Source organism: Coptis chinensis, chromosome 9, assembly GCF_015680905.1.
Source record: "Coptis chinensis isolate HL-2020 chromosome 9, ASM1568090v1, whole genome shotgun sequence".
NCBI classification, from domain to species: Eukaryota; Viridiplantae; Streptophyta; class Magnoliopsida; order Ranunculales; family Ranunculaceae; genus Coptis; species Coptis chinensis.
This window is the reverse complement of record NC_141464.1, coordinates 52,741,684-52,813,772: the sequence shown is the minus strand read 5'-3', so window position 1 is coordinate 52,813,772 and position 72,089 is coordinate 52,741,684. Positions and strand designations below refer to the sequence as shown.

Genomic DNA, 72,089 nt, shown 5'->3' with positions numbered 1-72,089 from the left:
TTCAGGTACAAGCCACTTTCCTTTTCAGTACTCTTTTAGACTCTCTGGTCCTATTTTTCTAGTAAGCATAAGCTCGGGAGTTAGTCGATCACTATACGAGGAATCGTGGGATGCCAGGTTTCAAACTCTTAAACTCCTCAAACTTTGTCGAGGATATTATTTGCTATAACCTGTTTTACCTCGTATATTTGTATGTTGGCATAAAAACTCCTTGCATGTAAAGGTGGTTCGTCATTACATATTCACGTTAACACAATTAATATGATTCGAATATATTTGGATATATGCGTAGCTTCATACCACTTGCTTAGAATATTTTTGTATGTGTATGTTACATCAATTCACGTACGCGGTATTCAATTGCATGAGTTCGTTCTCGACATTCCCCTAGCTCACATATAACTTACATATAGTTGCACGTATAAGTAATATAGATTTGCATGTTTAGACTTTATGCGTAAACTAGTATATGTTAGCTAGTTTCTATTTTGGCATCTATCGTTTTAATTGCATATTTCGTAATCACGTCTCCATAATACATTAATTACGAAAAAAAAAAAAAAAATCATAGTAATTAAAAATTTCATCTTAATAATCTTAATAATACGCCGGATAATACACCATCATAAATCATCATCCTATTCCATCAGTGTCTAGGAAACTCGAAAGATTGAGGTTGTCTAATTAAGGAACGTGCTAGCACGAACAACCTCCCTCAATCCTCTCAGGTGACTTGGCTGCTGGAATATTCACACGTTATCCTAGCTTACCTTTCGAAGTTAGCAAATAAAATTTCGGGAAGACGTGCTTCACCTCCCTCCTTCCTAAATTCTAAAACCTCCAGTCATTATTCGTTCCTTATGAGCCTTAAATTAAAATTTATATTTGTATGAGACTACGGTCTGGTAAGCATAAGGAATTAGAACTTACACATCGTCGTCGAAAATACAAGAAACAACTGTTTATGTTATCACCTAGACATAGTTCCTCCTCCGTAAATCAACCTCGTCAAACATCTCCATTGCCATTATCTCCTTTAATTATGGCTGAGGAAAATATCACAGTCGAGAAACCCCTTTCGGATTTCTATATCTTGCTTTCTGGGGAAGGACACGCTTCTCGCATTAAACTCGATGTGATTGTAGGTGATTTTCGCATTCCGCCAAACATTTTCGGTTTGTTACCTGTTTACCATGGTTTAGACCATGAAAAACCGTACAATCATCTCCGTTGGATGCAACAAGTAGTCACCACTTTCCGCCATCCGACCGTTACCAACGAACAAGTCTTGCTTAGGTTATTTCCCATCACCTTAGCTGATAAAGCTTCAGTTTGGCTCGCCGGACAAGCGCCGCCATCCATTGACACATGGGCCAAACTTGTTCAAGCATTCATGATAAAGTTCTATACTCGGAAGAAAACTACAGAAATGCTTCAAAAGATTCAATTCTTTTCGCCAAAGACCCCGTGAATCCTTTTCGGGCGTGGAGCAGATTCTTGATCTACTTCTCGAATGTCCCCATCATCAACTCGACACATTTGTATTAGTCCGTTCATTCTTTAATGGTCTCTAACCATCAAAAGGAAACATTAGATATCATGAGCGGCGGTTGTTGGACAAAATCTTGATGAAGCATACACTTTTCTTGAGAAACAGGCTTCACGAAGCACCCATTGGGGAAACACTGATTCTTCTAGATCTTCTAAAGACACTCCTGCCAAAGTTACGTCTATGTTTGAGGTCAAACCCGATCCGGAATTAAAAACTCTAATCGAGTCCCTAAACAAAAAGGTCGATGCTCTTTCGGTACAAGTAAATGAACAAAAACCCAAACCGGTCATGGTTGCCAACGCTTCCCCATGCCCTCTTTGCTTAAGTCCTGAGCACGCCGATTCTTATTGTCCTTTGGTATTCGAGTGTCCTCCCCAATCTTCTGAAGAGGCTTGTGCTTTCAACATCCCTAATGCACCTTGGCGACAACATCCGAATTTAGCTTGGGCACCCCCTGTCCAACAACAAGCTCCTCCAGGTGTTAACAACGTTCCTGTACGACCACCCGTGAACTACAATTCCTATCGTCAAGGAAATCCTCAGCAATTCCAGCATGGGCAAAGTAATTTTCCCAACAACGCAAATATAGGGTACCAAAACAACCGCAACCTTGTTCCCGCTAATCAAGGATATGGCTACCAAAATCAAACCGTGAATAATAACCGTGAACTAGTTCCTGCTGCTCCTCTGGTACAATCCACAGCCGATAAAACGGCTGAAACTTTCCTGACATACATGAATCAGCGAGAATCAAATCCTAGCTTCTATCCATGCGGTCTCTTCGGTTTGTTAGCTCGGGGATAAAAGTCAAAAAAGGCGTGTTCCCGCCAAGCGGTTCAAACCCTAAGCCTACAAACACTGCCTTTGAACTCAACAATGCACCAGGATCTAGTAATCCAAGCCAGGGTGAGGTAAATGCCATCACCACTCTCCGTTCTGGCCGAACCATCGACAATAATATACATATGCCAGACGAGGAATCGACGGAAGCCACGACTGACGTCCTTCCAACTCCTACCTCACAACCTGTAACGGACGAAGTTGTACCTTCCAAATCTACACCCACGTCCCTAGGAAAAGATACCACTAATCCTTATACGCGATTCCGCCCAAAAGCTCCGTTCCCTACCCGTTTGGTAAAGAACAAACATGACGAACATTTTGATGAGATCCGTGAAACCTTCAAAAATTTGACCATAAACTTACCTTTCCTAGATGCGCTAAAGCATTTACCCAAGCATGTCAAGTTTTTGAAGGACATGTGCACCACCAAACGACATACGAATGTTCCTCAACAAGCGTTCCTCACTGAGCAGTTTCCCTCGATTACCACTACCAATGGTGTGGTAAAGTACAAGGACCCAGGTCGACCAACTGTACCATGCATGTTGGGCGACAAGTATACCGCTACCGCACTTTTAGACCTAGGTGCCAGTGTTAACCTACTTCCCTACTACTTATTTAAGCAGTTAGGCCTTCATGAATTAAAACCTACCAATATGACTCTGCAACTAGCAGATCGCTCCATCAAGTACCCAAATGGCATAGTAGAGAACGTTATAGTAAAGGTCCAAGATTTTTACTACCCAGTTGATTTTGTCATTCTAGATACTGAGGTGGCCTGTGACTCCATTCCAATCATCTTGGGACGTCCTTTTCTTGCAACTGCCAACGCTCTCATAAATTGTCGGGACGGTTCAATGACATTGTCTTTCGGGAACCTTTCTGTCGAACTCAACGTGTTCAAATTAATGAAACAGTTTCCCGATCCTATAATGGAGGGTGAGATTAGCTTGGTTGATAGTCTGGAACATGATTATTTCACAAACTCTTTTCCCCCAGAAGAGATACACCAATTTCTTTCTTTTGATAATCCGGAGTTTGACGATGACTCATACATAAAGGATGTCAATGCATTATTAGAGTCAGTACCACTATTTGACCCTAATGCTGCGTTGCAAACTGATCCGAAGAACCGGATTCGCTCTTTTCCATTGAAGAGATGATCCCTCACGAATTCCTGATCCCCAATCCTCCAACTTCGGATTTAAAACCTCTACCCTCTGATTTGAAGTACGTGCATCTCGATCTCGATGGTAGTCATCCTATAATAATTTCTGCTCACTTGACTACAGACGAAGAGGCACGTTTGATTCATATCATTCATGAACACCGCTCCGCTATCGGATGGTCCTTAGATGATATCAAGGGAATAGACCCTAGCATATGCACGCATCGCATACATCTCGATGACGGCACAAAGACATCGCGAGAACCACAACGCCGCCTTAATCCCGCCATGAAGGAAGTGGTGAGAGAGTAAGTTTTACATTTACTTGATGTGGGTATCATATACCCTATCTCTGATAGTGATTGGGTTAGTCCTGTCCACGTTGTTCCCAAAAAGTCCGGCATTCAAGTTGTACAAAATGAAAATGGTAAGTGCATCTCCACTCGCATTCCTTTGAAATGGAGAATTTACATTGACTATCACAAACTTAATGCCAGAACCCGTAAAGATCACTTCCCTCTCCCATTCATTGACCAGATGCTAGAACATTTAGCCGGTCATGCTTACTACTGTTTTCTTGATGGCTATTCCGGATACTTCCAAACTGTCATCGATCCCCCGATCAAGAAAAAAAGACAACTTTCACGTGTCCCTTTGGAACCTTTGCATCGCATCGAATGCCTTTTGGTATTTGTAATGCCCCGGGCACTTTCCAACGTTGCATGCTTCACATTTTTAGTGATATGGCGGAACGTTATATGGAAGTCTTCATGGACGACTTTTCCATTTTGGAAATTCCTTTGGCGATTTAATCGTTTATCCAGCCTTTCTAAAGTATTAGCAGCGTTGCGAAGAGAAAAATCTGGTACTCAATTGGGAGAAGTGTCATTTTATGGTTACCAAAGGACTTGTTCTATGTCATATTGTTTCAAAAGGCGGGATAGAGGTTGATAAAGCTAAAATTGTTAAAATTTCTTCGCTACATTTCCCACGTCATTCGTGATATCCGTGCCTTTTAGGCCCATTTGGGTTTTGGGGAGATTCATTCAGGATTTTTCTAAATTTGCTCGACCTTTAACTAATCTCCTGCTTAAGGATGCAGTATTCGACTTCAATTTCAATTGCAAACAAGCTTTTGATACTCTAAAAACCGCTCTGACTACCGCTCATATCATTCAACCCCCTGATTGGTCTCAATCATTCGAACTGATGTGTGACGCTAGCGACTTTGCTATTGGCGCCGTACTAGGCCAACGACGTGACGACAAACCCATTGTCATTTACTACGCTAGTAAAACTCTTAACGACGCTCAATGTAATTATACCACAACTGAGAAAGAGTTCCTAGCTATTGTCTATGCTTTGGATAAGTTTAAGCCCTACCCTATTTGGAACATCGACCATCGTATATACCGACCATGCCGCAATCGGTACTTTTCGCGAAAAGGACTTAAAACAACGATTGTTCATTTGGATCCTTCTCTTATAAGAATTCACCCCGGAAATCAAAGACAAGAAAGGAGGCGAAAATGTCGTAGCCGACCATTTATCAAGGCTGGTTGGTGACATCGATAGTGATTCGAAACTATCGATTGATTTCCCAGGGCGAATACTTGTACTCTATTTTCTCATCTCCATGATGCGGATATCGTTAACTACCTAGTTCTTGAAGAAGTCCCTCCTTTTGGTCCCCCGATCATAAAAGTTCTTATCCATTTGTAAAATATTATTTCTGGGATGAACCCTACCTCTTTAAGTATTGTTTCGACCAACTCATTTGTCGCTGCATTCCCGATTGGGAACACACCGACGTATTATCCTTTTGCCATGAACAATCTTGCGGAGGTCATTTCAGTGGAAAGAAAACTGCGGCCAAGGTGTTACAATGTGGTTTTTACTGGCCTACCCTTTTTCGCGATGCACACGAACATTGCATAGCTTGCATTCGTTGTCAGCACCTAGGTCGAATTACCAAACGAAATATGATGCCCCTAAATCCTATCTTGATTGTGGAAATTTTTGATGTTTGGGGCATTGATTTTATGGGACCCTTCCCTATTTCTCAAGGTTTTCAATACATTTTAGTCGCTGTAGACTATGTGTCCAAACGGATTGAGGCACTTGCATGTCACTCAAATGACCATAAGACTGTCATGAGATTTGTAAAAGAAAATATTTTCTCTCGTTTTGGTGTTCCCAAAGCTATCATCAGTGATGGAGGTACACATTTTTGTAACAAAATTTTTGGGTTTTTAATGAAGAAATATGGAGTTACTCACAAGGTTGCTACTCCATACCAACCACAAACGAGTGGCCAAGTGAAAGTCTCCAACAGAGAGATAAAGTCTATTCTGGAGAAAACTGTCAACCCATCAAGAAAGGACTGGTCTCTCCGCTTATCGGATGCCTTGTGGGCATACCGAACAGCATTTAGGACACCTATAGGGATGTCTCCTTACCGCATTATTTTTGAAAAACCTTGTCATCTGCCAGTTGAACTTGAGCATCGTGCCCTTTGGGCCATCAAAAGCCTTAATTACAATATCATCGAGGCAGACGAGAAGAGAAAACTGCAATTAAATGGTGGAGGAGATTCGGAGTGATGCTTATGATCTCTCGAAATCCTACAAAGCTAATATGAAAAGAGTGCACGACAAGCACATTTTGCGTAAGGATTTCAAAATTGGCCAAAAAGTTTTACTGTATAACTCTAGATTACACATCTTTTCTGGTAAATTGAAAACACGATGGTCTGGTCCTTTCATTGTGTCTGCTGTGAAACATTATGGGGCAATCTCTTTGCTTAATCCAAAAGATAACAGTGAATTTCAAGTCAATGGACAACGCCTAAAACATTACCCCGAATTACGCTCACCAGATGTTGAACAGACTCTTCTTCAGAATCCAGTATACACAGACTAGATGTTTCGTTTGGTGTACTCAATCTTGTTTCTATAGAGGGTACACCATTTTGGTAGTCGGGCCATCTTCTATCTTATGATCTCCAAAGTTCTTTGAAGTGTGTGGTTGCAAGCGCCGGAACCTTAGTCCACGAAAACTCTTTTTCAGAACTGAGTATAAATGTCTTCTGCAACACGAGCAAATGTGCTTTTCGGTAAACGATGGGTACCTAAAATTTCACATCCTTCCTTCTCTTCCCTTTTCTACTCTCTGCCTCGCGAACTTCAGCTAATCATTTGGTGTAAGTCTCACTCATCATGAATAGGGAATGGTCGTAGTTCTTCTGCTCGTAAACGACGTGCGCGAAGGATGGGCTGGTGTATGCATTGCCAAACACCCTTCTGTCTAGGCCCTGAATTCCTATCCGATACTAGCTAGTTTAAGGTATACTTTTGTCTGACACCAGCTGCGCAGGATAATCTTCGTTGCCGCGCCGTTTCTCCCACAGGTTGGGATTCGTCTTGAGGATCTGACGTTAAAAGACTCGATTCGTCTTGAGGATTTGACGTTAAAAGACTCATCTTGTAGATATGTTTATATTGTTGCCTATTCCCTTTGCATTAAGTTTTGCACATGAGATTCGTGTCCAACCTCGGATGTCGCATACTTGGAACATAAACGGGCAATGGATTCCACCAGACCAACCCTAGAATTGGTTACTTTGAGTTCCCTTGGGGCGGTTTGAGGATAGCCGTATGTAATAAGGGCAATTTTATTAGACCGTAGCGCGCACGGTCCAGGATGGTACCGTCCTGCCCCCTAACCTCATAATACATAGAGGTGAAGCCATAGTCTGGCTAGATTGGGTTCGCTCCAGAGCCGACATGACAGTTGTCTATGATTATAGATGGCGACTCTTTTGGACATCCAGTGTTCTTCACATTTATCTCCTTTGTATATAAATAAAATCTTGGTTTATAAATAAAACACCCTCCTTCTTTTCAAAAACTCTTGTGACCTTTGAGGATGAGTCATACAATTGGATAGCATTTTTCGTGCCGATCATTTCAATATCTCATTCGTCCAATTCGGAGTCCAAACGAGTCGTGGGTAAGCATTTATATTTTTTTAGGCTTAAATCGGGTTTTAGGCTTGATTTGGGCTTGGGGAAATTTTTTGGCCCAACCAAAATATCGAATTCTCGGTCCATTTAAACACAAAAAACCGGAACACACGCGTCACATGTACATCATTCTTCTCCCTAAAAAAACGGATCTTGCCCCCTCTCGATTTAGTCTCGCACGAGACAGGCCCACACTAAAACCAGGTCTCGCGCCAGACCCTCACATCTCCGACCAAGTTTTCCTTCCGTCAGAACATCCCATTTCTTCCCCTCATCAGTAATCAATAGCCATCCTCTCTCTAAGACCAGTAATGGCCGGAAATAGGCGGATTTGTGTGGAATTTTTTTTTGGAAATTTGTTTGAAAACGGGATGTTTGCTCCATTCTTTGATCACGAAATTCACTCTAGAGGATGGGAGAGTTTGTTATATGCCAATGGAGGGCTTTATTCCAAGGATTTGGTGATGAAATTCTACGACAATGGGAGCTTTAATGGCGACCATTTTTGGGTCACCGTCGAGGGTGTGCGCCACGAAGTCACACCTGTGTTGCTCTCCGGGATCACGGGCATTCCTCACGGTCGACCCCATCGTCTTGACTTCAGCGGATGTCCGTGTACCAACGGACTTACGACCTAATGCTCGACACGCTAATCAAGGGAGAGTACAACATCGACGAGAAATGCGCGTATCAGCGCTCAGTGCGACGAAACCAGCTAGCTGTGACTCAATGGCTGGGACTGAACGTCATTGGCACCTCGAAGCCTTCGGACATCAACAAGACCTTCCTCCACCTTCTCTGGATCCTTCAGGAGAGAAAGGGTAACTTCTGCATCGTTACTTTTCTTTTTGATATTATCCTGCCACTCTTAGGTCAGCCCCTCTTGCCGTTCTAGTAACGCAAGTTATGATTAATTTGGGTTTTATGTCTGCCACCCCACTACTCCCTATACCACAATATGAGAATATGCTTGTCTTCAAGAAATGCATACAGGACCCTTGGGAACCCACAGCACCTAGGGCTGCCGAGCACGCTAGCGTAGGATCCTCTCACCCACCCTACTTTGATGAGACTGCCATGAGTAAGATCACCCACCCCATAGAGGCCTTACGTCTTTGTGAACGGTGGTTTGAGAGACATGTACACTTTCGCCCGTGTATCGATGAGAGGCGTACCTTGGGAGAGTTATGGACAGATATGACTTTTCGCCATGAGTCGATGATTAAATGACATGGGTGAATTCCAAAGAGGAAATGAGAGCTTCCATGATTCCATTTCAGGGACAATATGCTTACTCGCCAGAACCGCTCAGTTCAGCCTCCAAATGAATGTTCATGGCAAGCCGACTCATTTCGATGATTCATTTAAATTTTCGGTGATGGATACTGCGGGTGATATCCAGAGCAGTTAGCCTCCGCGGGGAGATTTCAGTCTTTGACGTAACCGGCGTATAACTCCTCCGGTTCTTCTATTATTTGAAGCGGCCCGAGGATCATTGGGATTGCATTTTTCGATTTATTTTTTCCGGTCTTGTATAATATTTATATCAGATATTTTATTTACGTGTTTGCATTTTCTAGCTTAATAGTAGATGGTTTCCTAAAGATTTCTATCTTGATATATTAGCTATATCTAATATTATAGTATATAGGTAGGAACATATATTGGTAATAATAAATTATATACATATATATAAATATATATTTTAAATGTCATACTTAAACAACACATTTTAACGTAAACTAACGTTTTATAAAACGTTCAGAAACCGATAATGAAAACGCATAAAAAACGGTCGAAAACGTCATGAACCACATCAGAAAACGGCAATTTTCTTTCTATAAATAAGTTCAACTCTTCCTCCATATTCACTCATTTCATATTCTTCCCTCTACACTTCTTATTCTAAAAAACGTTTTTAGATCACTCCAAGCTCAAGATTCATGGATGCACTAGAAAAGTTTGAGCAAGCCAGATTGAATATGCTACTCAAGTCTTCATGCTTTCGGTTGTTTTATTATAGTCATGTTGTTAATGTGGCATATAGTTCTATCTAATATTTAGGTTTGTATTTAAGTCATCGTATCATTATGTTGTGTTTCCATACCGTTGTACGTTCTTACATCTTATTGTGATCATATATCTACATTTTCCTTGTCCTTCTACTTACGCTTTTCTAAAAAAAAAAGGGGGGGCACTTCTTGTCACATGCCCCATTCTTCTCATCCACACTACATCCACTTTTGAGCATATCTTAGAAGATACACGTGGTCTAACTACCCTGTGACACCTCGAAACGTATCTTTTATATTTTCGGATGGGTGCCTATTTATAACAAGGATAGACACCTTAAAAATTTAACTTCCCTTTTTCCAAAATAATCTTTTTTCACCACTCCATCTTTAATGGCCCTCACTCGAAGTTTCGTGCCCGAGCAAAATTTTATGGAAAATTTCCAAAATGGTCTTTTTCATCCTTTTTTTGACATTGAAATATTACGTCGAGGATGATACCCTATTTTACACCATAAGCAAGCATTTTATTCCAGAGAATTGGTCTTGTTATTTTATAAAAGCGGTTATTTCCAAAACGGACAATTCTTTGTCCGTGCTAACGGATGCGAACATGAATTGACTATGAAAATCATCTCTGAGGTACTTCAAATTCCTATTACAAACCAAGGAGTACACCTTCAAGATTCACATTTCGATAATATCCGGCATCTGATGTTTGCAACTATCCTTCACGACGAATACAACCGGAAAAACCGTATTGTTTATCAGCGATCTTTATAAAAGAACCAATTATCTATGATCCAATGGGTAGCTCATAATGTCTTAGGCACGTCTAAGACTTCCGAAATAACAAAACCCCTCCTCCATTTACTCTGGGTCTTGCAGAGTAACTGCAATGATTTTTGCATTATTAAATTTCTCTGGAATGCGATCGCACGTGCCAGGAAAAAGGCAGCTCCTTTACCAACCATTGTGACACTTATCATGATACATTGGGGTTTTTCTAGTACTTCTCCTCATACACCTCTTCGAACAGCTAACATTCTTACCATTCACTTTCGGTATGTAGGAACGGATTCGGAACCGGCGTTGCAAAGAACCATGTCGGTGCAGGAACAAACGAAGATTGTTCCACCGACAACATCTTTACTGAAAATGCATTATGCAACGTATTTAATCCCATGGAAGGGCTTCACTTAATTCAACAAGGACTGATGACATTATTCAAACGTCAGAACATTATTATCGCCAGCCTTCTTGAATTTCGGGACTGCGGACAATAAGCGAAGAGGAACAAGCACAATTCTTGCACACCACAACCAATTCTTGGCAAATCACACTCTCTCATAATGGAGAACCACGAGATTTACCATCTGAGAAAGCAAAATGTTGCAACAGGCTGTTGCACGGATTGACGGCATAGAAAATCTTATAAACGGATCCCTCCCACAAAAGGATCCTCGCCGTTACTTGGGCCAATGAAACCATTTAAATTTTGCAATTTTATATTATTTATCATTTTCTTTTTAGTTTTTAATTTTCGTATGGTAATTTGTTTTTACTTAATTATTCTCATCATACTCTAATATTTGTTTATCCTTGTCTAAACAGGTCACATTCTTTTCACACATCTTCTACAATGGAAGCTCCAAAGATGATTCCAGAACAATCTTTCCATTCGTTGCTGAATTCTCCGGCATATGGACATCTTTTCAGAGACTACATCACTCAAATTGGTTGGAACTCTCTTATTCTACACCCGGAGCAGACGTACTCCCCAGGTTTGGCAACTTATTTTTATGATCACATGGAAGATCTACCAGCTGTCCAGGGTTTCCCTTTGAATGGTTTTACACTACTTATTGGTAACACCCGACATGCTTTTTATGAGCCAACAGTGGCTATGGCTCTAGACCTTCCTCCTCTTCAGCCAGATCTCCCCATTCAATACATGCTAGAGAATGACTTTAATGACTATTCTAGGGAAGATTTTGCTGCCCGGTATGGTGATGGCCTTGCCTACGTCAAAGAACGTGCTGAAGCTGGTCGGACTTCACTATTCCACTAGCCAGTATGACCATGAATGTTGGAACTGCTATGTTATTTATTCTTCTAAACATCATGGGGGATTGACATTTTTCCACTGCATCAAAGTCAGCGTGTAAGACATTCCATGCATTGGCCCAGCAACATACCACCTTCGACATTACATAATTAGTAATTGAGAATCTTAAGAAGGCTCGGTCTTTTCGGCAACACTATATCACCCTACCAGTTACAGCATGCAGGATAGTGCGACGTACTTCCCTCAGTTTGCGGCCAATGTTACCTTTCAGGACTGGGTAAAGGTCGAATCTATGTGTCCAACAAACAAGATAATTCGTTCTTTGCGATTTCGGACATGGCGATATTCCGCAAAGGTATCTTAAGAAAGTTCGTTCTTTCCCTGATGATGATAAAATGATAGCTCATCTAGACAATGCAAAGAAGAGGAAGTGGAGTGAAGTCTGGAAAGCTATGATAGATTGGCTTGATGCAAAGGAATGGCATTTCTACAGGGACGAGGCAAGGAGGGACTATCCCCCCAGTTCAAGGTTGGGGCAATGTGAGTTGATGCATGTACATATTTGTTTTACGTTTTGATGTGAAATAAATAAATAACCTAACAGAGTGCTACTCTAACAGTGTGCTTCTACTTTTATGATGTATAATATATAGTGTGTTACAATAAATTTATGTGGAATATGTCAGCTATATTTTTGCTCAAAGCCTCTCAGGTATACTCTTTCTTCCTCTTAACACTTTGAGGACCACGTGTCCATTTGTTTGGGGTGGTGAGAACCTTTCGCAAAAATTAGGCATGCATAGTTGTATATAGTTTACTTGATGTATAAATAAACGTATTTAGTGACAAATTCTCGTTTCCCCTTCTATGATGAAAAATATTTAGAAATCTCACCCTAGCATCAGAATTAGGACTTGTTCTTAGAAACTTAATTTAATACGTATGCAATAGTTTTTACATCTTTTCATGAGCATTCATGCACTGACTATCATTAAATGTACACAACAGTAAGTTTCTGGGACCTACGGTTAGACAACTTAGTTTCCATATCCTGTAAGAATCTAACCAAAAGCCTCAAAATGTGTGATATATGAGTAATGACACAGAGGAGTAGTTCTTCCGAATAGAGAAGTTCACACGTCTATTTACTTGATCACTACCCAAATCTTAGGCAAGAATTTAGGCCTTCTTTGGATCGATATAGCCAAAAATTCACATCTGTAAAAAAAAATTTTACCGCTAGTTGCCCCATTGAACCTTTCATTAATCCTTTCTACTTCACCAAAAAAATCATTACCCATCTATTAACCACAAATAAATAAGCCTTCCTAGATGATGAGTATGAGAAATAGGATGAAGTGCAGAAAAATGAAGAGAAAAACCTTGTCACAAATCAAAGTCAGTTACCTGTTTCAGAAGAAAAGAAAAAGAAAATAGAAATATGTTTCCAAAAATCAAAAGAAATATTAAGGTTAAAATTCCCCCCAAAAATCAAATCAAAAGGGAATACAAAAGCTTGAAAAATCAAAGTATGGAAACCATGTTAGAAGCAGGAAAGAAAAAAGGATTTCTCTAGTATAAATATCTCGAAGACCTTATTCTCTCATACTTACCATTTTTGAATTTTCCATTCCATTTTCTTCTACACTACCTCCTAAGCCCCAAAAACACCTAATAAAGACCTCTAGCTAAATTAGGAGTAGGATAGTGTGATAATAAGTAGTAGTTGTGACTTCTCGACCTCGGCTCCTCTGACTGTCATTGAGTATGTGAGGAAACGTGTGCCCTCTGCACACTGGAGATAGTAAAACTTGAGTGGAAAAATAAGAGAGAAATCGTGTTTCGACACATATCTGTGAGAACCTACTTAAGGACGCTATCCAAAGGATCTAGAAACGGCCCTACTCGTACATTTCATTATTAGATCACTGCATGCATGCTCATACGTAGATGTTTCGATTATTGTATGTATATTAACTTGAATTTCGAAAGAATAAAATCCTTGTTTCCCCCGCTAGTGAGATGTCTAGATACCTGAGATTAATTAAGGAAACAAGCATTTGATACTAAGTCGTTGTAGTATAAATAAAGTTTGTGAGTATATTCTCTGAAAAACTCTCACGAGGCTATAACTCGTCCACTAGGGAATTCCTAGTGGTTCAAGGCCTTGTTGCATACGGTCAATGCAACCGCACTATGCGAAATGAGATTTAGCTTAGGAAAACACATTTTTGACCACTTATCGTTTTAATGTCTCTTCTTTGCTTGAGGACAAGCAAAGTCTTTGTTTGGGGTGGTGTGATAAGCACCCAAAACCGTAATATTAAACCCCAGAGACATAACATTTTGGTCGATTATGTGTTTAATAATCATGTAATAATTATATTTTCGTATTTTTGCGGGGTTTTCGCAATTAAAATAAATATAGTGATAAAACATGCATCGAAGTACAGGAATCACGGGGAATATTTGAAGTTTCCCACTCAACCCCCGTGGAAGCCCAACAAAGCCCCGACTAGAGCGAAGTTTCCAAAAGAACAAAACCGGTCGCGAGAATGGGTCCACATATAAAGAAGCAACAAACTTCGAAGCTCAAATCGGATAAATCTAGATGCCCGGCGTTGGCTAGTGAAGCTGCCATAACGACGAGGCGACGAACTCGCGGCAAGGACGAAAGTCGTAAAAACGCCAAAATTGTATGCCCATCGACACACTAAGTGGACCCACTCTGCTGGGTCCGAGAAGGCATGACGAAGTCAAAGATAGGCGGTGGCAAAAGATGGTTTCAATTTGGTACCACCGGCAAGAGAGAAGACATACCAATTCAAACCGGTGGTTTGAATTGAAATGAGCTACAAAACAAAAACTTAAAAAGCAAAAGACAAAAAGCTAAAGCAGATCAAAACAAAACTTTGATTCTCAAAGTTTTGAACAAATCAATTAGCTAACGAACAAAACTCAATTAAATGGTTCACAAGCCATCCAACCTATATATATGAGGGGTCAGCCTTCATTATTTCCCCTTAAGCATTTTTTCATGCTTTAGCTTCCGCCTAGTTAGTTTATTTCTTGATTGCTTACATTTCATCATTTCCATTCCAGCGGCTTAAATCTTTGTAAGTTATTTTACCCTTAATACTTGAGTCATTTCTTTTCTAGTTTAATTCTCGTCCGCATTTATTTACTTAATGTATCAAAGCAAGTTTTATTATTCCTTCTATGACCATGAGCTAATCCCCCCCCCCCCCTCAGGGGGAGGGTTATGCTTCGCTTCGTGTAAAAATCCGGATTGACTATTTAATATTCTAGAATCACTACTTAGGAATTAGGCTTAGATTTGACATCCGGTCCCAAAATGACTGAGACTATACAAAGTTGGATGGCCGATGCTCAGAGCATCTCGGTAGCGCCACCAAAATGTCTCGTAGCGACTCTCTGCAGTGTCGACAGACTCTCCAATTCGTCCAGCTGATGTGAAATTGAGCCAGGAGCTGGAATGATATACCAGAGATGAGTTATTAGTTAAACTCCTTATGCTAGTGCAATGCGACCTAGAGATGCGGGCATGCGCTAGGGATCAATACTCGACGTCGTCTCCAAACACGAGACGAATTAGAGATGTAGTGATGTGGTAATATGAACTGTTGAAAAATGATTCTTGCATGAGCATGATTAACTCTCTCCCTGTTTCTCCATCTTTGTTTACCTACATAAAAATCACCGTAGTAATTTACATTAATTGCATTACCGTAAAATTGATTAAACCAATTAAAAAACCTAAAAATCCTACTCACCAAAAGTTGTAATTCCAGTTGTGAACCTATCCGAGCCCTAAGGTTTGGGCGATCCCTACTTCGACCTATCCTACCAAACCCACGTGAGTAAGGTAACTTGACTAAAACGTACGACTAATACGGACTTTGGACTTTGGATTTTGGTCTTCGGACTTTAGACTTCGGACTGTGGACCTCGGACTTAACTAAAGTATAAAAACCAAATAACGTGTGAAAACGATGGTTAATCATTAATCCAACTCTTGTCTATCAAACTCATTGACTCTATAACTTAATAAACTTCTAAAAGAAATAGAAAAGTGAGGAATTCAGAACAAAAAAATAAAATAAGAACATATATATATATATATATATATATATATATATATATATATATATATATATATATATATATATATATATATTCATGCATCTTATAATCACTCACACCCAAACATAGCATCCAAACTCAAGATTTCAATTTTTTTCGCCTAATTTCATTAATAGTTCAGGTTAGTGAGTTAAGCTCATCAGATTAGAAACAAGGAATCAATACTAAAATTCACCATTCACATACACTGTTAGATAAGAGATGTATCACTATCCTCCAACCCAATACACCCCAAAACCCAAATTTTAATCAGCACCCAACTTGCAAAGATTTATCTTTAAGACAATTCATCAAATATCATGCAAATAGTTGGCGTAAATCAACAAGCCCACACTTCAAAACAGACTCATAGTCTACACATAAAAAAAATCAACTTAATTTATATACAACCTGATGGTTAGAATGAGAACCCCACACAAATCCAAAGGAGGGAAAAAATAAACATGCACCTTTATGTAAGAACACAGATCAAACCTGTTCATATCAATATCAAAAAATGAATAAAGTTACTTCATTTGAACTCAATTGAAAATGAGTTAGAGGAAAAAAATACTACCTTTAAAACCAAAATAGAAAACGAGTTAGAGGAAGAAAAATTACCTTTGATTGAAGGCGTTGAAAAGATAGAGAAGGCGTCGGATTTACTGAAAAAGAGCAAAAAAATTGGGGGTGAGAGATTTTTAAGACAAAAGTGTGTAAGGGAGTGAGAGAGAATACCTTTTGCTGTCGGCTATTGTTTACTGTAGTTGTGTGAGACTATGTTTCCTTCTATTTTCAGACTATGTTTCCTTCTATTATTTTGGGTGGGAACTGAAACGTTTTTCGCACTCTGTTAAATCCTTATGTTTTCAGCAGTATTTCATTCCAACCGCTTGGCCAACTCAAAAAACAGTCGGTACACATAAAATATCCGTCGAAAATGTCCAATTGTTATTAACAGTCAGTTATATCGACAGCTTAAAACAGTGGGATATCCGTCGGGTAAGAAAAAAAATCTAACGATATGTTAAATAACTAATCCGACGGTGATATTTTGGCATCCAACGAGCTAAAACCGTCGGAAACAACCAACAGATTATAGCCGTCGGTGTACCTCTCCTGGGTCCGTCGGCTAAACTCAATTTTTTTTTGTAGTTAACCGATTTTTCATTCACAGAGCAATTAAGTTTAAAGACCCTTTAACATTTTGATGCATGACGCTCAACTTTGTGCTCACTTAGTTATGTTCACTCATTCTCGCTGGAACACCAACGTCAGCCCTCTTTCTCCCTCTAGGCCCAACCCTTACACCCACCTCTTCACCTTCTTCCGGAAATAGGTCATCGAATCAAGGCTCAGGTTGTGAACCCGCAGGATGGGATATCATTATTAGCCTTGATGTCATCCTCAGAGGCACAGCACTAGCTATGAGGCGGCATGAATACAGGAATTCCAAAAATGTGCACCCTATTTACTCCCAGTCACTAAGCCAGAGCAGACCAGACCCCGTGCAGTCTAACGATTTAGCACTGATGGGGCCATAACCTATTCAAAATGTTTATTCAAGATTCATAATTCTTCTTCACACATAATAACCTTTGGACTCATGTAATTCAGTTTTCTCTGATCATAGTAATACGGACAGTTTTTCATTGGAGTGAAAATACATTTTTCACTAATAAAATTAGAATATATTTACAGCCGTACCATTGATCCAACAATAATCAACTTCGACTGTTGCCGGAACAATACGGACTAGAATTCGTTATTTAATGAACACGTATCAGAAATTTTTCATGCGAACGTATGTTGTTCAAAAAAAAAAAAAAAAACATCAAACTCAATAGACACTAGCAATGGTCTCACGAAGGGGGTTCTGGTAGCTAGTTCCTTCACACTAATAGACATGCTTCTCTGATGTTCATTGCAGTGTGATAATTATATATTTCTCCATTGCAATAATCTACTTACGGAACAATATCATGTTAATGCCCATCATCGTTTAACAGACTATCCAAAATGTCGCCGATGTTATACATGGAAACATATTACATGAAAGCTAACACAGATCCTATTTCAACTCCAAAATGCACAGACCGGCCTATTTCAACTCCAAAATGCACAGAGTTAACACTTGATAGGTATCAGGAGTTGTTTTATTCCCTAGCCCTGAAGTAGTGAGACAGTTGTGAATGTTATTATGTATGTGTGTGACAGATGAAGCTTGCCTGAAAATTAGTTAATAATTTTAAAAATTACAGATGAAGAGAATGGAAATTACTGATGAAGAGAATGGCCAGAGATCTTAAAAAAGGCTTAAAGGCCGAGAAGAAAATTGGTTCGGTGGTGATGTTAATAACTAATGACTTCTAAACAGCTCTTTAACTCCATTATATTAGAATAAATCATTTTAATTAACTGGAACTTAAATGATCTCACAAGATTTCAACAAGGTATTGCTTCTGCGTATATGAGTTTCACTTTTTTGCCATAACTATTAATTAAGGCGATTTAGTCATGACCAAGAACGACGGCATCCCCCTGCTAATATTGTTGACCATCCTCCAGCATTTCACTTAATGATGGAGCCACACTCACGACCCCCTCAACTCCTGCCCTTTATCTTCGGGGTCAACCTGCTCCAAGGGTAGTCTAGGGGGCGGGTTTTCACCGTTCCTGCATCGGTCAATTTGATTGCAACCACTGTGGTAGTGGTTGGCGGGGTGATCTTTAACACATTTATTATTCCTGGGGTCGCAATACCTGCGATTCGGAGTCAAGACAGGATAAGGTATATAGCGAACAGCAGTTGTTGCTTCAAATAAGAGGGAGCAGACAAAGAATGCAGCAAGACAAAGTACCAATACCCTATTCATGGCCATTGCAGTGAACTATATATGAAACAATTAATGCAAACAAGGTTGAGTGATCTGAGCTATGGACACTAATGTGCATGGGCAGGGTTTTAAAGAGAGAATCTTCATTTCATGCCAGGGTGGGTTTGCAGTATTTAGGAGACATTAGTTAAAAAAACACCCTTGAGAGTTGAATAGTTGATACATCCTAGCTCTTATTACGTGTAGCTGTTAGGAAGCTTAGGAGGAGAAATGTGTGATTAGTTTCTATTGGAACTGAAAAACTAATGAAGTTAATTAGGTAGGTTGCCGTAACTTGATAGATATTCACAGAATTTATTAAACCGAAACTCGTCGATTTAATATTTATATAATAGAAATTAGGATCCAGTTACAAAAGACTCGGTCCAAACCGTGGGCTTTAGGCCCAAACTTGTCTGATTTTCATTAAATGTAAAAAATATGGTTAATCGATCATTATGGCTGGGTTGGAGGAGCTGAAGAAGATTAGTAATTTGGATGCTACTGTTGTTATTGATACTTCTTATAAACCAAAGCCTAGTGTTCGCGGTAGTCTCAAGATGTAATCGTTTTAATATCGAGTTTGTTGTTGAAGTGTGTGGTAGTTGGTAGAAGTGAGTAGGAAAACCCTTATTTGTTTATTTTTATTTTTATGCTCCTACTCTATATTATATTGAATGCAAGTTAAGATATTACTACTAGGTTAAGTCAAATACGTTGCTAATGTGGGCGGTATAATTATATTTCTTCTAGATAACATCCTACTTGGTTGCATATGATATCATCTTTGTTGTTACTGTTCATTATCTAGTTTCAATTTACTTTTTTAAGTGAGAATGTAGTATGTTCTTCCGTATGCATGCCTCAATCTATCCATTTTTTTGTGTGCTTCCAATTTATTTGAATTTATGGGTGCAACTAGGTTAGATTGATTGTTGGATGTAGTACTTGTCCTTAGTGGTGTCAAATGGGCCTCAAACGACGAAGTCCTCATGTTTTCAGGGCCGGGCCAGCGCCAGTCTTACCCTCATTTGCCTCGAGGGTCGGGTCGGTTCGGGCCTGTAATGACCCAGATTTTTAGTGATGGGTATTCTAGTCATTTCATTCTATTTCAATATTTATGTAAGAAATTACGCGTTTGACTTGTCTTGTTATAATTAATTTGATGTGGACTGGCATAGTTGTATTTGACACGAATAAATTGTTAAGTGGTTACACAATTAGTTGATGTGTAGTTACTACCTAGGGTGAATTTATTATTTTTACCATTAATTGGAATCCGGTTGGCGGAGGTGTAACATTTATATATTTAGCGGGGTTTGATATGGATGTGGATAGTTGTTTGAATTGGGCTTTTGTAATCTGTTCCTGAACAGATTTGGAACAGATGCTACACGTTCCTGTTTACTGCGTTCCTAAAATGATTGAACACATTTGGTGCGTTCCTGTTTAAAGTCTTGGAACGGACTGCACTTGTTACAAAGCTCTCCTGGGACATACCACAACTGTTTCAAATTTAAAGGGTGGAACACTCTTTAAGCGTTCCAAATGAAAATTTTGGAACTTTTTATGCATTCCAGATAGAGCATTCGAACTAAAAAAAAAGTGCTGCTGAGTGCCTGGGTGGGTTTTAGAAACGTTCCAAATTGCACTCAATGCCAAACTATAATACCTGTGTTACTCAGACAAATGTTACAAAAAAACCCAACATTAACACAAAGCATAATCTTACCAAAAGAGATAAATTTAAAGAGAACACATAAATCCTAACTATATTGAGTTATTTATCCAAAGTAATTACAAAAAAAACACATGCTACAAAAGCATATTCTTGAAACAACTTCTTCAGCAACTTTTGTGTGTTGCTTTACAACAGTTTCCTTAATAACATCTATCTCAGAATGAGCAGACGATTGTTTTTTATTCAAAATATCAACTTTTTCATTCAATGTCTTTACATGATCATTAGGTGTCTTGATTTCATCCTCAAATCCAGTCAGATGTGCATATGTCTCCACAGAAAATTGAACATAACTGGGCTTCTTGGGTTTCTCATGACCATTGAAATGAAGCAGATGCAGAGGAAAAAACGTTAATTGATTATAACACGAGGTCAAGATATGAGTTTAATAATAAGAAAGAACTCAAATAAGTAACGCATTTTTTTGGACTTTTATATAACATTTTTAGCGTAAGAAAATCGGATGTCTGTTTGATTCATTTACATTGGATGTAAACGCCGATTACTTTCCTGAATTTTAGAACGTCAAAAAAGAGGAAGAGTGGTACTTTTGGACTACATTCCAATGTGAGAAATATTTTGGATCTCATTTATTTCATCAGTATAAACTACCAAGCGTTTTAAACTACCACATTAGTTTAAATTAGATTGACAGACTTGATCCCCTTGAGATCCAACTGAAGCCAAAGAAAGTCAATTTGAATCTGGCTGACGACGCTGCTTCACCAATTTGTTTTATCGAAGATTTTTTCTTCCACCATCGTCGATCCATTTGTATGTATGTACCTGAATACATGAGTTGGAAATAAATACTAGAGCTTCGTGAAAACCTAATAATTCAGCTATCAGACAAATGCGATATGTAGTTTAAATAGGATCCCCATTGAGAATCATTAGAAACTTGTTGAACAAGAACATGAAACTAGGCTGGTAGCCTCAGTCCCGACCCTGTAAATTTATGAGGCTGCAAGGCAAAGTATCGAGCCTAATTGAAACTGATAAGCTAAAGCAGTAGTTAGAACCTCTATGCTGAAACACTCAGAGTTTATACAAAAGTATTCAGCATTTCAGTCTGAAATCTTACTCTGATAGTACTTACCGCGTGGAATTTAAAAACAGATTCAACAGTCATGGATGATTGACAATTATCAAGTAGAACGTATTTCTCTACTCCATTGATTGGGACTATTACATTTTAAAACACGAATAAACATGGAACCAAATTATCCATTGATTATAATATAGTGCTATTGGCCGAAAATTCTTCTGATAACAAAACTCGTAAGACCACCAACCCTCCTGCTGCATAAGAACAGTTAATAAATCAGGTTAAACATTTGAAAAACAGAACAAAACCAAATTGGACACTCATTATACTTCCCATAAATCTGTGAAGTGTTAAACTAGAAAATTTTATTTCATGTCCTGAGCGACCAAATTTTAGCAATTTCAAATTGTAAAATCATATCTCAGGAAATTCGATGAGAGTTTCATGGGAGAAAAGAACACATATAATGATAATCTTTTAATATTGTCCTCACCTTATAAAAACATTTGTCCTTGAAGACCTCGAGTAATTCATCTGGTACGGTGTCTTCAATGTAACCTTTCTCTGGGTTTCCACAATCAAGCTGCTAGTGTTCTGCTGAGTGATGAATTTGCTAGTTTTTGTTTTGTCCTCTTTGGGCAAGAAACATGAAAATTTCTGCCCATTCTTGTCAGACATCACCATGGACTCCTGATCATCATCCTGTAAGATAAAGCCTTATATCATAGCTATACAAGGTTCTAATCTAAAAAGGTAAGAAGGGCCCAAAACATGTTTTCAGAAAAACACAAACAAACTAAAAATAATGGAGCTGAAAAGCAGCTTACAGGATGAAATGGAGAGTGTGGCTCATGGAATTCAATCTTGTATTTAGGCTCATGAGAGCTGCGACCAAATCCTCCTCCTCCTGCACAATAAATAAAGGAACAATAAACAAATATCTAACAATTAATGGAACAACAAGAAAAAAAAGTAGCAACCCGAAGATTAGAAAATTACCCACCTGAAGGTAACAAAAGCACTGCCACATCAGAAAATAGAATAAACCTTCCATCTCCCTGGCTGCCACATTTCTAGTGGAGAGAAAAAAAAAACAATCGAAATTTTCTATTAACTTACATACCATCAACAGTGCTTGTAAGAACTAATCTCTTATTAACGTGTCTAACCTCGACTAGCGCCATGGAGAGAAGACAATCGTGAGTAAATGGGTTAGCATCAGGATGTTGCAGAGCTGTACAACCAATTTCCAAAACCAAATTCTCTTCTCCAGCCTGTAAATGCAATTGAAATATTATATTACACAACTCATCATGAATGACTACCTCTGACTGAAGGATCTAAATCAAAAGAGAGATGACATCAAGGTGACAGAAGATATTGTTGTCTGGAGCTACATGACAAAGACAGGGTTGCATGTGCTGGTGTCGTCAAAGTATGTTAATGATTTAATAACAAGAAAAGTGTGACACAAATTAAGTCTCTATATTAGATAGAGAAAGTATAGAAAACAAAAGTGAATTTTTTTCTGTCATAATTCATTCACAAATTTATGTACTATATAGAAGTACCTCTTGAAGAAGGCAGAGAGCAGCAGGCACCCAAGACCACGGAATACGAAGAGAAGATTTAGGTGGGACCTTTTCCCTCACATTACCAACATATTCTGGCTCAAAAGGAAGCTTATCCCTCACATCCATCAAAAGTTCCTTCAAATTGAACATAAAAAACATGAGTAGGCTTTCAAACCAAATAGGGGGAAAAAAAAGGTATTCTATATTATACCTGGCAAGATACAATAGCATCCAAGGTGTATCCTTCTTCAACCTCTGCATTTCTTAGACCCATGACTGACTTGACAATCTCATCTTTCTCTGCTTGATTAGAAACACCAATAATCTGCAAGATGATCCAATCCCTAAAGGTCTTAAAAGTAGAAGTTGAAAAAATGAAGATTAATATAATATATAGAATGAGTGAGTAAACCTGATAACAAGTGACGAGAATCTCTTCTTTCTCCTCAATGATAAATAAATCAGCACTGTAGAATAATAGTTATACAACATGTACGCAAATTTCATGGACAATTATACAAAAAAAAAAAAAAACATTAAGCACCAATAAAGATAAATAAAGATATAAAAAACACAAAGAAAATTAGATAATGACAAAAACATCAACCAATTCAACAATTAAATTGTCTTTAATGATTATGAAAACCAACAAGAAGATAACAGTCATATTAAAGTAGCAAACAATAGACCATCCTATTAACATCCTAAACTTTCATTCTCGCCAATGGTGGAGTGTAACTGAATAGGAACTTCAAGTGCATCAACATCCTTAGTCATTGATTTAGGTGCCAAGAAAACATTAAACCATCCGGGCCTCAATGGATCCTTAGAGTAGAACACTTGGTATGCTTGAGATGCTAAAATGAAAGGCTCGTCCTCTTCTCTGTTCCTTCCCTTGAATTTTTCCATATTCACTATAACCAAATTTGTATCAGGGTCAACTTTGCAGCCGGTTGTTCTATCCTCAACTCTAACCCAGTCACAACAAAATACAACTTGGCTGAAATCAGTATAATCCAACTTAAATATATGCCTCACGACCCCATAATAGGTTGTCTCCACTACCTTGTAATTTCTATCCCTGGCGCTTACCCGGTAGTTAGTGAATGCGTTCATATAGACCCCGCTATTCTGTGTTACCCTTTTGGTGTCACGTTGGCTCGTAGAGAAGACAAAACCATTGATACGATATCTGTTATAAGATATTGCCTTGAATTTAGGACCATCTGCTAACCGCTTCAAGCGAGACTCGCCTTCAACATGTTCCAACTACAATAGAAATTAAGGATTTACTTTATTGACCTCACTACGTTAAATTCAATGGGAATAATTAAAGATGCTTTAAAGGAAAAGAAACCCAAACATCCAAGGAATGAAATTAATTTGTTTACTCTTTAGCACGCTTCTCTTTCTCTTCCACCCATTTGTGGTGATTGATCTTAAGTAGGCTTCATACTCCCTGTTACATGAATAATAAAATTAATCTATAATATGTGTACGTACGTACTTTTTACTTTTTACTGTATAAAAATATGAGTAGAATCATTACTTCTTCCAAGAATGGATCCCATCATGGCAGTGTAGAACCCATTTACACACTTGTTCAAACTGTAAGTTAGATAACCTTACATATTTGCTTTTCCCCAAAGGCCCTTCATCCACATATTTACCACCTGCATCTAAGAACCCTTGATGCGAACGCTTGTGGCTTCCTTTCTCACCATTCGGCATATACTCCATAGAATACAAAATCGACTCCTCTTCAAGGTAGCGCTCTGCAATGCACCCTTTAGGATGTGAAAAATTATTCACATAGCCTTTATAAACTTTCATTAACCGGTCAAGTTACATTTTAATTATCAGTTAACACCCTAAGTAATAAAATAAAAAACATAGAACAAGAGAACAAAGAATAGAGACTTACCTTTCGAAAGGGTACATCCAACGGAACCAAACAGGGCCGCAAGCTAATGCTTCATCAGCTAAATGAAGCATTAAGTGAATGCTAATAACAAAAAAAGACGGGGGAAAAAACTTTTCTAGTACACACATTGCCTCGACAAGACAATTTTTAGAGATAGTAAGATCATCCACTTTAATTTCTTTCGCACACAAGACATTAAAAAAACTACATATATGCTGAATAGCAGTGCACAAAGTCTTGTTTTGTGAGAACGCATGTTGTAACAACACCGGTAGCAACTGTTGCATGATTATATGGTAATCATGTGACTTGAGCCCTTTAATTTCAAGGCTTTCCATGTTCACATGATGTCTCCAACTTGAGCTATAACCTTTTGGCACCTTTAACTCATGCAACACACAACAAAACAACTCTTTTTCACTACGACTTAAAGTGAAAGGTGCCTTTGGTTTAACTATCTTACCATCTTTTTGCTTTAACCACAACTTCTTCTTATTTTCAACCTCTTCAAGTCTTCACGAGAACTCATCACATATTTTGTTTTCTCTTTGACATCCAATATTGTCGATCAAAGATGGTCGACAACATTTTTCTCAACATGCATGACATCAAGATTGTGAAAAAAAGTTAAGTCTTGCAGAAATTAATATCCATAGTTAAATTTAACATATAACTATCTAAGTGTAGAAAAAACTCAAATAAAGACAAAAATTACCTTCCTATAATCCAATTCGAAGAGAACTGATTTCTTGTACCATGCAGTTAGTTTTATCGGATTCTTTATCTTCTTTCCTTTTCCATGACTCTTATCTTTCTTTCCCTTTCCCCGACTCCACCCTTTCTTTCCTTTAGATTTACCAACTTCCATTTGAATATCTTTAACCATTTGTTGGACTTCTAAACCTGTCAACCTCTCAGGAAAGATATTGTGTTCTTCTTCATTATTAAAAGTTGTTGTTTTTGTCCTAAATACATGATCTAAAGGAAGAAATCTTCTAGAGCCTTGATAAACATGCTTCTTGCCACTATGAAGTCTCTCAGCATGGGTTCCCTCAGCACAAACAGGACAAGCATATACTCCTTGTATCACACAACCCGATATACTCCCATATGCAGGTAAATCGTGAATTGTCCACAACAATATAACTTTTAAATTAAATGTTTTTTTTAGCATGGGAATCATAAGCAGCCACTCCACTACGCCATAGCTCATTCAACTCAGCAACCAATGGCTGTAAATAAGTATCAATGTTCTTATTTGGAGCGCTTGGACCCGGAATCAATAGAGTCAACATCGAAAATTCTTTCCTCATGCAATAAGGAGGCAAATTATAAGGTACTATAATAACGGGCTAACAACTATAAGGGCTACTTAAATGGCTAAATGGATTAAAACCATCTGTTGCAAGTCCTAAATGCATATTGCGTGTTTCCTTGGCGAAGTTAGGCCAAGTGGTATTTACCTTAAGCCAAGCAGGAGAATCAACTGGATGCCGCATGACTTCAGTGGAAGGCGTTATCTTAGCATGCCAAGTTATTAGTTCAGCTATCTATGGTATGCTGTTAAAAAAAAAAATCATTAGTTATAATCTTAATAAACCAACAATAGACAATATGACACACAATCAACTATTTTCTTTTCGAGTCCACTAATCTGTATAGCCTTTTTAGCCTTGGTATAAGAGGAAAATATCTCAAAACTTTATCGGGAACTTTTGTTGGTTGGTCTTCTGTCAAGTACTCCAACTTCCATCTAGATGTATGACATATGGGACAAAATTGTGCTGTTTTATTTTCATCACCCCAATAGAGAATACAATCATTAGGGCAAGCATCTATCATCTCGTAATCAATTCCCACAACTTTGATCATTGTTTTAGCTTCATAAGTGCTATTTGGTAATTCTTTACTACTTGGAGGAAATCACTCAAGCTATTATCAGACCAACCATGCCGAACTTTTAGGTTATACACCTCACTGTGGCCAACAGTTTTGTTTGCTTTCCTGCACATGAAGGGTACAAAGGCAGTTTTGCATCATCTAAAATAGACTTATACTTTCTAGTTTGGCAATTATGGTGAGCATTAAACTCTAAATTAGACCAATCTTCGATTTCATTTCTTCTAATATCCTCCACAAAAGTATCAGCATTTTCACCAACTCTTCTAAAAGCATCATTGACGAGATCCACCCCTTCTTGATATGCATCAATGTCTCCCTCTTCATAAAAATGATCTATATCAATCTCTTCTTCAACACTATTTGACATTAAAAATGTCTCAAGTTTTTCTGCGTCTCTTTCACCATGAACAAACCACACAGTGTATGATGTATCTATACCATGATGCAACAGGTGATAATGAGCCATACCAAGAGGGATCTTCCCATGCCCATTTCTACACTTCAAACATGGACACGAGAACAAGCTTTCTGGTTCACTCTTATAGTTTGTAAACCTAATAAACAATTCTACTCCTTTTATATACTCATCACTGCCCCTAGGTTTGGACATCCATGATTTGTCAAGCAGGGCTGACATTCTGAAAATGGAACTTGAAATTAGAAAGCACGAAATAATCGAAAAGACTAATTTGTAACCATAACCTATTTTTGTACCACCTAAATACAAGCATTGTTGCATTTTTTTTTCTCTCTTTCTATATAATGAAGCACAAAGTATTCAAATATCAGGTCAAGCAAAAAATGTTTGAAGTAACTAAATAGTTCAATTAACATCACATTAATTAACAACAAACACATTTTTAAGTAACCAATTTAAAGATCATTAAAACACCTCAGTTAATTCAGATTCAAAATATAGAGCAATCTTATAGAAAAATTGCCAAAAAATATTTCATCGAAACATCGAAGTTATTGATAAGAGCCCAAAACTGTAGTTTTAACCCCTTAATAATACTACTTTTAGACCAATTATGTGAGTAATAAATAAGAGTTAATGCTAATTACGTGTTTTTATGTATTTCAGGCATGAAACTAAATTATGTTCATAAATGTGCCACTTTGGCGATATAAAGGAGCAAAGGGTTGGTTGCTAAGAAGTTCTGTGATAAAGGCCAAGGTTCAAGGAGACCAAGCCTTTATGAAGCCCGGTCAAAAGCTGAAAAGTCAACCAGGGCAGAAATAGTGCACAAGTCAGCAGAACTTCCGAAGACCATATCTTTGGATTCAAGCCTCGGATTTGGGCCTACCTTACCTCAAAACGACCGTCTCAGAAAGAGCTTTCCAATGGTCCAAGCCTTGACCCAATCAAAGGAGCAGAAGTGGATGAAAAGTCTGCTGAAGTCAAAGTCAGCTGAAACGGGCTATGTAGACTGAAGAAATTGGGCTTTGGGCTCGATTTTCCGGCCCAAAACATGGCTCCTCAGCCCATGCACGAAATTATGGATCTGGTCTCCTCCTTTACAAAAAAACAAGACTTAGCTCTTAAGAAAGGGATAATTAGATAATCTAGAATAGAAAGGAGCCATTAAAATAGCTTGTAGATCTAGATTTGAATTTCAATTAGTTAAATTAATTAGTTTCATACATTGTTTTAGATTAATTCTTTGAATCATAGTTCTTCATTACTTAGATAAATAAAATAGTTATTTCTTGTTCATTTTGATTTTGTCATTTAAATTTGTTAGATCTAAATTCAATTATTGTTATTCAATTCTTAGTTATTAATTTAGATTTCAATTATTGTTTAGTTAAATTGAATAAAATTATAATCTTTATATTACGTCTAGTTTTAATTCACATCGTAGTATAAATTCCCACCATTGCTCTCATTAGACTTTGGATTTACTAGTCAATTGTAGAAAACTTGAATGCTAAAGAACTAGGAGTGGAACGAACTTTTTACTCCACTCTATTTTGATAGAATTGAGAGTATATAAATCTTTGATAGCAACGCGTAATTAAGTTTAGTTTCACTTGCGTTTTGAGTTTCATCGTTCATTTCATAGGTAAATTATTCAAATTTTACGTTTATCAAATGGCGCCGCTGCCATCTTAGTACTCTTTAGTATTATTTTATGTAGACTTAATAGTTTTTCAAAGTCCCATAATCCACCCACCATTGTTTGGATTCTCACTGTGGTTGTCTGTTTCAGGTTTGCAAGTTTCCACGAAAAATTACTTCGGGCGACTCGCATACTGGCAAGCAAAGTGGGGCGCACCACTAGCCCACAAGCCTGGAATCCCACCCTTTTGCCTAAGCGCCACCTGCGCCCTACCAAGGCCAACTTGGAGCGCCACCTGCGCCTACACGCCTAGAATCCTACCTTTTGCTCGAAGCAACTGCGCATACCGCTAGGCATATTCTCGGCGCACCAGCAGCCCTGCTGAAACTGCCCGATTTCCACAGGTTTGTTTCGAACTTCCATTTCTTCAAAGTTTTCAGTATTCTAACTTGTTATATACACTGAGCACGCGTACACAAGACGCTATTCATAAGCGAAGCAAGGAGGCTTTCAGGTACTCTTTTCTTCCACACCTCGCATCTTCTGTTAGAGGTTCATACTAGCATATCAGGATTGTTTGGAGTGTTGTTGTTTTGCATTAAGATTGGTCTTAGCCTTGGATGAGATTAAGGTCAGGCCGAAGAAAACATCTAATATAATTAACCGACAACGTCAACAAACACGCCTTTCTAGTATACCACTAACTTCACCTCTAGCTAGCACACCACACACCACACCTGAGATTATGGCTGAAGAAAGAGAGTCTCCTCTCTCAGACTTTTACAAAACTTTGAGCGATAGCCCGAAATCTTGCATCGCTCTATCAGACCCAGTAGGGGATTTCCGAATCCCCCCAAATATATTTAATTTGTTACCCGTTTTTCATGGGTTAGACTATGAAAAACCTTATCAGCACATGCGTAGGATTGACCAAGTCCTTACTATTTTCCACCATCCTTCGGTTGGTGCTGAACAAATTAAACTGAGGGTATTTCCCTTCACCTTAGCTGACAAGCACCTTAGCACTGGCGGCGTCTTGGTTAACTGCCCAAGCGCCTAATTCTGTGGACTCGTGGGCTAAACTTGTTCAACTGTTTATGGAATATTTTTACCCACCACTGAAGACCGATGAAATGCTTTCCAAGATTCATTTTTTTCGACAGAATCCTCATGAATCATTTTCAGAGGCTTGGAATCATTTCACCGACTTACTTATAGAGTGTCCACACCATAACCTCGCGAAAGACATGTTAGTTCGTGCCTTTTTCAAAGGACTTCTACACCACCATAAAGAAGTCCTTGACATAATGAATGAGGGTAGTTTCTTAAGTAAAGGAGCTTCAGAGGCTTATAAATTTTTAGAAGATTAGACTAAGAGGAATAATAATTGGGGGGGGGGGGGTAGTGATGATATCTCCCGTTCTGCTAGTTCTTCTACAACAGCTAAAGCTGCCGGTATGTTTGAGATGAAACCCGATCCAAAACTTAAAAATTTAATCGAATCTCTAACTAAAAAGGTACGTAGAGGCTATTTCTGTCTAACAAACGCCTATCCCCGTCATGAATGTCAACTCCAATCCATGTAATTTTTGTTTGAGTCCAGAGCATCCCGACTCCTATTCTGCCTTCACCTATGAACAACAACAATCACAACAAGATAATATTTGTTTCATTAACAGCAAACCTGATAAGCACCAAAAAGTGTATTATGAAACCCCATTGAGACATATAAATTTGGTTAATTATGTGTTTAATAATCATGAAATAAATATGTTTTCATACTTTTGCAGGTATTCGCAGTAAACATGGAAATATTGGTTAACCTGCGATAAAGCACAGGGAACGACGTATATATGAATTCTTCCAAATCCGCATAGAAGCGTCAAACTTCTGAAGCTCCTACCTCTTGAACTAGGACTCCGAATGCGACAAGTGAGCTGCTCAGACAATCAGGGCGATGAACTCTACGCATAGGCGGGAAGTTGTAAAATTGCCCGAAGACCGAACCGCCACTGGACTGCACATGGACGCACTATGCGGGCCTGCAAGATTGGATGAGTCATCAATTATGGAGCATGTTAAGACAAAAATGACAAATTATTGGTGCAAAGTTGACACCTTGCATGTAATTAATTAGATTAGGTGTTAATAGTGAAAAAAAGGCAAGGTGTCACTTTGTTTTAATGTGGTGGATAAAAATGAAGTAAATGTGGTTTGATGTTTCACGTGGGAAGAAATGAAATTTCTCTCAAATGGAGAAAAAAACAAAACAAGGGGGGACACTCCATTTACTCCCTTGACTTCTTTTCCTTACCTTGTATTATTTTAGTTCCTTAGTCTTAGATTTTTATTTAGTTTTATTTTGGTAAGAAATAGCTTGTAATAGTTTTAATGGAGAAAACCTTGTGTTCCTCTTGAAAAATTCTCACTTATTCATGTAAGTGAGTATATAAATAAATAGTTTTCTTCTTTTTCTTCTTCTTCTCTCTCTCTCTCTCTCTCTTTACATTCTACACTTGTTTTAGTGTTCTCCCAAGGATCATGAGCTAACTTTCCCTTTTTGGGGAGTTATTAAAACTCATGTGAGGGAAAATCTTTGTTGTTTGGTTTAGTAAGTTGTTTAGGAACAACAACTAGACCTACATCCTATCCCAAAATGATAGTTGGTGTAGTGTCTAGTTAGGGATCAAAGTGATGAGCTTAGAGATAAGTCATTGTTTTGGTTCCACATGCTAGCATGTATGAGCTTAGAGATGAGTCATATATGTTAGGGATCAAGTTTTTTTTTATTAGGACTTGTCTATGAGTTCTAGGAAGATAATAATAAACTTATTAAAATCAAATAACAAAGGTTATCTTCACATGAGGAGGATTAACTCTCCACCTTTGTTTTTAGTAAAATTTTATTGTGTCTTAGTTGCATGATTTTTGTAACTTAATGTTTTTAATTTTTGTGTAGTAAAGAAACCAAGTATTTAGTATTAATATAATCATATTTAAACTTACTCACTAGTTCCCTAAATAGTAAAACAACCAAGTTATAGTTTGTCCTAAGCTTTAGGTTGGTTTGAATCCTTACTCAAACTATATGAACACGAAGATCGTGAGTAAGGAAAAACTTTGAATTCGCACTTTCGCCAAAGAAGAGAAGCAATTCTCTAAAATAGCAAAAAGGCAAATATCAAAATGGCGCCGCTGCTGTTCTAAAGGCATAGGACTTGTGCTACAGATTGGAATTTGCTCCAAGGGGAAACCCCCCTCTCATCCTCCCTTATTTTTTGCTGTTTTTCCATTTTCTTTTATTTCTTCGTCGTCGCCAAACAAACGACCTGACCTCTCTCGAATTTTTGGTTGTACTTCTAGGGACAAAAAGTTAGGATCGGGAAAGTAAATAAACTACACAAGATTCTAAGGTTTCTGTGAAAAGTTGAACTCATTGTGGCATAATCGACAGCGTCTTGTGATCTTGGACTTCAGCGTCCGAGGTGTAATCAGCGTCCAGGGTGTGTTTTTTTTTTTTTGCTCCCTCGTTCTACCTCCAGCATCCACTGATATATCCTGATCCATATCCAGGCCTAACTCTCTGGAACTGTGACATAAAATTCGAATATCTTCTGGGATTAATTATGTCGACGGATTGAAACGTCTGTTTCATTTCTTTGGCGGACTTGCGGGAAGCAATAGGTTCCAAGTTTTTACTGTTTTTGCATGAATGTCATGTACGTAGTTATTATGTGCTAATTTATGAATTATTATTTACGTGTTAGCCTAGAAATATGCATGAATCATGTTCATATATCTGTAAATATTTATATCACGATTCTTGGGCATGAATTGCATCTTAATGTATATATACATATAAATGGTGCTTGTTTTGCATGGTTATCCGTCTTTCTAATTATAAGTGTCTATTGTTGCATGTTTAGTATTTTCTCACGTATAAGTACCGTCTTGTATAATGCCGATTTTGTGAAGAAAGAGGAGAACATTCAACGAGAGTTAAAATCTGAGTTGGGTAAGTTGTTTCTAAACCCTACTGGTGAAGTCGCTCTCTATATGACACTTTCGCAATCTCAATGAGTATTGCGAAATCGATTTTATTATGCAATACAAGAGTCGTATTTTAGTCTATGTATAATACGTTGCATGTTTAGTTTTAGCATTGTCTTATTTATATGCGTACGTATACTATATTCGCATGATACTATATTTAGATACGTATGAGTGATTCAAATTTTCCTGTTACTGTTGATATACGTCTATGTAATATCGATCTACAAATTAGCGTACATATACGTATTACCGATGTATATTTGCCTGTACGTATAGAAGTATTTATCGATGATACAACTTTGCCTATTAGTATAGCTATACGTATGAGTAGAGTATCTTCACATGCTACTGCATCTAGTATTGTATGAGTAGATCGTATTTGCATTCTTGTATTTTCATCCTTGCATAAATCTTTAAAAAAAAAATTAATTAATTAATTAAGAACGACTTTGCATAAATTTTAATTCCATAAATCTTAATCATAATCATATTCCAATGGTGTCTAGGAAACTTGAAAGATTGAGGTTACTTAATTAGAATCGTGCTTGCATGGAAAGCCTCCCTCATATCTCTCTTGTGACCTGGCTGTTGGTTTATGCACACGTATTCCTAGTTTCACTGCTACGTTAGCAGCAGCTTAGGCCTACGTTGTTACACTCTAATGCTTTAAGATAATAATACAATTCAAGTAATAAGAAGTTTTTTCTGTAAATTAGATCTAATTTTATGCTTGCACGAGATTAAGGTCTGGTTCCACTAAAGAATTTAAACATACCTATCGTCGAAGAAAATACGATAAGCAATTGTGTAAGTTCTCACCTAAAAATTGTTCTACTTCTGTTAATTACCTTCATCAAGTTCTTTCGTCGCCATTAACTTCTGCAGTTATGGCTAACGATCCTTCACCAGCTGAGAAGCCCCTGTCGGAATTCTATACTGCATTACAGGAAGGACCTTCTTCCTGCATCAAACTTGAGGACATTGTTGGTGATTTTCATATCCCACCAAACGTTTTTAGTTTGTTACCTGTCTATCATGGTTTGGATCACGAAAAACCGTACAATCATCTTCGTAGGCTTCAACAAGTGGCCATAACATTTCACCATCCAGCTGTCTCTAAGGAACAACTCTTGCTTCGGCTATTTCCATTCACCTTAGCAGAAAAAGCGTCAATTTAGCTTGCAGGACAACAACCACAATCCATAGACACATGGAATAAACTTGTTCAAGCTTTCATGCTTCAATTTTACACTCAAAAGAAAACTACTGAAATGCTTCAGAAAATTCAATTCTTTTGTCAAAATCCTCATGAATCGTTTATGGAAGCATGGAGTCGCTTTACTGATCTTCTTTTAGAATGTCCTCATCACCAACTAGACAAAGCCGTCGTTGTCCATTCCTTCTTTAATGGACTTTCTGATCATCAAAAAGAAACTCTTGATATAATGAATGGCGGTTGCTTCATGGACAAAGGAGCTACTGAAGCATACACTTTTCTTGAAAAACAAGTGAAAAAAGGTACACATTGGGGTAACACTGAACCGTCTAGATCATCAAAGGATACTGTAACAAAGGCTACATCTATTTTTGAGGTAAAACCCGATTCCGAATTAAAAAATTTGATAGAATCCCTAACTAAAAAAGTAGATGCCCTTGCAGTTCAAGTAAACGATCAACTCCCAAAATAGGTCATGAACGTTGACACATCCCCATGTGTTCTTTGTCTCAGTCCTGACCATCCTGATGTTTATTGTCCCTTGTTATATGCCTCCCCTTCTCAACCATCAGAAGAGGCATGTGCATTCAAAATTCCTAATGCACCTTGGCGACAAAGATCATCGAATTTCGCTTGGTGCCAGAATAACCAACAGCTGGGGGCTCCTCCAGGTTTCGCTAATCCACCTGTTCGACCAACCAACAACTTTATTCCATACCGCCAAGGAAATAATCAACAATACCAACAAAGTCAGAATCAATTTCAAAATACTTCGGATGCTAACTATCAAACTAACCGTGGCCTTGTTCCAACCAATCCAAATCCCAACTATAATCAACAACTTCTTAGCAATAATCGTGATCTAGTACCTGTTGCACAACCTGCGCCACTCGTTACGGATAGGACAAGTGAGACTTTCTTAGCTTACATGAACCAACAATCTCAAATTTTAACGTCTATCCAACAATCACTTCAACAATTGGCGCAAGAAAAGAGTCAGAAAGGCGTGTTTCCTGGACAAGCAGTTCCAAACCCTAAGTCAGCAAACACTGCCTTTGAACTCACCAATGCACCTGGTACAAGTACTCCCAACCAAGGTGAGGTGTATGCAATCACTACTTTTCGATCTGGAAAAACTGTAGACAATCAAATACGTATACCAGATGATCAACCAAAGAAATCCGACGGTTCAAATGAATCTATTTCCAATAATGAACCTACGGAGGATTCACCAAATACAACAAAGTCAACATCTCAGAATTTAGGAAACAAGCAAGCGGTCCCCTTTGCAAAATTCCGCCCTAAGGCACCATTTCCTGCACGCTTGGCAAAGAATAAACTTGATGAGAATTTTGTTGAAATTCGAGAGACTTTTCAGAATTTGACAATCAACTTACCTTTTCTCGATGCCTTAAAGCTATTGCCAAAACATGCAAAATTTCTGAAAGATATGTGCACCACAAAAAGGAGAACTAATGTTCCTCACTGAACAGTTTCCATCCATCACCGAACACAATGGTATAGTCAAATACAAGGACCCTGGTAGACCAATGGTTCCATGCACCTTAGGTGACAAATATACGGCTACTGCACTACTAAACCTAAGATCTAGTGTGAACTTACTTCCATATTACTTATTTAAGCAACTAGGTCTTCATGAGCTGAAACCCACCACCATGACTATACAGTTAGCCGATCGTTCCATTAAGTATCCAAAAGGAATTGTGGAAAACGTCCTTGTAAAAGTCCAAGACTTTTTCTATCCTGTCGACTTTGTTATTTTGGATACTAAAGTTGCATGTGATTCCATTCCTATCATCTTAGAACGTCCGTTCCTAGCAACTGCTAATGCTCTTATTAACTGTAGGGATGGTTCCATGACCATGTCCTTCGAAAATCTTTCGGTCGAGGTAAATGTGTTCAAGATGATGAAACAAATTCCAGAGCCTGACATTGATGGTGAGGTGAATAGGTTGATAGCACTGTGCAAGAGTATTTAACAAACACTTTTCTTGAAGATGAAGTATACCAATTTCTTTCCTTTAGCGATTCTGAATTTGAGGACGATGATTATACACAAGAAGTAAACGAATTATTAGAGTCAATACCATTATTTGACCCTACGACCGTGATGTCCAGCAAATTGGAAGAACATCAATCTGTTTACTCTATGGACGATGACTTTCCTCAAGAATCTTTAATGCCCACTCTACCCACCCCTGACTTAAAACCTCTTCATTCGGAATTAAAATACTACCATCTTGATCCAGATGGTAGTCATCTAATTATTATATCATCTCAATTGACTAATGATCAAGAGTCCCGTTTAATAGATGTCATTCAACAACACCGTTCTGCTATTGGATGGTCCCTCGATGACATTAAGGGCATTGACCCTAATGTATGCACCCATCGCATACATCTTGAAGAAAATGCTAAGACGTCACGTGAACCGCAGCGTCGTCTAAACTAACCATGAAAGATGTGGTACGGGAGGAAGTTTTAAGATTACTCGATGCAGGTATTATTTACCCTATATCCGATAGTATTTGGGTTAGTCCAGTACATGTTGTTCCAAAGAAATCTGGCATTACAGTTGTGCACAATGGTAAAGATGAATGCATCTCTGCTCGTATTCCAATGAAATGGCGAATATGCATTGACTATCGCAAACTTAATGCAGTAACTCGTAAGGATCACTTTCCCCTGCCCTTCATCGATCAGATGCTTGAACGGTTAGCTGGTCATGCGTATTACTGTTTTCTTGATGGCTATTCAGTATATTTTCAGATAGTCATAGATCCTGCTGATCAAGAAAAGACTACGTTCACCTGTCCTTTTGGTATATTTGCATATAAACGAATGCCTTTCGGCCTTTGCAATGCACCTGGTACTTTCCAATGCTACATGCTTCATATTTTCAGTGATATGGTTAAATGTTTTATGGAAGTATTCATGGATGACTTCTCAATATATGGAGACTCTTTCGATAGTTATCTATCAAATCTTGAAAAGGTCTTTACACGTTGTGAAGAGAAAAACCTTGTTCTTAATTGGGAAAAATGTCAGTTCATGGTTAAAAAAGGAATAGTTTTAGGACATATCGTTTCAAAAGACGGAATCGAAGTTGACAAAGCTAAGATAGAAAAAATTGCTTCACTTCCTATACCAAAAACAGTTCGCGACATTCGTGCATTTTTAGGACACGCAGGTTTCTATAGGAGATTTATTCAAGATTTCTCAAAGGTTGCTCGACCTTTAACCAATCTCTTGCTTAAAGATGCCATTTTTTACTTCAGTTTCAATTGCAAACAAGCTTTTGAGACTTTAAAATCCGCCTTAACTACCGCTCCCATAATTCAACCACCTGATTGGTTTAAACCTTTTGAATTAATGTGTGACGCGAGTGACTATGCTATTAGAGCTGTACTAGGGCAACATCGAGATGATAAGCCAATTGTCATTTACTACGCGAGTAAAACTCTTAATGAAGCTCAACGTAACTATACCACCACTGAGAAAGAGTTTCTTGCCGTTGTATATGCCTTGGATAAGTTTCGTCCTTACCTAGTAGGTTCTTCCACATTTGTCTACACTGACCATGCGGCGCTTCGTTACCTATTAACGAAAAAAGATGCAAAACAGAGGTTGATCCGCTGGATTCTCCTCTTGCAAGAATTTACTCTAGAAATTAGAGATAAAAAAAGTTGCGAAAATGTGGTTGCAGACTATTTATCAAGACTTGTTAGTGATATTGATACTGATACCGAACCTATCTGTGATTCCTTTCCGGATGAACACTTATATTCCATTTTTTCGTCCCCCTGGTACGCTGATATAGTAAATTACTTAGTTACCGAGGAAGTCCCTTCATCTTGGTCTCGTAATGACCGAAAAAAGTTCTTATCCACTGTAAAATTTTATTTCTGGGATGATCCCTACCTCTTCAAGTATTGTTCGGACCAACTAATCTGTCGTTGCATTCCCGACTGGGAACACAATGACGTGTTATCCTTCTGCCATGAACAATCTTGTGGTGGTCATTTTAGTGGTAAGAAAACAGCGGCCAAGGTTATACAATGTGGATTTTATTGGCCAACACTGTTTAGAGATGCATATGAGCATTGCAAAGCATGCAACCGCTGCCAGCAGCTAGGACGCATTACTCAACGTAATATGATGCCCTTAAATCCCATTTTTAATTGTGGAAATCTTTGATGTATGGGGCATCGACTTCATGGGTCCCTTTCCAAATTCTCATGGTTTCCTTTACATACTGGTAGCAGTCGACTACGTGTCAAAATGGATTGAGCCATTGGCATGTCGTGCTAATGATCATAAAACTATCGTTTTTTTCGTAAAAGAAAATATTTTCTCTCGATTTGGCGTTCCAAAAGCTATTATTAGTGATGGGGAAAAACATTTCTGTAATAAATATTTTGAATCATTAGTAAATAAATATGGAGTCACGCACAAAGTGGCAACTCCGTATCATCCTCAAACCAGTGGCCAAGTACAAGTCTCTAATAGAGAGATCAAGTCCATTTTGGAAAAAACTATTAATCCATCTACAAAAGACTGGTCTCTACGATTATCTGATGCCTTGTGGGCATACATAACAGCTTTTAAGACACCTATAGGGATGTCTCCTTATCGCCTCATTTTTGGAAAACCTTGTCACCTGCCGGTTGAACTTGAGCATCGTGCTCTATGGGCCATCAAAAGCCTTAATTATAATACTAATGCGGCAGGCGCAAAGAGAAAATTACAGTTAAATGAGCTCGAGGAAATTTGGAGTGATACCTATGATCTCTCGAAATCTTATAAAGCCAACATGAAAAGAGTGCATGACAAGCACATATTGAGAAAATATTTCAAAGTTGGTCAAAAAGTTTTGTTGTACAACTCAAGATTACACATTTTTCCAGGAAAATTAAAAACTCGATGGTCTGGTCCTTTCATTGTCTATGTTGTCACCCCTTATGGGGCTATATCTTTGAAAAACGAAAATGATGAAAGCGAATTTCAAGTAAATGGCCAATGCGTAAAACATTATCATGAGTTGCGCTCTCCAGATGTCGAAGAGACTCTTCTCAAAGATCCAGTCTACATAGACTAATAGATTCACTGGTGTACTTCTTTCCATGTGATATAAACAGGGAAAGTATGTCATTAGGGTAGCCGGGCCCTATTTTATTTTCTTTTCTAAAAAATCCCTAGAGTGTGTGGTTGCAAGCGCCGGAACCTTAGTCCACAAAAACTCTACTTCAGAACTGAGTATAAATGTCTTCTGTTAATCGAGCAAACGTGCCTTCTAGTAAACAATGGGTACCAAAAATTTCAACTCTTTCCTTCTCTTTCCTTTTCTATTCTCTTCCTCGTGAACTTCAGCTCATCATTTGGTATAAATTTCGCCCATCTCGAATAGGTAATGGTCGTAGTACTTTTGCTCGAAAGCGTCGGGCAAAAAGGATGGGGTGGTGTATGAATTGTCAAACACCTTTCTGTCCAGGTCTTGATCTACTATCCGATATGAGCCGGTATAAGGTATATTATTGTTTGACACCAGCTCAGCAGGATAAACTTCATTGTCGTCCCGTTGCTCCCACAGGTTGGGATTCGTCTTGAGGATCTGACGTTAAAAGACTCACATTCGTCTTGAGGATCTGGCGTTAAAAGACTCAACTTGTTTATACTCGTGCCGTTTATTTTCACCTTTGCACTAAGTGTTGTGCACAAAGAGAGTCGTGATATGCAACAATGGATGGTCCCTCGTTCGCACGGGCAATGGATTCCACCCAGGCCAACCTCGATCGGTTTTCTATGTGATTGATTTCGGGGCGGTTTGAGGCTATACCATATATACGAAGGGTAATATTATTATTAGACTATTGTATATTGGTCAGGGATGGTATCGTCCTGAACCCTAGGCCCCCAAAACATAAAGGTTTAGCCACAAATCATTTGGATTGGGTTAAGCCTTTGAGCCGACATGAAAGTTGTCTGATTTAAGCTGTTGTGATGTTTTGTTTTGTTTTTTTTTGGACTACCGGTGTTGTTGACACGTTCCTCTAGACTTGTACATTTGTATATAAAATTTGTAAATAAATAAAAACTTTAAAAAATAAAATAAAATAAAAAAATAAAAATAAAATAAAAATAATAATAATAAAAATAAAAATAAAAAGGTTTGAATGTGATTTTGTCATATTCTAGTGGATGACATTTTTAATGCCGATCGTTTTGGTATCTCATCCGTTCAATTTGGAGTTAAAACGAATCGAAATTCCACGTTTGAAATTTCGGGACATAAGGGGAATTTCTGGAAATCATATGGGCTTGGGCTAAAAATTGGACCTAACCCAAAATCACGGACCCAGTCCCAAAATCACATGCGGGGCATCACACGCGTCCAACCCTCACATTTCTTCCCCCCACAAATCCGGATCTTGGTCCCCCATAAAACTCCCTCGCGCACGCGACATCTCAGGCGTACATTTCACCAGTGCACGCGGGAACAACTCCACCAATTCGAACCCCCTTCCTCCAGCACCATCTCCTCCATCACTCCTAGCAATTTCCACCCTCAGAAAATCATCTAGACCTCTCTATGGCAGCACGAAGACGAATCACAGTTGAGAGGAATTTCAAAAATCTATTCGATTTGGGCATGTTTCATCCCTTTTTCGATGAAGAAATTGCAAATAGGGAGTGGGAGTATCTGTTGCACAAGGTGCCGGCTAATTACTCGGAAGATTTGGTTTTAAAGTTTTACAACAATGGTGGTTTTGGGGTGATGAATTTTGGATTACAGCAGATGGGTTGGAATGTGAACTCACACTGGAGTTAATATCGAATACAGCATAGATTCTGATAAACTCAGATAGTCCGACCCTGTTGTTATCAGAGTATCCGATTACGATGGACTTAATATTTGACACGCTTCTCGAGGGAGAGTATAATAATGGCTTGAACTGCGTGTACCAGCACTCACTCAGACGAAACCAACTAGCCGTCACTCAATGGCTGGCTTACAACGTTATTGGAACATCAAAGACGTCTGACGTGAACAAGACATTCTTGCACCTGCTGTGGATCCTTCAGGAGAAGAAGAATACTTTCTGTATGGTCCATTTCCTAGGCCATGTTCTTACGACTGCGTCAAATAGGTCAGCTCCTCTTGCTGTACTTGTTACTCAGCTTATGCTTAACTTAGGATTCCAGTCTGCTACTCCTTTCATTCCAACAAGGCCTTTCGAGAATTTTGGAATTTTCGAGACTTGTGTTCTGGACCACTGGGACCCAGTAGCTAGAGATGATATTGAGCGTGATAACGTACCTCCTCCTCCTCTTTCACCACCCAACTATTTTAATGAGGATATCATGCGCCGAATCAGCATTCCCACGGAAGCTTTAAGACACATGAATACCAACAGGCACAGGATGTTTCTTCGTCAGGAAGAGATGCTTACTTCCCAAAATGACTTCCAAAGCAAGAAATGCGCAATCGCCAAGGCCGTTTCCAGAGAATGATGATGGCAAATCAGCAGCAATTCCAAGATCAACTGCTACAGTCTTTGGGCCACATTCCAGACCAGTCAGCTCAGCCAGGAGTTCGTCGTAGCCGACGAAGTAGAAACCCTGGTTCATCTTCTGCTAACCCTGAGGATTCCCAGTAGCTGTTTATTTCCATTGGCTTAGAAATGACTATGTCATTTATTGCCCTTATGCATTGCATTTTTATTTTTCTAGTGATAAAAAATTATATATCGTTTGATTTCTCATAATTTTGTATCTCCGGACGGTTTGAATGAGAAATTATTTATGTTATGCAATTATTGTACTTCTTAATATATTAGTTTGTTCCTTGATGCATTGCGCCTACTCTCAAAGCCCAACGGTCAGAACCCAACGGACTGATCCAAATGGTCAGATGCCCAACGGTCAGAATTCTAATTATAAATACAACTCTCCTTTTCCACTTTCACTCATCCACTTCTTTCACTCTTCACAAATTCTCATTTTCTCAAACATAATGAATCCAATCGAGCGATGGGAAAAGGAGCAACGCGAATGGGCTATCACAGTATTCGTGATAACAATGTTTATCATTGTTCTGCTGTCACTCATGCATAACATGATCCAGAACATCTAGATCTATGTAACCGACATCTCTCTTTCCGTCTGTCATTTTGTATATTGGTATGGTGTGTTAAATAATTCTCACACATTTGTACGGGTTTCGTATTAAATGGAGAAGTTTCGTATTAAATATTTGTGTATATTAGTTGTCTTTTCCTCTAAAAAAAATAATAATAATAAAACAAACCATAATTAACAAAGAAAACACCATCCAAAACTTACCAAAATAATTAAATCGATACTCATGGTGTTCATAGAAGATCGCGCACGTTACAAGGTACGCATAACACTTGTCACGCATGCAGCTTGATTATTCTATCCATATGCTATTACTGAGGTCTGATCATCATTTCTGAAATTACGTGTAAATCTAACTACCCTGTGAAACTTTCCTCCGTATTTTCTAACATTGAAACATCTCATTAATTGTTTTTGGAAATCTGACATGACAAAGACTTACTATGGATCCTCATTGTTGCTGTTCATAATCACATGGGTCATTAACTACACTTGGAATTCAGATTGGTACAGACTCATAGATTGGCTATAAATCTCTTCTTTTCAGCCATTCTCTTTTCAAACAATTTTCACTATCCTTCCCTCCGTAATAGTACCAAATGGATCAACCAAGAAAAATAATGTTTGAGAAAGACTACCTAAAAGTTTTTGAAGATGGCCGGTTTTCTCCTTATTTTGACACTGAAATTGTACGTCGGGGATGGACGCCTCTTCTATATCATTCAGCAGCTGGTTATTCCCGAGAATTGGTTTTGATGTTCTACCAATTTATAGGACTTGAGAATGGAAAATTCTACTTCAATGCGTATGGACGACGATTGGAATTGACTAGGGAAATTATCTCCGACATACTTCAGATCCCAATGAATTCCTAGGAGTTCCTTTTTCCAGAGTCATCATTTGATTCCGTTAAAGCTTTACTAAGAGCTACCGTATCTCATGGCGAAGTGGGAAATAGACATCACGTTGTTCTTCAACGCTCTTTGAAACAGAATCAACGAGTTGTGCTCCACTGGTTGGGACACAATGTGATAGGTACATCTCACCAATCAGCAGTCACAAAGTCTCAACTTCACCTACTTTGGGTTTTGCAGACTTAAAGGGATGATTTTTGACTAATCCAACACCTCTGGAACGTGATCACCAGGAAAACAAGAAAGTTAGCACCTCTACCTCTACCTACTTTAGTAACGCAAATTATGATGCGTTGGGGTTATCTAGTAATTTCTCCAGAAACACCACTTCAAAGAGCACATATTAGTGTACTCCAAACAGACTACTCCATTAGTTTTTGGACTCCTGATACTCTGACAGATGAACAGAACGACCCAAGCTCAAACCCTGACCATTTCTTTGATGAAAATGCCATGCTAAATTTTTTTAATCCCATGGAAGGCATTCAACTTCTTCATCATGGCATGCGGGAACTATACGCTCGTCAGAATATCATCATTACAACTCTTAAGGAATTCCAAGAACGTCAAGCAATGCATGATGTTGAACAGGAGGAAATCTTGGAAAATCATTCTCAGTCCTTGAAAAATCACGCTCTCCTAATGGAGAATCAAACTACACTCTCTGGCAGCCAAGGGGACATTCAGATGCAGCTCAGACAACAAATTGAAGAACTAAACACTGTAGTGCACGATATGCGTCTCTAGTAGCATCATAATAATCCATGATTTTCTTATTGAATAAAAATGGAATAATAATACTAAGTGAATAAATAAATAATCGTATAGATTATTACGTTTTTCGTCGTATTATTAATTTTGTTCTTATCTTTGTGTCATCTTTTGTAAGAAATGCTTGCTAGAATCATTTACGTTGTGACTAACTAATTTTAACATGTGATTTTCAATGTCATTACAGGAGGGTTTATTTTCTTCCATACTCATTTATCCATCCAGTTGCCTTTCTCATTGCCCATTTCTTTACTTAATCCACCATGGCATCTTCATCAAACATTGCATCTTCATCAAACATGACACCTCCAAAAATCATTCCTGAGCAATCCTTTCAGTCTATGATGGATTCCAATACTTATGGTCATCTCTTCCATGACTACATCACTAACATTGGGTGGTCTTCCCTAGTTCTTCAACCTGGCCAAACTTATTCTCCGAGTTTGGCCGCATACTTTTATGCTAATATGGAGGACACACCAGCATTCAATCATGCACATGGCTTCTACTTAGACGGGTTCACAATCCTAGTTGGTGACACACATCATATTTTTTCTGAACAACAGCTTGCCATAACTTTGGATCTTCCATATCACGAACCGGCCGCATCATGGCATTACATCTATCATAATTCTTACCGTTCCTTTCAGTGGCAAGTGTTTCGTGAAACTTACGGTGATGGTCTTGAGATTAAACGAGAAGGAGCTGGCCATGTACCATGGCGCGACATCACCATTCCCTTAGCAAGCATGACCATGAACATGGGGACTGCGATGTTGTTTGTACTCCTGAACATCATGGGAGATTGGCATTTTTCTACTGCCAATGAGGCTGCCTGCGTAGTATTCAGTGCATTGGCTCAAGGTCATACATTATTTAACATCTTAGGTTGTGTTATCTCCAACCTGAAACGAGCTCGCACTTTTCAGGATCAGTATATTCTTTTACCTGTAACCGCTTGCCGAATTATGAAGACACATTTTCCACAGTTTGCAGCTACTTTTCATGACAGGGTCAAGGTAGATTCTATGTGCCCAGCAAACAGAATCATTCGTTCATTAAGGTTTAGGCAATGGAAGGGTCCCGCTCGGTACCTGAGGCATGTTCGTTGTTACCCGAAGGATGAAAATATGAAGAAACATTTGAGGAAATCCGGAGAGAAAGAATGGGCAGAAATTTGGCAGACTATTATCTTTTGGCGCGATGCTAAGGAAATGCATTTCCTTATTGAGGATGCCAGACCTACACATCCCGCTGGATGGTAAATTTGAGCTTGTCATTGTACATATATCTAGCTAAAAATTATGTTTCGTGTGCTATTGTCTTTCATTATTCCGTGTGCTATGTTTCGTGTGCTATTGAACATTTTATTGTTTCTTTCTGAATAATATATTATGTTCTCCAACCTTTTCGCATTTCAAACAATCTAGCCCTAATTTTTGCTCCAGGTTCTCGGGTAATTTCTCTATTTATTTATTGATACTTCGAGGACTAAGCATCATTCTGTTTGGGGGTATTTTTAAACCTGTAGCAAAAATTAGGCATATTATAACCTGTATATAGTTTTTATTTTCTTGTTAATAATTGTACTTAGTGACAAAGTCTTGTTTCCTTTTCAATGATGAAAATTGTCTAGAAATCTCACATTAGTATCCGAATTAGGATTTATTTTAAGAAACTTAAGATAATACGTATGCAATAGTTTATACATCTTTTCATGAACATTTATGCACTGAGTATCATTGATTGTCATAGCAGTAAGTTTCTGGAACCAACGGTTAGTTACTTAAACTATAAATCCTGTGAGAATCTAACCAAAAGCCTTGACATGAGTGATTTGTGTGTGATGACACAGAGGAGTAGTTTTTCTGATTAGAGAAAATCACGCGTCTACTTACTTGATCACCACCCGAACCCTAGGCGAGAATTTAGGCCTTCTTTGGATCAACATAGCTAAAAATTCTTACCTGTTACAAATTTTATTGCTAGTCACTTCACTGAACCTTTCATCAAACCTTTCACTTTCACCAAAAATTCCTTACCCATCTATTAAACCAAATAAAAGAACCTACCTAAGTGAGGAGTATGAGAAATAGGATGAAATGTGGAAAAATAAAGATAAAGACTTGTCCCAAATAAAAGTCGGGGTTACTTGCCGGGGAAAGAAAAATAGAATCAAAAAAAAAAAAAAAACAAAAAAATCCGGAGGCTTAAGAACAAGGTTGGAAAACTCAGTTAGAAGAAGGAAAGAAAACAATGAATTCTCTAGTATAAATATCTTAAAGACCTTATTCTCTCATACTCGTAAATTTTGATTATCCATTTCCATTTTCTTGTACACTATCACCTAAGCCCCACAATACCTAATAAAGACCTCTAACTCAATTAGGAGTAGGGTGGTGTGATAATAAGTAGTAGACATGATTGATCGACATCGGCTCCTCTGACTGTCATTGAGATGTGAGAAAATGTGTGCCCACTGCACACTGGAGTTAACGAAACCTGAGTGGTAAAATTTTGAGTGGAATTGTGTTTCGACACATACCTGCGGAGAACCCATTTAGGCACGCTCTCCAAAGGATCCGTAAACGGCCCCGCTAGTACATTTCAATGTAAGTTCTTTGTATGCATTATCATATGTAGATGTTTTAATTATTGGATGCATATTAACTTGAGTTTCAAAGAAATCAATCCTCGTTCCTGCTAAGGAGATGTATGGATATCCGAGATTAATTTAGGAAACGAAGTTTTATCATCGAAGTCGTTGTAGTATAAATGAAGTTTGTGAGTATCTTCTCTAGAAAACTCTCCACGAGGCTATAACTTCGTCCACTAGGGAATTCCTAGTGGTTTAAGGCCTTGTTGCATATGATCAATGCAACCGCACTCTGCGAAATGAGAATTAGTTAGGACTACACATTTTTGGCCACTTATCTGTTTTAATGTCTCTTCTTTGCTTGAGGAAAATCAAAGTGATGTTTGGGGGTAATGTGATAAGCACCTAAAAGTGTATTATGAAACCCCATTAACACATATAAATTTGGTTAATTATGTGTTTAATAATCATGAAATAAATATGTTTTCATACTTTTGCAGGTATTCACAGTAAACATGGAAATGTTGGTTAAACCTGCGATAAAGCATGGGGAACGACGTATATATGAATTCTTCCAAATCCGCACAGAAGCATCAAACTTTCGAAATTCCTACCTCTTGAACCAGGACTCCGAATGCGACAAGTGAGCTGCTCAGACAATCAGGGCGATGAACTTTACGCATAGGCGGGAAGTTGTAAAATTGCCCAAAGACCGGACCGCCATTGGACTGCACATGGACCCACTATGCGGGCCCATAAGATTGGATGAGTCATCAATCATGGAGCATGTCAAGACAAAAATGACAAATTATTGGTGCAAAGTTGACACCTTGCATGTAATTAATTAGATTAGGTGTTAATAGTGAAAAATAAATGCAAGGTGTCACTTTGTTTTAATGTGGTGGATAAAAATGAAGTAAATGTGGTATGATGTTTCACGTGGGAGAAAATGTGATTTCTTTCAAATGGAGAAGAAAACAAAACAAGGGGGGGACACTCCATTTAATCCCTTGACTTCTTTTTCTTACCTTGTATTATTTTAGTTCCTTAGTCTTAGATTTTTATTTAGTTTTATTTTGGTAAGAAATAGCTTGTAATAGTTTTAATGGAGGAAACCTTGTGTTCCTCTTGAAAAATTCTCACTTTTTCATGTAAGTGAGTATATAAATAAATAGTTTTCTTCTTTTTCTTCTTTCTCTCTCTCTCTCTCTCTTTACATTCTACACTTGTTTTAGTGTTCTCCCAAGGATCATGAGCTAACTTTCCCTTTTTGGGGAGTTAATAAAACTCATGTGAGGGAAAATCTTTGTTGTTTGGTTTAGTAAGTTGTTTAGGAACAACAACTAGACCTACATCTTATCCCAAAATGATAGTTGGTGTAGTGTCTAGTTAGGGATCAAAGTGATAAGCTTAGAGATAAGTCATTGCTTTGGTTCTATATGCTAGCATGTATGAGTTTAGAGTTGAGTCATATATGTTAAGGATCAAGTTTTCTTTTATTAGGACTTGTCTATGAGTTCTAGGAAGATAATAATGAACTTATTAAAATCAAATAACAAAGGTTATCTTCACATGAGGAGGATTAACTCTCCACCTTTGTTTTTAGTAAAATTTTATTGTGTCTTAGTTGCATGATTTTTGTAACTTAATGTTTTTAATTTTTGTGTAGTAAAGAAACCAAGTATTTAGTATTAATATAATCATATTTAAACTTACTCACTAGTTCCCTAAAGAGTAAAACAACCAAGTTGTAGTTTGTCCTAAACTTTAGGTTGGTTCGAATCCTTACTCCAACTATATGAACACGAAGATCGTGAGTAAGGAAAAACTTTGAATTCACACTTTCGCCAAAGAAGAGAAGCAATTCTCTAACGTAGCAAAAAGGCAAATATCAGAACCTAACGCAGCTTGGCGACAAAACCCTAATTTTGGTTGGCGAAATAATCAACAACCTCCAAGGTTGTTTAACCCAAATGATAGGCCAACAAACAATTACAACCAAGGTCCACTAAGGCAAGGACAAGGTCAGGGTAATTATAATTATAACAACCAAGCTCAACCACGACAAGGACAAGGTCAGGATAATTATAATAATTATAATAATAATAATTATAATGCAAATCGAGGTATTGTTCCGGTTAATAATAATAACTATCACAACCCACCCATAAATAATCAACGTGACATAGTTCTTATCACACAACTTGTAATAAATACCACTCCACAACCGGATCGCTTTGATACCTTTATGCAATCTCAACAACAGATTTTACAAGCCATCCAACTTTCCTTACAGCAGTTAGCTCAAGAGAAAGTACAACCCAAAGGTGTGTTTCCAGGACAAGCAATACCTAATCCTAAAACACCAAACACAGCCTTTGAAGTAAACGGTAATACTAGTAACGAAAATGCAAACGTAGGAGAGATAAATTCCATCACCACTCTCCGTTCAGGCAGAGTGGTGGATAACAAAGTAACTATGTCTATAGTTACCCCACAAGGAGTTCTTACACCAGATATTATACTAGATACCCAAACTGAAACTGAAGATCCTACCTCTGTAGAGGTACCAGTTAAACCACAACCTAAGAAGTAAAAAGCAAAGGTTAGATATCCAGTTGAACCATACGCTAAACATAGTAAGAAACCACCGTTTCCCCAGAAATTAGCTATGTTAAAAAGAGATACAAACTTTGACGAGATTAGGGACGTTTTCAAAAATCTAACGATTAACCTACCCTTTCTCGACGCAATTAAAAAATTACCTCACCACGCTAAGTTTCTTAAGGAGTTGTGCATTATTAGGTGTAGGACAAATATTCCAAAGGACGACTTTCTCACTGAACATGTTCCAACTTTATCAGAACATAGTGGAATAGTTAAGTACAAGGACCCTGGTCGTCCTACTGTACAATGCACCTTAGGAGATACTCACACGACCACTGCTTTATTAGACCTGGGGGTGAGTGTTAACTTACTCCCTTATTATTTATATAAACAAATAGGTCTACAAGAAATGCAACCTACAACAATGACGTTGCAATTAGCTGATAGGTCTATCAAGTATCCTAAGGGTGTAGTGGAAAACGTGCTGGTTAAGGTTCAAGATTTCTACTATCCTGCGGATTTTGTTATCCTCGATATAGAAGTCGCTAACGGCGCTGTCCCGATCATTTTAGGGCGCCCCTTCTTGGCAACTGCCAACGCGCTTATAAATTGTTGTAATGGTTCGATGTTCATATCTTTTGGCCATCTTTCCGCTGAAGTCAATGTATTTAAACCGATCACATAGGTTCCTGATACCAATATCGATAGAGAGGTTAGTACGATCGAGAGTTTAGCTCATAATTATGTCAAAACCACGTTTCCAAATAATCAGATGCACAAATTCTTTTCCTTTGGACGTTCCAACTTTAATAAGGACTTCTTGGACATGGAGGGAATTGAAGAAGATTTCCTTCAACTCTTTTGCAACTCTTCTCCGCCACTTCGAGAGTCCCCTTCTATTGATACCCATTCACCTACCTCACATCATTCCCCTTCCATCAATGTACCCCATCCGACACCTTTTCAAACAAACCTAGAGTTTGCACTTGACCCTCTTAGTTCTTCTGTGCTTAATGATTTTCTAAATCCGTCTAATACGGATATAATTCCCGAAGAAAAGGCACATGACACCTATAATTTTAGAATGGAGACAGTTCCTACCTACACCATGAATGAGTTTTGTGCTAAACTCACATTCTCATTCTTTCCATTCTTTCCTTCTAATACTTATTTTTATCCACCATATCTTCCAAAACCATCCATTTTTTCACACTCATTCACTTGGACAACCTCTCGTTCAAAGATAAATAAGAAGGTGCATGCTCGGTTACGTTCTAGGTCTATCAGACTTCCTTTTCATTCCATTAGGTTGCGCCGTAGGAAATTTTGGTGCCTGATTATGTTTAGGGGTGCATTCCATGTTATTTATTTCTGGAAAGACCCACAACTCTTTAGGTTGTTGATATATGGAAATTGCAGGGTATTAATATATATATCCAGTTATTTGTTAAAGTCTTGCGTATCTGACTATAAACGACTCATTTGGTTGTTTGGTGTACTTCCTATCACTTCCGTATACTGATAAGTGCACCATTCAGGTAACCGGGCCCTCCCTATGGAGTGTGTGGCTGTAAGTACCGGATCCTAAGTCCACGGTCAACATAATTTACGTTTTCCACTCTTGCATATTTTCTCGGTTTTTGAGTCATGTTCTTCTATGGTGTGAATTATGCATTTATTGCTTTATTGTTGTTCTTATATTAAATTTTATTCATAAAAAAATTAAAAATCGTTAAAATCACAACCATAGTAAGTTGAGAAGTCTTAGGAATCTGAATTTAAAAGAGCCACTTTAAAAAAAAAAAAAAAAAAAAATTCTCAACTCTGTGTCTAAAATTTGTTTGGGGGTGGGGTGTTCGTTCCATCCTGGATTGTTCAACTCTCCAGTTGTGTTGGTTAGACCGTTTAATGGTATTACGATTCGGATTGACATTTTCTATTAAGTTAGATTTCATTCGTTCACATAACTTACGTCATGCACGCACTTCAAGGCATTTTTCATTTTCTTATACGTCACCCACGGTCAGAATAGAGTGTTTTATGGATCATTAGATTGGAAATTCTCTCCTGATCATTTCCATATCTCATTCGCATAAATCGGACTGGTAACGAAGCGGGAATTTTAGTTTAAAGTTGCGCAAAAAATCGACAAAAATCGGAAAATCAATTTGGGCTTGGGCCCCAGCGACTTGTAGCGTCGTCTCCTTCCTCCAAAACAAACTGAATCGTGATTCTTTCCAATTCCGCCATTTCCAAATTTAAAAACCTAACAAAAAATAACAATAAAAATAAACCTCAATACACCCACGCCCACAATACAATTCTAACTTTGATTCTTCTCCAAAACACTCTTCCACCAATCCCAAAAATTTCCACCACCGAAAATCACCCAAAACCAAATGAAATTCGAACTACCGCTCCACCACTATTGTTTTGTTAATAAGGGAGCCTCAAACTCCATTCCCACAGTCCTTTTATTCCCCCAAATCGTTCTAAGATATCAATGGCTCAAAGACGAAGGTTGTTGCCGAAACAAGCGTTTACGGCCGACCGCTTCGTGCCGTTTTACAGTGATGAGATGATTAGCAGGGGTTGGAATCGGTTGTGGTACTCAACAGATGATTTCTACCACTCTGATTTGGTAACAGTTCTATAAGAAGAGAGAGTTGGCCGGTCACAAAATTTTCATGAAAGTGGCTGGGACTCGGAGAGAATTATCGAAAGAGAGGTTGGCTGAAATTTTAGGCTTTACACCTGGATGCCACATAGAAGCCACAGTGCAGGAATCCCAATATACTGGTGTTCATGCATTGATGAACGACACCCTTATGGAGGGTCAATATAATACGACTTCTCATTGTGCTCTCGACAAATATCTTTCTCTCTACCAAACCAACCGGGTCAGAGCTCGGTGGATTGGTAAGAATGTCATTGGGAAGGAGAAAATGAGCGACATCGGGTTCACATGTCTGCACGTTCTCTAGATATTGCAAGAAAAGAGGTATGAATTCTGTATCCTCGAGTTTTTGCTAAAGATGATTAGAGGAGTTGGGAAGAGTATCGCTCCATTTCCTGTTTTAATTATGAAAATAATGTTGTCTTGGGGGAATAAACCAAGAACTGAGCGGATAATGTTGAAATTGCATGCAAATGAAAGTAGTTATAAGGAGTGTATCCAAAAGACTTGGGTGTTGTCGGAGGATAGGGTAGTGGATTCGGATGAGGAAGGGGAGGACATGACATGGTTGAATGAAGATGCCTTGGAGAGGTGTACGTCTGATTCAAAATGCATGTCAGTGTTGCATACTAGCGTGCGTTGCATTTACGCTATTTGTGAAGATATACAAGATAGACAGATTATAGTTCGAAATAAACAAACGAACCTTAACACGAGTTTTGGAATACTCGAAAAAGGGTCAGGAAGATATCTTGAGTAACATGGAGAATATCCACCAGCGTCATCAGGCCCGGCCCAGTATACAGTAATAAAGGCTGAGATGGAAGCACAGCGCTTGTTCCAAGTAGAGATTCTACGACGCATGCCACCTTTGGAGGGTTCTGTTTCAGATAAGTCTGAGAGGCATGAGCTTCGTTGCCAAAGAACGAATGGATCGGGCCCTTCTTCATTCTATGACCAATCTCTATCTCAGAGCCCTTCTTCATCACATGGCTAGGTGTTCGAATAATTTTGTGTTTCGTTGTTATTTAGTTGTTTTTATTGTTTTATTAGTCGGATATTAGTTAAGTAATTAAATTTGAATTTGGTTGTTTTATGTTGTTTGAATTAAAATTTAATATAATTTGGTTATTTTCGAATTGTGCGTGGTTGTTATCATTAATCCCACCTTCCCAAATTGTTTAGGGGTGGTATTAAATAGCTTAGCATAATTCGTTTATATGTTCGTCTATTTTAGAATTTGTTTTGGAGTGAGGGTTGAGAATATGACTGATATGGCCATTGCTATGAATAGGTATTGTGGTAGGATGAAATCTCTATGAGTTAGGCAGTTTTTATTCTCAATTCAACCTAAAAGATATTAGAGTTGTCTTAGAATCAAGAATATGAGTTATTTCCGTTTTTGGGTTTGGAAATTTTATTATTTCCGGCAATTGCCTTAAAGCTTTTTGGCAATTTCTTGATTTGTTTTAGCAATTTAAAACCTATAAAAACTGCATTCATTCTACACTCACAACCCCAACTACATCTCACATTTATCTCTCACGTTCACTCCCACTTTACCTTATTTTTCCTTCGCGCCCGGCCTATCAAGAACCCGAAGCACCTCGCCGCCTAAGCTGTCGTCGAGAAATCCTACCACGAAGCGCGAGCGACTGCTACTCTCAATTTCAAAACCGAGGCTACTGCGCCCAAAAAACACTGAATTCCGTTTTTCATCCGGAGCGCCACCCACGCCCTGACCCTTGTGGGCACCAAAAATTTCCAGTTGTCTGAGGGTTGTTCCAGGATCCTTCGCATCTTTTCCAGCAAGTTTATTGGGGATGCCATTCCCTCGTATCATACCGGAACAGTCATTTAAAGATTTATTCCAAAGTGACACCTATGGTGCGTGGTTTCTCGAAGTGATCATTCTAGCAGGATGGGAGCCACTATTGGTAAGTCCTGATGAACTTTATTCTCCAGCACTTACATCTTATTTTTATGATAACTGTAAGTTCTTTGATAGACCAGATGGAGAACAAGTATTCTCCATCACCATCGGGGATGAACCAATGGAAATTTCCAGGTTCTTGATAGCCTTTGTGCTTGGACTTGCTATGCCGACCGAAATACAAGACTCATGGGCCTATTTGGTAGATAATATACATGTATAACTATGATGATTTGCATGAGTCTTACGGGGCAGGAATCTTTAGGATAGAGGACCAAGGGGATTATAACGTCGCCCTTGGTAGCTTTGTCTATGAGCATTAACCTTTATTATGTTTTGGATTATGCTCAACATTAGGGGAATGGCGTTATTCTTACGTGAATGACGAAACTTGTGATATTTTCCTTGCTTTAGGCGGGGGCGTACACTCTATGATATTCCCCGGACCTTAATGTCTAGTTTAGCCCGAGCCCATGGCAAGAGGCATAAGTACCTTCTTATGCCCGTTTTTAATTTGCCGATATAATGCTATGTTTCTTCCCTATTTTTTGTGCCTGTTTTTCACGGATTGGGTTAGAATTCGACATTGTGAGACCCACCAATTGTATTATTCGATCGTTAAGTGCAATGACTTGGCAAAGGGTGGAGGTTACAACCTCATCAGGTTCGCCTTTACACCCCATCCGACCAAGTGGCTTGCTTTGACGGGTTAGCTATAGTAGGCGATATAAGTGGCGTGAAGCCCGGCAAATTACCATGGCATGGCAAGATGCGAAGGAACCTCATTTCTTTATTGAGGATGAAGAGGGAAATGAGGAGGAAAAATGTTTAAGCCGAGTGCGAGGTAAGTTTTATTTCGGTTAGTGTATGCGCTTATGTCCCAAGCAATCTATTTCTCATTAACCCCATAATGGGTGGGACTCTTATAGAGTTGCGTCAGTTTTCTTTTCTATATTAGTATGTTATAACCTTGTTTTGCAGATGTTTCAGAATTTCACGTGTTTCAATGGTATTTTTCTACCATCTTTATTTAAAATACTTTGACGACAAAGCATGCTTCTTGTTTGGGGGGGGGGATAGAAACACATGTAATTAAGACATCTGTTAGGATATAGATATGTATAATATGCACTTGTTTTCTAGCTAAAAAAATTCAAAATTTTTAAAAATATAAATAAAAAGTATGTTATACAATTAGGAACATTGGTATTGTTTTCTTTCTCTATGCTCTCAATAATCTAGAAGTCTCACGTAGCTTTTGCATTACAATAGTTTTTAGAAACTTAGGCTAATATGTAGGTAATAATCCTTGCATCTATCTATAAATATGTTACATGAGTATTTATGATTGTTGGTAGTAAGTTTCTGAAATCTAGGCTAGAGTACTTATTCTACAAATCCTGTGAGAATATAGCCTAATGCCTTATATGAGTGACATATTTGAGAAATGACATAAGGGAGAAGTAAAATCCGGATAGAGAAATCACACGTCCACTTGCTAGATCACTATACCATATCTTAAGCGAGAATTTAGGCCCTCTTTGGATCGATATAGCCAGAAATTCCAACCTATGAATTATTTTCCGCTAGTCGCCCCTCTGAGCCTTTCTTTAGCCTTTCATAAACCACAAATCCTTTACCCTATTACAAAATAAAACAAAATAAAAAATCAACCTACCCAATTCTTTGAATAAGTTTGAGAATAGAGATGAAGAATAGAAAAAAGAATAACCTTTGAAATCAAGAACTCGTTAGTCGCTTCAGAAGAGAAAAGTAAGTTTCCATCCAAATAAAATAATAATAATAATAATAATAATAATAATAATAATAAAAGAGTTAGAACTCCAAAAATAGAATCAAGGAGTCAAAAGCCAAAGAAAAAGAGAAAAAAAATATGGCTAAGGATGGAAACAAAGTGTAGAAGCAAAAGTAAAGAATAAGGTTTTCTCTAGTTACATAATATGAAGACTCTATTATCTCAGACTTGTTCTCTTTGAATATCCATTTCCTTCCTTCTTAAACCATCTCCTAATCCTCATGACACCTAATAAAGACCTCTAGCTCAATTAGGAAAATGATAGTGTGTGATAGTAAGTGGCGGATGTGTTTGATCGACTCGGCTTCCTTGTGTGTCATTGAGTTTGTAAGGTAAAAGTGTGCCCTTGACAATTGGAGTAAATGAAACTTGAGCGGAAAAATCATAGTGGTTTTGTCTTGACATATATGTGAGGACCTACTTAGGGGCGTTATTCGAAGTTTTTAAAAGCAGGACACGCTAGTTCATCTCATAGTATTACTCATTGTAAATATGTTTATTCGTAGATGATATATTATTATGCATATATTAGCTTAGGTTCCGACTTGATTATTCTGTATTCATTGCTAGTGAGATGTATAGATAATTGAGACATAGATAAGGAAACAATAGTTTTATTTCTGAATCGTTGTAGTATAGATGAAGTTTGTGAGTACCTTCACTGGAAAACTCTCACGAGGCTATAACTCGTCCATTAGGGAATTCCTAGTGGTTTAAGGCATTATTGCATATGGTCAATCTGTCGACTCGCGAAAACGAGATTAGTTAGAACTCCTTTTTTGTCACTTATGCTAATTTCTCATATTTGCTTGAGGACGAGCAAAATGCTGTTTGGGGGTGGTTTGATAAGAGCCAAAAACTGTAGTTTTAACCCCTTAATAATATTACTTTTAGACCAATTATGTGAGTAATAAATAAGAGTTAATGCTAATTATGTGTTTTTATGTATTTCAGGCATGAAACTCAATTATGTGCAGAAATGTGCCATTTTGGCGATATAAAGGAGCAAATGGTTGGTTGCTAAGAAGTTCTGTGATAAAGGCCAAGGTTCCAGGAGACCAAGCCTTTATGAAACTCGGTCAAAAGCTGAAAAGTCAACACAGGCAGAAATAGTGCACAAGTCAGCAGAACTTCTGAAGACCATATCTTTGGACTCAAGCCTCGAATTTGGGCCTACCTTACATCAAAACGACCGGCTCGGAAAGAGCTTTCCAATGGTCCAAGCCTTGACCCAATCAGAGGAGCAGAAGTGGACGAAAAGTCTGTTAAAGTTAAAGCCAACTGAAACAGGCTCTGTGGACTGAAGAAAGTGGGCTTTGGGCTTGATTTCCAGCCCAAAACATGGCTCCTCAGCCCATGCATGAAATTGTGGATCTGGTCTCCTCCTTTACAAAAAAACAAGACTTAGCTCTTAAGAAAGAGATAGTTAGATAATCTAAAATAGAAAGGAGCCATTAAAATAGCTTGTAGATATAGATTTGAATTTCAATTAGTTAAATTAATTAGTTTCATACATTGTTTTAGATTAATTCTTTGAATCATAGTTCTTCATTGCTTAGATAAATAAAATAGTTATTTCTTGTTCATTTCAATTTTGTCATTTAAATTTGTTAGATCTAAATTCAATTATTGTTATTCAATTCTTAGTTATTAATTTAGATTTCAATTATTGTTTAGTTAAATTGAATAAAGTTATAATCTTTATATTACGTCTAGTTTTAATTCACATCGTAGTATAAATTCCCACCATTGCTCTCATTAGACTTTGGATTTACTAGTCAATTGTAGAAAACTTGAATGCTAAAGAACTAGAAGTGGAATGAACTTTTTACTCCACTCTATTTCGATAGAATTGAGAGTATAGAAATCTTTGATAGCAATGCGTAATTAAGTTTAGTTTCACTTGCGTTTTGAGTTTCATCGTTCATTTCGTATGTAAATTATTCAAATTTTACGTTTATCAGTTATCAATGAAGCGAACTTGAATGAATCAAACAATTTTGATTTATGAATTGAAGAAACAATTAATTCGTGATTTGAGTTAGTTTGATTTCGAAATTAATCAAATTAATAAATAGTGAGATCGCTTGAAATATTAAGAGTGAGATTGATAGAAATATTACCTGATTGACCAAGTTAAAAGTGAAATCGAGAAATGAGGATGCGTCCACGAGAAAAGTTGGAGCGATCTGGAACCCTAGTTTTAGTAAAAAATAGAAAATAAAATAAAAAGTTGGAACTGAACGGTTGTTTGAAGTGTTCCCGCTAATTGTAAGTGTTAATTTTTAATAGTTCATTTTAGCACCATAAAATAATTTGCCGAGTTGGTTAACTGTTGGCTCCTTTATGGGGGTTGGTGAGTTGGTCTAGAGGGTTCGAGTCTCACCCAAAACAAAAATCAGTTTATTTTATTAAAAGGAACGATTTTAAAGTATTGGAACACCTTTTAAGTTTTCCTATCCAGAAACACACTTCATCCGTTCCAAACCCAATTTATCACCGTTCCTGATTGCGAAAAATGGTGTAGTGCTACAAAGATGATTATAAGAAAGAGAACAGAATAGACAAGTCGACTACTCTACACTTATATATGGTTCTTTCCATGTATTCAGTTTTCATGATATAGCTACTTTCATTGGAGCTCTCTCTTAAGATCTCTTTTAATTGAAGCTACACTAATCTTTTGGAGACTCCCTTGCTCTTCTTGTTGTCCTCGTATCCCTGTTGTTAGTGTCATGTGCTCCACAATTATATGCATGCTAATCTGGATTTTTGTTTTTGTTGCAAACAGGCGAGATAGCTTCCTCACTCATAGAGCCTTCTGCGACGCCTTAGCAGAAGAAACTGCAAAGCTTACTGCAACACTAACATCAGCAGTACAGTAACCACTGGTAATATCGATTATCACATTATGGGAACTGCAGTTGAACCTAACATGGTACAAAATTTCTCTTCTTTCCCTAAACCGATTCTAAGCAACAATGAAGCAATCAGTCAGCCTAGACCGGGGTGTGCTCTCTGGATGGTGCAAGGATCCTAAGTTAGTGAAACAACAGGGAAAAACCTCTCACTGTCAATTACAATAGGGTCTTTGAGTTTCGGGACAATGTACGGTGATCCGTATATTTCATGCTTGAATGATCAACAAGCGGACAATCGCTTCGATTGGTTTGGAAGTAAGCTCTCAACAATTAGTACTGGCGAACTAACAAGTACTTCACTTCCATTGAGCAGTATCAAGGAAGTTACTACTTCTCAACTTGCAAGTATTCCTTCTTTGTATAGCACTCAGAAGCTTGTTCAGCAACCATCCCGGGCAGACATGTCAGCAACAGCTTTACTCCAAAAGGCTGCTCAGATGGGTGTGACTTCATCTAGTCCACTTCTTTTGAACTTTGGGGTAAAGTACAACAGTAATGCTCAGGATAGGAACAAATACGGTGAATCCTTAACTCCAAACCCAAAACTTAATACTCTTGCCACTAATGTAGAGAAATCAAAAAATGATATCTCAGCAACAAACCTGTGGCAAATGTATCCCTCAAAGCGTCGCAACATTCAGATGGACGACCCAAAAGAAGGGCAAACCAGGGATTTTTTAGGAGTTGGTGGGCAAACCACCGTCTGCACATCGTCAATTAATGGATATATTTGATTTCAGAGGTTACATGCACTCTGTATATCTCTCAAAGGGAATCAAGTTTGTAAGTTAAAAGGTGTACTTGCCGGAGACTGGAGAGCTTTGTTCTATGCAAGGAGATAAAGTTGGTAATAAGTGCTTGATGAAGCTAAAAGATGTGATTAGAAAAATATTCAAGAGTTGAATGTCCATGCATATTCACTTGGGCACTGAAAGCTGATTCCTTTAAAAATGAGTTACTTTTGTTTTAAAAAGAAGAGCGAGTAGTGGCCGGGACAAAGAAAGAGACCTTTAGAACTCCGCATTATAATTCCCATCTCTATCTTGGTTTTCAATCTTTTATAAAATGAGCATAAAGAACAATATTTAAGTGACAGTACATAAAGCTGGATTTCAATTCAAATATGCTCAGTACATTGCTTGAAATAGTTTACTAGCATTGTGTTACACAAATACACAATCCTTCAATTCATACTTGAATACGGTATAGATCGGACATAGACATGTTTTGCCAGGGTGCACGCGCTGATGCAAGGGCAAAGTGCATAAGAAATGATTACAAAAGCAAAACTACTGATGATATGTTCTTCAATTTTATTGGAAACATTCTACTCTACAAATTAGGGGTAGTGTTCACATCTTCATTGTTCGGTTCTGGCCAGTTTTAACAAAACTCAGCAACCAATACGAGAAACTTGGTTTTACAGCAGAGCAAAATAGAAATATAGAATCTAACTTAGATAGTTAGATACCATTCAAACTGATTTTTCATACACAACTGAAGCAATCAACCAGAGAAAAGCAATCAACCGATTTTTCATTCACAGAGCAATTAAGTTTAAAGACCCTTTAACATTTTGATGCATGACGCTCAACTTTGTGCTCACTTAGTTATGTTCACTCATTCTCGCTGGAACACCAACGTCAGCCCTCTTTCTCCCTCTAGGCCCAACCCTTACACCCACCTCTTCACCTTCTTCCGGAAATAGGTCATCGAATCAAGGCTCAGGTTGTGAACCCGCAGGATGGGATATCATTATTGGCCTTGATGTCATCCTCAGAGGCACAGCACTAGCTATGAGGCGGCATGAATACAGGAATTCCAAAAATGTGCACCCTATTTACTCCCAGTCACTAAGCCAGAGCAGACCAGACCCCGTGCATTGCGGCCCTAAGTCGATTTAGCACTGATGGCGCCATAACCTATTCAAAATGTTTATTCAAGATTCATAATCCTAACTTCTATAACACCACATATGACGTAACCTTTGGACTCATGTAATTCAGTTTACTGAAGGAATCCTGATCATAGTGTAATACGGACATAGTTTTTAGTATTGGAGTGAAAATACATTTTTCACTAATAAATCGAGCCTAGAATATATAATACAGCCGTACCGTTAGATTAATGATCCAACAGTGCATGAAACAACTTCGACTGTTGCCGGAACAGATACGGACTAGAATTCGTTATTGTAATAGAACACGTATCACAAATTTTTCTGTATATGCGAACGTATGTTGTTCAAAAAAAAAAAAAAAAAAACATCAAACTCAATAGACACTGGTGTTAGCAATGGTCTCACGAAGGGGGTGGGTTCTGGTAGCTAGTTCCTTCACACTAATAGACATGCTTCTCTGCTAGTCAGTTCATTGCAGTGTGATAATTATATATTTCTCCATTGCACAATAATCTACTTACTGCGGAACAATATCATGTTAATGCCACATCATCGTTCTAACAGACTATCTTTTCGAAATGTAAGCCGATGTTATACATGGAAACATATTACATGCAAGCTAACACAGATCCTATTTCAACTCCAAAATGCACAGACCGGCCTATTTCAACTCCAAAATGCACAGAGTTAACACTTGATAGGTATTAGGAGTTGTTTTATTCCCTAGCCCTGAAGTAGTGAGACAGTTGTGAATGTTATTATGTATGTGTGTGACAGATGAAGCTTGTCTGAAAATTAGTTAATAATTTTAAAAATTACAGATGAAGAGAATGGCCAGAGATCTTAAAAAAAGCTTAAAGGCCGAGAAGAAAATTGGTTCCGTGGTGATGTTAATAACTAATGACTTCTAAACAGCTCTTTAACTCCATTATATTAGAATAAATCATTTTAATTAACTGGAATTTAAATGATCTCACAAGATTTCAACAAGGTATTGCTTCTGCGTATATGAGTATCACTTTTTTGCCATAACTATTAATTAAGGCGATTTAGTCATGACCAAGAACGACGGCATCCCCCTGCTAATATTGTTGACCATCCTCCAGCATTTCACTTAATGATGGAGCCACACTCACGACCCCCTCAACTCCTGCCCTTTATCTTTGGGGTCAACCTGCTCCGAGGGTAGTCTAGGGGGCGGGTTTTCACCGTTCCTGCATCGGTCAATTTGATTGCAACCACTGTGGTAGTGGTTGACGGGGTGATCTTTAACACATTTATTATTCCTGGGGTCGCAATACCTGCGATTCGGAGTCAAGACAGGATAAGGTATATAGCGAACAGCAGTTGTTGCTTCAAATAAGAGGGAGCAGACAAAGAATGCAGCAAGACAAAGTACCAATACCCTATTCATGGCCATTGCAGTGAACTATATATGAAACAATTAATGCAAACAAGGTTGAGTGATCTGAGCTATGGACACTATGTGCATGGGCAGGGTTTTAAAGAGAGAATCTTCATTTCATGCCAGGGTGGGTTTGCAGTATTTAGGAGACATTAGTTAAAAAAACACCCTTGAGAGTTGAATAGTTGATACATCCTAGCTCTTATTACGTGTAGCTGTTAGGAAGCTTAGGAGGAGAAATGTGTGATTAGTTTCTATTGGAACTGAAAAACTAATGAAGTTAATTAGGTAGGTTGCCGTAACTTGATAGATATTCACAGAATTTATTAAACGGAAACTCGTCGATTTATTATTTATATAATAGAAATTAGGATCCAGTTACAAAAGACTCGGTCCAAACCGTGGGCTTTAGGCCCAAACTTGTCTGATTTTCATTAAATGTAAAAAATATGGTTAATCGATCATTATGGCTGGGTTGGAGGAGCTGAAGAAGATTAGCAATTTGGATGCTACTGTTGTTATTGATACTTCTTATAAACCAAAGCCTAGTGTTCGCGGTAGTCTCAAGATGTAATCGTTTTAATATCGAGTTTGTTGTTGAAGTGTGTGGTAGTTGGTAGAAGTGAGTAGGAGAACCCTTATTTGCTTCTTTTTATTTTTATGCTCCTATTCTATATTATATTGAATGCAAGTTAAGATATTACTACTGGGTTAAGTCAAATACGTTGCTAATGTAGGCGGTATAATTATATTTCTTCTAGATAACATCCTACTTGGTTGCATATGATATCATCTTTGTTGTTACTGTTCATTATCTAGTTTCAATTTACTTTTTTAAGTGGGAATGTAGTATGTTCTTCCGTATGCATGCCTCAATCAATACATTTTTTGTGTGCTTCCAATTTATTTGAATTTATGGGTGCAACTAGGTTAGATTGATTGTTGGATGTAGTACTTGTCCTTAGTGGTGTCAAATGAGCCTCAAACGACGAAGTCCTCATGTTTTCAGGGGCAAGCCAACGCCAGTCTTACCCTCATTTGCCTCAAGGGCCGGGTCGGTTCGGGCCTGTAATGACCCGGATTTTTAGTGACGGATATTCTGGTCATTTCATTCTATTTCAATATTTATGTAAGAAATTACGCGTTTGACTTGTCTTGTTATAATTAATTTGATGTGGACTGGCATAGTTGTATTTGACACGAATAAATTGTTAACTGGTTACACAATTAGTTGATGTGTAGTTACTACCTAGGGTGAATTTATTATTTTTACCATTAATTGGAATCCGGTTGGCGGAGGTGTAACATTTATATATTTAGCGGGGTTTGATATGAATTTTGATATGGATGTGGATAGTTGTTTGAATTGGGCTTTTATAATCTGTTCCTGAATAGATTTGGAACAGATGCTATGCGTTCCTGTTTACTGCGTTCCTAAAATGATTGAACACATTTGGTGCGTTCCTGTTTAAAGTCTTGGAACGGACTGCACTTGTTACAAAGCTCTCCTAGGACATATTTAAGCGTTCCAAATGAAAATTTTGGAACTTTTTATGCGTTCCAGATGGAGCATTCGAACTAAAAAAAAAATTGTTGCTGAGTGCCTGGGTGGGTTTTAGAAACGTTCCAAATTGCAGTCAATGCCAAACTATAATACCTGTGTTACTCGGACAAATGTTACAAAAAAACCCAACATTAACACAAAGCATAACCTTACCAAAAGAGATAAATTGAAAGAAAACACATAAATCCTAACTATATTGAGTTATTTATCCAAAGTAATTACAAAAAAAACACATGCTACAAAAGCATATTCTTGAAACAACTTCTTCAGCAACTTTTGTGTGTTGCTTTACAACAGTTTCCTTAATAACATCTGTTAAATTCTGTGTTTGTGGTGATGCTAGGAGAGTTGTGATATTGATATATTAAAGACACCAAGAAGAAGACCAAAGAAGACTAGAGATTTATTAGGGTTAAAGAGGTTGAGAGAGTCTGAGAGAGATTGTTCTCTACCCAGAGTTACATACTTATACTAACCTAAAACATAATAATAGAAACTACTAGATATGGATGTCCACACTTATAGAAACATGGGACTTTCCATATTGGACATATTATAATACTGACATATTCTAATACTGATATATTCTAACACTCCCCCTCAAGCTGTAATTACGCAAACTATGCAAATTACAACTTGGATTACAAAAAACAAAAGATAAGAATACTGCTCCCCTTTCGCATAGAACTGTCTTCAGTTGAAGAACTCGAACAACTGTTGAGACGTTCTGGAGCTGAAACTGTCGGTGTAGGCAATGACCTAACCTGAATACTGAAGGTGTACCTCAGTCACAAACTGAAATCATAACACCAGTGTAGTGGCGTGCTGCTTGGCTACTACTCACTTCATTCATTCGTTGTTGTTATGGCTGTCATAATATAAATTGAAAACAATACTTGTGACTTGATGTGCTTCTTGGCTGCTACTATCAATATCACTGTTTATGTCAACAAAATACTATTATGGGTACTCCTGAAACATACGTACAGTTGAGGCTTGACTGCTACCTGAAACATACGTGCAGTTGAGGCTTGACTGTTAAACATACTTGCAGTTGAGGCTTGACTGCTACCTGAAACATACTTGCAGTTGAGGCTTGACTGCTACCTGAAACTTGTTTGCAGTTTAGGCTTGACTGCTACCTGAAACTTGTTTGCAGTTTAGGCTTGACTGCTACCTGAATACTGAAGACTGCAGAGTGGGGATGTCATACTGAAGACTGAATAGTGGATTGCCTTGTCATGAAGAGTTCGTCAAGGCTTGTTGGAATATGGAGACATGAGTACTCTTCCTCATACGTCTCCATATTCTCTTTCCTTCATATACTACTGAATGTCTTCATATCTCCCTATTCCCCCTCTCAAGTTGGAATATACAAGTCTGTTGAAACATACAAAGGCTTGTCTATTCCGACTTGAACTTGAAACTGAGAAAACTAAATACCAACTTATACAACCAACCAATGCCCACTTCAAAAAACAATAATTCATACTCTAATTCACAAAAAAAATTCTAATAGAACATGCATCAAACACAACTCACGATAGAGGGTGGAGGGTGGGTCGCGCCTTTTTATGACTGCGAACTTCTGGAACAGTGGAAAATGGAAAGAATAATTCCTCGTGAGATAGAGGTCATGTGCCCCTATAATACTTCAAACAAACAACTTGATCATGTTCTAGAAACTGAGACAGAAGACGGCATCAATACCAATTGCGCGGAAGCGAAACAATACTAAGAAACCAATACTGAGAAACTTCGGATCTCTCTCCCTGCATTCTTCAAACAAACTTTAAACACTAGCAAAATCTCAAAAACTTACTTTAACATGACGATGAAACGACTGTGAATAGTAATTATGAGCGTTAGTGAGTGAGCAAGAACCGCGGAAAAGGGAGGTGTGAAGAAACCGCTAGAGAAAAAAAAATTGAAACTTGAATTGAGATATAAGAACTTCTTTTTGTGAGAAATCCTTCTTCTTCTTGAAACTTGACTTGAATACTATACTGAAAATTAAAACAAACTGATTTTGATTTTTTTTCTTGGTGAGGGTTTCCTCTCCTAGCATACCACTGAACCTCGCTCCGATACCATGTTAAATTCTGTGTTAGTGGTGATGCTAGGAGAGTTGTGATATTGATATATTAAAGACACCAAGAAGAAGACCAAAGAAGACTAGAGATTTATTAGGGTTAAAGAGGTTGAGAGAGTCTGAGAAAGATTGTTCTCTACCCAGAGTTACATACTTATACTAACCTAAAACATAATAATAGAAACTACTAGATATGGATGTCCACACTTATAGAAACATGGGACTTTCCATATTGGACATATTATAATACTGACATATTCTAATACTGATATATTCTAACAACATCTATCTCAGAATGAGCAGACGATTGTTTTTTATTCAAAATATCAACTTTTTCATTCAATGTCTTTACATGATCATTAGGTGTCTTGATTTCATCCTCCAATCCAGTCAGATGTGCATATGTCTCCACAGAAACTTGAACATAATTGGGCTTCTTGGGTTTCTCCTGACCATTGAAATGAAGCAGATGCAGAGGAAAAAACGTTAATTTATTATAACACGAGGTCGAGATATGAGTTTAATAATAAGAAAGAACTCAAATAAGTAACGCATTTTTTTGGACTTTTATATAACATTTTTAGCGTAAGAAAATTGGATGTCTGTTTGATTCATTTACATTGGATGTAAACTCCGATTACTTTCCTGAATTTTAGAACGTCAAAAAAGAGGAAGAGTGGTACTTTTGGACTACATTCCAATGTGAGAAATATTTTGGATCTCATTTATTTCATCAGTATAAACTACCAGGCATTTAAACTACCAGATTAGTTTAAATTAGATTGACTGACCTGATTCCCTTGAGATCCAACTGAAGCCAAAGAAGTCCCGGTGAATCACTCTTGTGATTTGCTTTTTCGCTTTGTTTTATCGAAGATTTTTCTTCCACCATCGCCGGTCCATTTGTATGTATGTACCTGAATACATGAGTTGGAAATAAATACCAGAGCTTCGTGAAAACCTAATAATTCAGCTATCAGACAAATGCGATATGTAGTTTAAATAGGAGCCCCATTGAGAATCATTAGAAACTTGTTGAACAAGAACATGACACTAGGCTGGTAGCCTCAGTTCTGACCCTGTAAATTTACGAGGCTCCAAGGCAGAGCATCGAGCCTAATTGAAACTGATAAGCTAAAGCAGTAGTTAGAACCTCTATGCTAAAACACTCAAAGCTTATACAAAAGTATTTAGCATTTCAGTCCGAAATCTTACTCTGATAGTACTTACCGTGTGGAATTTAAAAACATAATTGACAATTTCATTATTATAGGGCCTCGACAGATATTCAAAAGTCTACCTTATCACCCTCCAAATGAAGTTGCCGAAAATTCATCTGATAACAAAACTCGTAAGACCACCAACCCTCTTGCTGCATAAGAACAGTTAATAAATCAGGTTAAACATTTGAAAAACAAAACAAAACCAGATTGGACACTCATTATACTTCCCATAAATCTGTGAAGTGTTAAACTAGAAAATTTTATTTCATGTCCTGAGCGACCAGATTTTAGCAATTTCAAATTGTAAAATCATATCTCAGGAAATTCGACGAGAGTTTCGTGGGAGAAAAGAACACATATAATGATAATCTTTTAATATTGTCCTCACCTTATAAAAACATTTGTCCTTGAAGACCTCGAGTAATTCATCTGGTACGGTGTCTTCAACGTAACCTTTCTCTGGGTTTCCACAATCAAGCTACTAGTGTTCTACTGAGTGACGAATTTACTAGTTTTTGTTTTGTCCTCTTTGGGCAAGAAACATGAAATTTTTTGCCCATTCTTGTCAGACATCACCATGGACTCCTGATCATCATCCTGTAAGATAAAGCCTTATATCATAGCTATACAAGGTTCTAATCTAAAAAGGTAAGAAGGGCCCAAAGCATGTTTTCAGAAAAACACAAACAAACTAAAAATAATGGAGCTGAAAAGCAACTTACAAGATGAAATGGAGAGTGTGGCTCATGGAATTCAATCTTGTATTTAGGCTCATGAGAGCTGCAACCAAATCCTCCTCCTCCTACACAATAAATAAAGGAACAATAAACAAATATCTAACAATTAATGGAACAACAAGAAAAAAAGTACCAACCTGAAGATTAGAAAATTACCCACCTGAAGGTAACAAAAGCACTGCCACATCAGAAAATAGAATAAACCTTCCATCTCCCTGGCTGCCACATTTCTAGTGGAGAGAAATTAAAAAAATATGGTCTGCTACTGGGGTCCAACAAGGCGACCCTTTGGGTCCCCTTCTATTTGCACTGGTGTTGCATCCCCTGATTCTGCGGAACCAGTCTAGTTATCAGTTGTTGCTACATGCTTGGTATCTAGATGATGGGACTCTGATTGGAGATACAGAATAGGTGGCGACAGCTTTGGGTATTATTTAGGAAGAAGGACCTTCTTATGGGCTGGTTCTTAATGTGGCTAAAACTGAGATATTTTGGCCATCACTGGATCCACGTCGCTCCACTCCTGGTCTCTTTCCTTCAGATTTGTCCCGTCCTCAGCAGGGAGTCAGGTTGCTTGGAGGTGCGGTCAGCACTGATCCATCTTTTGTCATGGGCCTTGCTCGCAAGCGTGTTGAAAAGATTGCGACTTTGATGGACCGTTTAGCTATATTAGATGATCCACAGTGTGAGTTAGATCTCTTACGTGCTTGTGCTGGGCTCTCTAAATTGGCATTTGTGATTCGTACTTGTCCACCATCCCTTTTTAGAGAGGCAGCTAAGACTTTTGATCGGCATCTCCGCAGTGTTCTCCAGGGTATTGTGGTTTCTGATGGTCCTAACTTCAGTGATTTGCAGTGGCGTTTATCGACACTCCCATTACGTCTTGGTGGGTTAGGTATTTATTGTGCCACTGATGTCTCTACTTTTGCTTTTGTGGCTTCCCGTTGTCAGACTTCTGAGCTTCAGAACCACATTCTTAGGAGTTGTGGGCCAGTGCCTTTGGATGAGATTCTTGATGTTGCTAGGAGTACATTGAATCTTTGTCTACCCGATTTTGACCTCAGTTCTATGGCTGGGAATGCTACCGTCCCCTCAAAACCACAAAAAGTTTTGGCGGAAGCATTCTATAGTAAGATTGTTGCTGGTCTTGAGAGGGAGTTTGTGTTATCTACTCGTCAGAAAGCAGTCATTGGATGCTTGCAGTCAGAACACACTAAGGATTTTTTACTTGCTATTCCGATGGAGGGACTGGGACAGCGTATGTCGTCGGTGGAGTATCGTTCTATTCTCCGGTACCGTCTCATGATTCCTTTGTACTCTGATGGTGGCCTATGCCCTGTTTGCAAAAAGAGTAGACTAGATGCTTTCGGGGACCATGCAGCACATTGTAGGCATTTTCCAGGTTTCAAATACCGACATGATCATGTCAGAGATATTTTATGTGATGCATTTTGGAGAGCTGGGGTACAAGTGAAGAAGGAGGCTCCTGTGAATTTTCTCACTGATCCGAATGAGGGAAGATCTACACTTCGGCCTGCGGATGTGTTGATATATAGTTGGTCTGAGGGGAGACATGCATGTGTTGATGTAACTGGAGCCTCTCCGTTGGTAGGGCTTGGGAATGGAGTCTTTGAGGTGGGAGAAGCAGCTAAAGAGCAAATGACAGGGGAAGATGGAGAAACATGAGGAAGTTTGCACGGCTAACCAGCATTGTTTCATTCCGTTTAGTTTCGACACTTTTGGTTTCTTGGAACAACAATCTGTTGAGCTTCTCAAGAGACTTCAGAAAGTCATGGACAGTAACGTTATGACAGCTGGTTCTAACGAGTTTGTTTTTAGAAGAATAGGATTTGCTATTCAGAAAGGACTTGCGGCACAGCTTATTGCGCGCTTGTCCTAATAATTTGTAAAAATCCTTATCAGTATCAATAAAATTTCCACTTAAAAAAAAAAATAAAAAAAATAACAATCGAAATTTTCTATTAACTTACATACCATCAGCAGAGCTTGTAAGAACTAATCTCTTATTAACGTGTCTAACCTCGGCTAGCGCCATGGAGAGAAGACAATCGTGAGTAAATGGGTTAGCATCAGGATGTTGCAGAGCTGCACGACCAATTTCCAAAACCAAATTCTCTTCTCCAGCCTGTAAATGCAATTGAAATATTATATTACACAACTTCGGCATGAATGACTACCTCCGATGAAGGATCTAAATCAAAAAGAGATGACATCAAGGTGATTGAGAAGATATTGTTGTGCGGAGCTACATGACAAAGACAGGGTTGCATGTGCTGGTGTCGTCAAAGTATGTTAATGATTTAATAACACGAGGAGTGTGACACAAATTAAGTCTCTATATTAGATAGAGAAAGTATAGAAAACAAAAGTGAATTTTTTTTCTGTCATAATTCATTCACAAATTTATGTACTATATAGAAGTACCTCTTAAAGAAGGCAGAGAGCAGCAGGCACCCAAGACCACGGAATACAAAGAGAAGATTTAGGTGGGACCTTTTCCCTCACATTACCAGCATATTCTGGCTCAAAAGGAAGCTTATCCCTCACATCCCTCCTTCAAATTGAACATAAAAAACATGAGTAGACTTTCAAACCAAATAGGGGGAAAAAAAAAGGTATTCTAGCTATATTATACCTGGCGAGATACAATAGCATCCAAGGTGTATCCTTCTTCAACCTCTACATTTCTTAGACCCATGACTGACTTGACAATCTCATCTTTCTCTGCTTGATTAGAAACACCAATAATCTGCAAGATGATCCAATCCCTAAAGGTCTTAAAAGTAGAAGTTGAAAAAATGAAGATTAATATAATATATAGAATGAGTGAGTAAACCTGATAACAAGTGACGGGAATCTCTTCTTTCTCCTTAATGATAAATAAATCAGCACTGCAGAATAATAGTTATACAACATGTACGCAAATTTCATGGACAATTATACAAAAAAAAAACATTAAGCACCAAAAAGATAAATAAAGATATAAAAAACACAAAGGAAATTAGATAATGACAAAAACATCAACCAACAATTAAATTGTCTTTAATGATTATGAAAACCAACAAGAAGATAACAGTCATATTAAAGTAGCAAACAATAGACCATCCTATTAGCATCCTAAACTTTCATTCTCGCCAATGGTGGCCGGAGTGTAAATGAATAGGAACTTCAAGTGCATCAACATCCTTAGTCATTGATTTAGGTGCCAAGAAAACATTAAACCATCTGGGACTCAATGGATCCTTAGAGTAGAACACTTGGTATGCTTGAGATTCTAAAATGAAAGGCTCGTCCTCTTCTCGGTTCCTTCCCTTGAATTTTTCTATATTCACTATAACCAAATTTGTATCAGGATCAACTTTGCAGCCGGTTGTTATCCTCAACTCTGACCCAGTCACAGCAAAATACAACTTGGCTGAAATCAGTATAATCCAACTCAAATATATGCCTCACGACCCTATAATAGGTTGTCGCCACTACTTTGTAATTCCTATCCCTGGCGCTTACCCGGTAGTTAGTGAATGCGTTCATATAGACCCCGCTATTCTGTGTTACCCTTTTGGTATCACGTTGGGTCGTAGAGAAGACAAAACCATTGATACGATATCTGATATAAGATATTGCCTTGAATTTAGGACCATCTGCTAACCGCTTCAAGCGAGACTCGCCTTCAACATGTTCCAACTACAATAGAAATTAAGGATTTACTTTATTGACCTCACTACGTTAAATTCAATGGGCATAATTAAAGATGCTTTAAAGGAAAAGAAACCTAAACAAACCTGCTTTCGCATCCAAGGAATGAAATCAATTTGTTTACTCTTTAGGACGCTTCTCTTTCTCTTCCGCCCATTTGTGGTGATTGATCTTAAGTAGGCTTCATACTCCCTGTTACATGAATAATAAAATTAATCTATAATATGTGTACGTAAGTACTTTTTACTTTTTACTGTATAAAAATATGAGTAGAATCATTACTTCTTCCAGAATGGATCCCATCATGGCAGTGTAGAACCCATTTACGCACTTGTTCAAACTGTAAGTTAGATAACCTTACATATTTGCTTTTCCCCAAAGGCCCTTCATCCACATATTTACCACCTGCATCTAAGAACCCTTGATTCGAACGCTTGTGGCTTCCTTTCTCACCATTCGGCATATACTCCATAGAATACAAAATCGACTCCTCTTCAAGGTAGCGCTCTGCGATGCACCCTTCAGGATGTGAAAAATTATTCACATAGCCTTTATAAACTTTCATTAACCTGTCAAGTTACATTTTAATTATCAGTTAACACCCCAAGTAATAAAATAAAAAACATAGAACAAGAGAACAAAGAATAAAGACTTACCTTTCGAAAGGGTACATCCAACGGAACCAAACAGGGCCGCAAGCCAATGCTTCATCAGCTAAATGAAGCATTAAGTGAATGCTAATAACAAAAAAAGACGAGGGAAAAAACTTTTCCAGTACACACATTGCCTCGACAAGACAATTTTTAGAGATAGTAAGATCATCCACTTTAATTTCTTTCGCACACAAGA

At 38.0% G+C, this 72,089-nt stretch overlaps 1 protein-coding gene and 1 long non-coding RNA gene across 4 annotated transcripts; both read right to left on the bottom strand.

Annotated features, from left to right (window-relative positions):
* Positions 1–23,259: 23,259 nt before the first annotated feature.
* LOC147476645 (uncharacterized) lies at positions 23,260–58,022 on the bottom strand. Of its 3 annotated transcripts, none has more exons than XR_015209425.1 (3): positions 57,805–58,022; positions 27,314–27,513; positions 23,260–23,374 (listed from the first exon to the last, which is right to left on the bottom strand). It is a non-coding gene; the product is annotated as an uncharacterized LOC147476645 (long non-coding RNA). The 3 variants fall into 3 exon arrangements; XR_015209426.1 differs by having other exon boundaries at positions 27,344–27,513; XR_015209424.1 differs by having other exon boundaries at positions 23,266–23,401; positions 27,344–27,513.
* An 8,418-nt stretch (positions 58,023–66,440) lies between these two features.
* On the bottom strand, positions 66,441–70,098 carry LOC147476644 (protein OS-9 homolog). Its single transcript, XM_086584786.1, has 7 exons — positions 69,969–70,098; positions 69,565–69,669; positions 67,684–67,753; positions 67,509–67,588; positions 67,175–67,383; positions 66,864–66,935; positions 66,441–66,480 (listed from the first exon to the last, which is right to left on the bottom strand). The coding sequence occupies exons 2-5, from the start codon at positions 69,577–69,579 to the stop codon at positions 67,276–67,278; spliced, it is 273 nt and encodes a 90-aa protein (XP_086440912.1). The 5' UTR covers positions 69,580–69,669; positions 69,969–70,098; the 3' UTR covers positions 66,441–66,480; positions 66,864–66,935; positions 67,175–67,275.
* Between the last annotated feature and the right edge of the window lie 1,991 nt (positions 70,099–72,089).

Excerpts from the sequence above, each read along its gene's own strand:
- LOC147476644 (XM_086584786.1), bottom strand. Across the intron at positions 67,589-67,683 it reads AGTGCTTTTGTTACCTTCAG|GAGGAGGAGGATTTGGTTGC; the intron begins GTGGGTAATTTT and ends TTTATTGTGTAG. Across the intron at positions 67,384-67,508 it reads CACACTCTCCATTTCATCTT|GATGATGATCAGGAGTCCAT; the intron begins GTAAGTTGCTTT and ends TTTATCTTACAG.